The sequence below is a fragment of the Anolis sagrei genome, chromosome 2 (assembly GCF_037176765.1).
Source record: "Anolis sagrei isolate rAnoSag1 chromosome 2, rAnoSag1.mat, whole genome shotgun sequence".
Lineage (NCBI taxonomy): Eukaryota > Metazoa > Chordata > Lepidosauria > Squamata > Dactyloidae > Anolis > Anolis sagrei.
In genome coordinates, this window is record NC_090022.1 from 14,020,158 (window position 1) to 14,085,231 (window position 65,074).

At 45.0% G+C, this 65,074-nt stretch overlaps 2 protein-coding genes and 3 pseudogenes across 2 annotated transcripts; 3 read left to right on the forward strand and 2 right to left on the reverse strand.

Annotated features, from left to right (window-relative positions):
* The first annotated feature begins 231 nt into the window (after positions 1-231).
* On the forward strand, positions 232-15,270 carry LOC137094785 (zinc finger and SCAN domain-containing protein 12-like; annotated as a pseudogene).
* On the forward strand, positions 11,503-14,592 carry LOC132765740 (zinc finger and SCAN domain-containing protein 9-like; annotated as a pseudogene).
* A 647-nt stretch (positions 15,271-15,917) lies between the features above and the next one.
* On the forward strand, positions 15,918-35,299 carry LOC137096103 (zinc finger protein ZFP2-like). Its single transcript, XM_067464142.1, has 3 exons — positions 15,918-15,972; positions 17,364-18,390; positions 34,759-35,299. The coding sequence occupies exons 1-3, from the start codon at positions 15,918-15,920 to the stop codon at positions 35,297-35,299; spliced, it is 1,623 nt and encodes a 540-aa protein (XP_067320243.1).
* Positions 35,300-43,728: 8,429 nt separating this feature from the next.
* Positions 43,729-53,566, reverse strand: LOC132765940 (zinc finger protein 397-like; annotated as a pseudogene).
* Positions 53,567-62,670: 9,104 nt separating this feature from the next.
* Positions 62,671-63,624, reverse strand: LOC137096105 (zinc finger protein 570-like). Its single transcript, XM_067464165.1, has one exon. It carries the CDS (start codon positions 63,622-63,624, stop codon positions 62,671-62,673), a length of 954 nt encoding a protein of 317 aa, XP_067320266.1.
* Positions 63,625-65,074: the final 1,450 nt, after the last annotated feature.

The window sequence follows — 65,074 nt, forward strand, 5'->3', positions numbered from 1 at the left end:
CTGTGGTGCAGCTAGCTGGGAGTCAGCTGCATTTAAGACCACTACTGACTGAAAGGTCATGAATTCGAAGCCTGTTCGGGTTGGAGTGAGCTTCCGACCAATTTGTGTAGCTTACTGTTAACCTTTGCAGCCCAAAAGACTGTTGCATCTGTCAAGTAGGAAATTTAGGTACCGCTTTGTGGGGATGCTAGTTTAACTAATTTACAACGCGATAAAAAACCTCCAGCAAGCATGCAAAGAATGAGGAAGTACTTCATCAGTGTCACAAATGGACGGTGAAGCAACAGCTCTCCTGGTGGCCAGAATACCCTAACGAAAGAGCTGGAATGTTAAATTGCCTCTGTGTGTCTGTCTATATATGTTGTGTGTCTATGGCATTTAATGTTTGCCATGGATTCTGCCCTGAGTCCCCTGTGGGGTGAGAAGAGCAGAATATAAATACTGTGAATAAATAAATAAATCATTTTAAATTTAGGAAGAAACTCCCTGTTCTGCTCAGGAATACATCTCTTCACTGCCAGAATTGCCTGTATTGAGTCTTTCCATTGGATAAGGAAAGAACGCCAGGCCTTTGCTCCTGCACATTCAGAGCAAAGTCGGGCGACTCTGTCGTTCAAGGTATTTTCCTGGAAGTAACGCTAGTGACTTTTTTTCTAGAGCTGAAGTCTGGCTTGAAGAGAGGAAGGGGATGGAGGAGCCAAATCCTGCAAGTTTGCAGCTGGAACAAGGAACGCCCATAAATGAGGGGCCAACATACAAAGAAGGCAACGAGCTTCTAGTTCAAAGGATGCAGCAGCGCTGGGAAGCCCAATGGCAGGAGTTCCTGAAGACCCTCCAGTCACCTTCCTCGGCATGGAGAAGCCGTCCACCGGCAGAGGAAACGCCTTGGGAAGATGCCAAGGCCTTCCTGGCCTCCTTCGAGGAAGTGGCCAAAGCGTGTCAGTGGCCAAAGGAAGAGTGGGCGGCCCGGCTGTTGCCCGCATTGAGCGGAGAAGCAGAGCAGGCCTATCGGAGCCTGGAAGCCAGGGACACAGAGGACTATGAGAACGTGAAGGCGGCCATCTTGAGAGCGGAGGCCCTGAGAACAGAGCTGCATCGCCAGCATTTTCGGCAGTTCTGCTGCCAAGAGGTGGAGGATCCGCGAAAGGTTTACAGCCAAGTCCAGGAGCTTTGCAGTCGTTGGCTGAAGCCGGAGAGACGCAGCAAGGAGGAGATCCTGGAGCTGCTGGTCCTGGAGCAATTCCTGGTCAGTCTTCCCCAAGACCTGCAAGGATGGCTCCGAGGCGCAGGGCCAGAGACCTGTTCCCAGGCTGTGGCCCTGGCAGAGGACTTCCTCCTCAAGAGGCAGCAAGAGGCTGATTCCGCCAAGTGGCAGGTGAGGCTCCAAGGGCTATTGACGCAGAGGCTGGGTGGCCATCTGTTGGGAGAGATTTGATTGTGTATTCTTGCATGGCGGAATGGGGTTTGGATTAGACAAGGATTCTTAAAATTGTGCATGAGCAATCCCTTTCCACCTGACAAATATCTACATCACCTATGTGTATAGGTATATTATGTTATCTCAGATATATAAAATATTTACCAATAACAAATAGCATTCAGAAAAGTAACAAATGGCATTCAGTAAATATGTAAATGAATTTTGGGGTAAGGTATTTGGAGAAATAGAAGCTATAATGTATATGAAGATAGGAAAAAGTGCAAGCATTGCATTGTTGTCACTATATAACGTTAAGAAATGGGAAAAAACAGAGAAAGATGCAATAGATAACATGTTAACTGCATCAAAATTACTGATAGCGAGGAACTGGAAAGGTAAAACAAATATACTCAATTGAAGAATGATATAAAGAACTATGGAAACTAGCAATAAACAATATATTGACATGTAGGTTAAGAGTCAGGAAAGGGGTATGGAAGGAAAACAACTGATGAAGTTTGGGGAAAATTTATTGAGAACGGCTTAAAAGAAGTAGATGGGAAATTACCTCCACAAGAAGAAATTGTATTTTGGAAAGAGAACGTAAATTGAGGTGGCTCGGAAGGTGGTGGTGGGGGGGGGGCACAGAGGTGAAAAAAAAAAGTATGCAAGATATATATACACATATAATTGATGTAATGAATTGAGTATCGAATATAAGAGTATTGAAGGTATTGATATATTGGTGTATTTTTAAAAAAACAATAAAGATATATTTTTTTAAAAAAGAAAACTTCTATTCTCAAATTTTCTGTGATCTCGACATTGAGCGAAAGGGACCCCATTTGGGATCGGGACCCACAGTTTAAAAAGTAGTGGAACAGATGACCTTTGTGATCTCTTCCAGCTCTACAGTATTTTTCTACCTATGTCTAACAAACTTAATCTAAACCAAACTCACTTGCCTGAGAGAATTCCTTTTCCTTCTCTCCATTTCCAAAATCTCCCTCCCTGTTTCTCAGGGACCGTCGCAGGATGTGTTTGTCGGTTCCCTGGAGACAGAAGGGAAGTCGCCAGATGATGTTCAGGGGCAGATCTATGAGGAAGCCAAGCCGGTGAAGGATGGCGAGATCCCTTTGCTAGGTAAGGCTCCATGGGTCCGTGCGAATGAATGTGCCACACATACGCTACCCCTACCTTGTAGAGTCTGACATTCTTTTTACTGATATGGCTCAGTACATTGCGATCAGGGAGGCATCAGCTCTCTTTGGCAGAGAAGGTTAAAGACCTCGAAAAACCACAAACATGGCCCATGGGGTGAAAAGGTGTTTGAGCAATTTCTTTTTGTAAACAGTATTTTTTTTGAATAAATGGGGAGGAGGGAAGGTTGCACTTGCCCAGCATCTGCCTTTGACTCTATCCAACCCGTCTGCCTTCTAAAAAACAAAATTCCCATTTATTCTTTGCAGGTGGTGGAATCAAATACCCAGATCTTTCCATTTCTGTGTTTCATCCTGAAGTACAAGTTAAGACCGAAGCTGGCCTGGTTGAGGTATGTCATCTCATTAAGTTCTGCACAAAAGTATTAGTCTGCAATAACAATAATCATGGCTAATAATAACAATGAGGGATCATCTAGGAGTCATATAGACCACAAGCTGAATGTGCTGTCGCACGCTGGGCCTGTGCGTAAGACTGTAGACAGGACATAAATTCTGTGTGCCCAACGGGATGCTGGGGCTGCCTCAGCATCAGATTAAAGGCCTTTGGATTTCCTTAAAACAGAGTCTTTAGATTGCTTAAAGGTTCAACAAAGTTCTTTATTATTGAAAACAAACAGGTACTTTAAGGCTTTCTTAACAGTCTATTAGCTCTCTCTCAATCTTGTCTACAGGGAACAGGCACTATCTTCATAACTGTATACTAACTAATGGGGAAATCCTTAACTTCTAATCTGAGCAGTCTGTCTTTGCCTCTGTTGGCGTGGAGCCCCTGCACCCAGTACCAACTGCTTCTGGCTTCCGCAAGTGACCCTTACCAAGCAGAGCTTTGTAGACTTCCAGAGGAAAAAGGAATCCAGGTTTCAGTGATGGCTGGCTGAAGTCCCTCAGCAAAGGAGCTGTAAGGCTGTTTAATCCTCGGCCAAGCTACGTGACCTTTCTCCCCAGCCAAGCTGTGGGGCTGTTTCTCCCCAGCCAAGTCGTGGGGCTGTATCTCCCCAGCCAAGTCGTGGGGCTGTATCTTCCCGGCCAAGATGAAGCTTTCTACAGGAGCTCTTGGTATTATGTCCTGCATGAAAGGCTTCTCTGTGTGGACTGAACCCAAAAAGGCTCCTATTCCCCCAAAAACCCAAAAAGGGGTGGGACCAGGGAACCTAACTATAATTGACAGTTGGCTTGCCCTATGATTGCAGCCAAAAGAAGCCACCTATCTGCAGAGTCCCTGAAACTTAAGACTACAACAAACATTCAATGCAAAGCAAACAAAATTGGAGCTCCTGGTACAGCTGTACCTGCACACTGAACATGAGCCAGTGGTCTGATGTGGCAGCTAAAAAGGCCAATGCAATCCTAGGCTGCATCCATAGGAGTCGAGTGTCTCGAGCAGGGGAAGTCCTAGTAACACTCACTACTGTTTTAGCCAGACCTCACAAAAGTACATCCTCGGTATCTGTTAGTATTTGATTCTTTAACCCCACATGGATACCATAGATAGCTTAAGGGTTGACAATTTAATTGAATTGTTATGCTTGATCTTGAATGTTACTTTTAAGAACCCAAACACTGACTGGATACAGTTGGCTCTCATTGCTCTAGGTCAGGGGTCCTCAAACTAAGGCCTTCCAAGGTCGTTTATCCGGCCCTCGCTCAGGGTCAACCTAAGTCTGAAACAACTTGAAAACACACAACAACAATCCTATCTCATCAGCCAAAAGCGGCCCACTCTTCCCACTGAAATACTAATACGTTTATATTTGTTAGAATTGTTCTTCATTTTAATTTTTGTTTTATTTTAAAGTGTTTTTTGCACTACAAATAAGGTATGTGCAGTGTGCATAGGAATTCATTCATTTTTTTTTTCAAATTATAATCCGGCCCTCCAACAGTTTGAGGAGCTGTGACCTGGCCCTCTGTTTACAAAGTTTGAGGACCCCTGCTCTAGATAGAGCATGCAAGAGGAGCATTAGCCCACCTGATGATGCATCTACACGGTAGAATTAGGGCAGCGGATCAGGATCTCTGTCAATGTTGTTGCACATGCAGGAGGGCCTGACTGTTGTCTTGATGGGCATGTCTTGCATTTCCAGGGTCTGCTGGATTGCAGAGTCGTTTTGCACAGGCTTGAGCGGACGCTGTCCCAGGCAGACCAACAGACCACCTTCTGGCAAGTTCTGCAGGAGGAGGAGCAGGGCGGAAGTGCCCAGGCATTTGGTAAGGGCAGCTCATATCCATAACCTGCCATTTTTAGAAATTGAGAGGAGAGGGAGAAAGAAGACAGAAAAGCAAGGAGCACTAATATATATACTGCCGGCCCTCTACATTTGCAGACTGTATTGTGTGTGAATTTAATTCAGAGGTTCTCCTTAGGAATCGCTAGATCTTCCAGTTCGATTCTGTGACCAATCTCCTGCAGACGTTGACCATAGCGTCATGCTGCAGGACCCAAGGATTCTGAAAAAGGGTCCTCTGAAATAAAAAAAAAAACACTAAGCAAGGTTTAGCTAGCCATGTGCCAAAGTTTGGATTTGGGGAATATTTTTGGATTTTGGGATTCTGGATAAAGTTTACTCAGTACTTGTGTAAGTTACACGTACTGTAAGTTACATACTTGTCCCAGTGGTAGAAAGGGAAGCCAGGGTTGGGAAAAGGTTCAGGAGGCAGTTCAGGAAAAAGGTCTCCTGAGCATGGACGGAATTCCTCCCTCTTCGTCTGCAGGTGAGGGGGAGGCAACTTCTTCCAAGGTGGAGGCGTCTCAGCATGAGCTGGAGGAGGAGCTGGAGGAGGGGCCTGGGACAGTGCCACTCGTAAACCAAGGAAACGGACCATTAACGGCAAAGACATGTGAAGAAAGCCGTGAGTCCAAAGGGGGAGGGAAAGGGGCTTCTGTGGGCTCCAAGGAAATCAGGAAGTCTAGGTATTTCTTGTGGCACGAAAGGGCGAAACAAAAACACAGGGCATTAATTTGAGGAGGCTCGTGTCCCCGACACGAAAAAACCAAATTCGTCAAATTATCAGAGACATTGTCTTGAAGATAAACCTCATGAAAGCTCAGACCATGTGAAAGAAATGCCTTTTTAAATATGGAATTATACCCACATCAGGTGGGGAAAATGTTTGAATGTAGAATAATGACTGCAGAATAATGGTGTTGAACAAAACACTGAGTAGTCACCGGGAAAAGAAGCCAATAGCTCAAATAGACCAGAAAACCTACAACAACCCAGAAGCCAAGTTTGCTCTCTTTCTCTTTAAATTACGTCTCTTTAGAGGCCAAAACAAGAAAACAACCATACATTTTCTCAAAGCAAAAGTGAAAAGTACGTTTGTGAATGTAAAGAAAGGACGTATTGGTGGAGAAGAAGACAAAAAAAAAAAAAAAAACAGAAAAATCCTGACATGGCATGAAAGGGATAGAGCAGTGGTTCTCAACCTGGGGTCCCCAGATGTTTTTGGCCTCCAACTCCCAGAAATTCTAACAGCTGGTAAACTGGCTAGGATTTCTGGGAGTTGTAGGCCAAAAACATCTGGGGACCCCAGGTTGAGAACCACTGGGATAGAGTATCATTAATGAGAAAGAGAAGGAAGAGCTCCAATTAGACTTTTTTCCTGATTTGCCACCCTGGCATCCATGAAAACAATTAATATTTTTAATCCCTTCATCAGCAAATATTTTTAAAGAGCAGAACACAGTTTGAAGAGAATACACCACTACTCTCAAAGGGGACTGTCAACGTCACTATATTCTGTTATGACAGATGGCTTAGTCATTGCAGGCCTAAATTTTCAGAATGCTGTCTCCAAAATTATTAGCTTTCATTCATTCATTTCTTTCATTCATATCATTCAGACCCACAAGCATTAAATGCACATTTATCAAATCTGCACTTTATATTTTTATGACAGTGGCCAGAACAGAAAGAAATGTCCTCTTTCTCTCTCTTCAGGTGATGAAATGGGGTGTTGGAACAAGATGGAGATACCTCAGCAGGTGGAGTCATCACCAGCAGAAGCATCTCAGAGGAGTTTGCCTATGGTATCCAACATTCATAAGAGGAGATACCAACTCAGAGGTCTGGAGTCAAAGAAGTTAGTGGAGACGGAGAGGAAACGCACCAAAAGTGTTATAGGTGGTGATAACAAGGCCTCCACAGACATGGGAAAGCCCTTGTTGTCAAAGTGTGGGAGAAAATACCACAATGTGCCTGATGGGTTTGCTGCTCTGAACCCAAGAAAGAAAGATGCTGAATGTCCTGAAGATGGAGAAAGAAGCAAGAACCACAGGCAGTCTTTACAGAGATCCCAAAATGTTCCTACAGGAAGGAAACTGCAGAAATGTGCTCCTAGTGATAATGGCTTCGAATCTAGAGGGCACCTATCAAGCCACCAGCAAAGTCATACTGGACAAAAGCCACACCAGTGTTCTCAGGGTGAGAAAAGCTTCAGTTGGAAAAATAATCTGGTGAGGCACCAGGGAAGCCATACCGGGATGAAGCACTACAAATGCTCTCAATGTGGCAAGCACTTCACTCTGGGATTTAACTTGAAGAGGCATCAGAGAATTCATACTGGAGTGAAACCCTATAAATGTTCTCAGTGTAGCAAGAGTTTTGCTGAGAGAAACACCCTGAAGAGGCATCAAAGAATTCATACAGGAGTGAAACCCCATAAATGCTCTCAGTGTGGCAAGCGCTTCACTCGGAGATATAACTTACAGATGCATCAAAGACTTCATACTGGAGTGAAACCCCATAAATGTTCTCAGTGTAGCAAGAGTTTTGCTGAGAGAAACACCCTGAAGAGGCATCAAAGAATTCATACAGGAGTGAAACCCCATAAATGCTCTCAGTGTGGCAAGCGCTTCACTCGGAGATATAACTTAAAGATGCATCAAAGACTTCATATTGGAGTGAAACCCTATAAATGTTCTCAGTGTAGCAAGAGTTTTGCTGAGAGAAACACCCTGAAGAGGCATCAAAGAATTCATACAGGAGTGAAACCCCATAAATGCTCTCAGTGTGGCAAGCGCTTCACTCGGAGATATAACTTACAGATGCATCAAAGACTTCATACTGGAGTGAAACCCCATAAATGTTCTCAGTGTGGCAAATGTTTCACTCAGAGATCTACCTTGAAGGCCCATCAAAGAATTCATACTGGAGAGAAACCCTATGAATGTTCTCAATGTGGCAAGTGTTTCACTCAGAGTTCTAACTTGAAGGGCCATCAGAAAATTCATACTGAAGAGAAACCCTATAAATGCTGTCAGTGTGGGAAATGCTTCCAACGGAGTGCAGATTTAACTGTCCATCAGAGAATCCATACTGGAGAGTAATGTTATATACAGACAATAATAAAAGTTTGACAAAAGTAGTTCTAATGCCATTTGGTTGTCTCTACCATTTCATGTAACTGCAATCCAACCAGGAATGTATCCTCCGCAGAAACAGGGCTCTTACTGTAAATAAAGAGCAGTTGCCGGAAAATATGCCTTGCTAAACATGTTTGCATTTCTGAGTATCAAGGTTCAGATTCTTTCTTCTCTCCCCTTCTCTGATGTCTGAGTAATCCCATTTCCTCTCCAGAAGGAGAGATAATAGAATAATAGAATCACTGATTTGGATGAGACTTCGTGGGCCATCCAGTCCAATCCCATTCTGCCAAGAAGCCGGAAAATCTCATTCAAAGCACCCCCCAACCGATGGCCATCCAGCCTCTGTTTAAAAGCCTCCAAAGAAGGAGCCTCCACCACACTCCGGGGCAGAGAGTTCCACTGCTGAACGGCTCTCAGAGTCAGGAAGTTCTTCCTCATGTTCAGATGGAATCTCCTTTCTTGTAGTTTGAAGCCATTGTTCCGCGTCCTAATCTCCATGGAAGCAGTAAACAAGCTTGCTCCCTCCTCCCTGTGGCTTCCTCTCACATATTTATACATGGCTATCATATCCCCTCTCAGCCTTCTCTTCTTCAGGCTAAACATGCCCAGCTCCTTAAGCCGCTCCTCGTAGGGCTTGTTCTCCAGACCTTTTATCATTTTAGTCGCTCTCCTCTGGACACATTCCAGCTTGTCAATATCTCTCTTGAATTGTGGTGCCCAGAATTGGACACAATATTCCAGGTGTGGTCTAACCAAAGCAGAATAGAGCGGTAGCATTACTTCCCTAGATCTAGACACTATGCTCCTCTTGATGCAGGGCAAAATCCCATTGGCTTTTTTTGCCGCCGCATCACATTGTTGGCTCATGTTTAACTTGTCCACAAGGACTCCAAAATCTTTTTCACAAGTACTGCTCTCGAGCCAGGCATTGTCCCCCATTCTGTAACTTTGCATTTCGTTTTTCCTGCCAAAGTGGAGTATCTTGCATTTGTCACTATTTGGGTGCGCTGCAATACTCCAGTGGGATTCCTTCCCAGGTGATCCTCAGAGCTCGGGATGCTTGTCTGTTCTTAAGGTGAAAGGCACATGTCTGTCTTTTAGATGGATTAGGGATCAGCTGGTTTTCCCTGTAATAGGCAGTAAGAGCACCTAGAGCTTCGGAGAGCTTCTGTTCTACCATCTCAAAGCTCCCTGCTTGAGCAGTAATGGCGAGATCATCAGCATAGATGAAACTCTCTGTCCCTTCTGGCAGTGGCTGGTCATTTGTGCAGATGTTGAACATGGATGGAGCAAGCACGCTCCCCTGAGGCAGGCCGTTCTTCTGTTTCCGCCATATGCTTCTCTGGCCCTGGAACTCAACAAAGAAGCTCCTGTTTTGTAGCAGGTTTCCTATGAGGCGGGTGAGGTGGTAGTCCTTTGTGATATTATACATTTTTCTCAGGAGGAGGCGGTGGTTCACAGTATCATAGGCTGCTGACAGGTCTATGAAGACAGCTCCTGTGATCTGCTGCCTTTCAAAGCCATCTTCTATGTGCGGAGTCAGGTTCAGCACTTGCGATGTGCAGCTTTTGCCTTTCCTGAAGCCAGCTTGCTGTGGGATCAGACATGGGTCTATTTTTTCTGTAATTCTATGCAAAATAAATCTCAACAACCTTGGTGGGAGAGTGGGATATTCCCGTTCCCTGGCTTCCTCTTGAGTATTCTGCGTGCCTTTGAGAGAACCTATTGTGTAGATAGATAGGTATTCTCTTTCCAGAGATTTGGGCAAAGGGGTTTCTGTGTACGAACCCACACGATCTCTTCGATCTTCTGGAGAGACCCTGCTCGCGCTCCCACCCCCATCGCAGGCACGATTGGTGGGGACGAGGGAGAGGGCCTTTTTATTATTATTATTATTATTATTATTATTATTATTATTAAACTTTATTTGTACCCCGCTAGCATCTCCCGAAGGACTTGATGCAGCTTACAAAGGCCAAGGCCTCAACACAACAACAGCAAAACAATAACAATACAATTCAAAGCAAATAAAAACATAAGCAATAACAAACATTACACCATTACACAATAAAAACCAGGGCCGGGCCAGTGATGGGTACAAGTTAAAAAAAGTGTTGGGTGTGGCAGGTGGTATGTTGGATTTCTGGGCAAGTGCAATGTGCAGAGAGTCTTAAACTTTGATAAAGTGCTTCTGGGACATAGTACTGGAGGTTATCCTATTCCAGAAAGGCACATCGGAATAGCCAGACCTTCTCGGTGGTGGCCCCCCAACTCTGGAACTCGCTCCTCAAGGACATCAGGCATGCCCCAACTTTGGCAATCTTTAGGAGGAGGCTGAAAACGTGGTTGTTCCAGTGTGCCTTCCCAGAATAAGGAAACTCCCAGCAATATGTTCCCTAATTGCACTCTATTAGTGATCTAGGACTGTCTGTACGCCCCATTCTTTTCCGAAATTCTATCCTAGTTATATTTCACCTGGTCTAGCGCAGCATAATTTTTAAATTTTTAATTATTACATTTGGCCCAGCCATAGGTTTTTTAATGCTATTGTGTTATTGTTGATGTTTACTTCTTATTTTTTGTTTATGAGTTTTATTTTATTGTTTTGTATTACTGTTGTTATTGTTTTTGCTGATGTATTGTAGGCTCGGCCTCATGTAAGCCGCACCGAATCTCTTGGGGAGATGGTAGCGGGGTATAAATAAAGTTCAAATAAAGTTTTTTTTATGATTATTATTATTATTATTTGCTCCTCTTCGTTACATTTTGACACTACCACTTGCAGTATTTTGTATTTCTCTTTGTAAATTCAGCTTTGTGTAGAGCAGTGTTTTTCAACCTGGGGGTCGGGACCCCTGAGGGGGTCAAAAGGGGGTGTCAGAGGGGTCACCAAAGACCATCAAAAAACACAATATTTTCTGTTGGTCATGGGGGTTCTATATGGGAAGTTTGGCCGAATTCTATCGTTGACGGGATTCAGAATGCTCTTGTAAGTGAACTATAAATCCCAGCAACTACCAACTCGCAGATGTCAAGGTCTATTTTCCCCAAACTCCACCAGTGTTCACATTTGGGCATATTGAGTATCTGTGCCAAGTTTGATCCAGATCAATAATTGTTTGAGTTCACAGTGCTCTCTGGATGCAGATGAACTACAACTCCAAAACTCAAGGTCAATGCCTTCAAAACACATCCAGTATTTTCTCTTGGTCATGGGAGTTCCTTGTGCCAAGTTTCGTTCAATTCCATTGTTAGTGAGGTTCAGGATGCTCTTTGATTGTAGGTGAACTATAAATCCCAGTAACTACAACTCCCAAATGTCAAAATCAATTCTCCTTCCAACCCCACCAGTATTGAAATTTGGCATATTGGGTAAGGTAAGGTAAAAGTTTTCCCCTGACATTAAGTCTAGTTGTGTCCAAGTCTGGGGTTTGGTGCTCAATTTCTAGGCCAAAGAGCTGGTGTTGTCCATAGACTCCTCCAAGGCCGACATGACTGCATGGAGCTCCGTTATTGGGTATTTGTGCCAAATTTGGCCTACTGAATGAAATTTCATCCTGCATTTCAGATATTTTCATTATGATTCATAACAGTAACAGAACTGCTGTTAGGAAGTAGCAACGATATGGTTGGGGGGGGGGGGGTCACCACAACATGAGATGCTGTATTAAGGGGTCGCAGCATTAGGAAGGTTGAGAAACACTGCTGTACAGCAATAGCTATACAAAGGAAGTGTGGGCGGCCCAGCTATTGCCTGCATTGAGCGCAGAAGCAGAGCAGGCCTTTTGCAGCTTGGAAGCCAGGGACAGGGAGGATTATGGGAAAGTGAAGGCAGCCATCTTGAGAGCAGAGGCCCTGAGAACAGAGCTGCACCACCAGCATTTTCGGCAGTTCTGCTGCCAAGAGGTGGAGGATCCGCGAAGGGTGTACAGCCAAGTCCAGGAGCTTTGCAGTCGGTGGCTGAAGCCAGAGAGATGCAGCAAGGGGCAGATCCTGGAGCTGCTGGTCCTGGAGCAATTCCTGGCCAGTCTTCCCCGAGACCTGCAAGGATGGGTCCGAGGCCCAGGGCCGGAGACCTGTCCCCGGCTGTGGCCCTGGCAGAGGACTTCCTCCTCAAGAGACAGCAAGAGACCAATTCAACCCAGTGGCAGGTGAGGCTCCAAGGGCTAATGAAGCCGAGGCTGCATGGCCATCTGTTGGGAGTGCTTTAATTGTATTTTTTTCATGACATATGCAGAGCTTAAGAAACAGTGGACCAGATTGTGGTGTAATGTAAAATAAACCACATGTAGTTCACATTTGGTCAGCCCACACACAACCTTGCCAGGGAAAGAAAATATGCCATGCAGGTGAACAGTAAAGAACAAGTAGCTTAGTCTTATTAATTCAGAACAATATATGTTCACTATGATAAATTGCATCAGAGAGATTTGAAATGGTATTTCTTTGTCCATATGAAGAAACCTTTCAAAAGCCCAGAAGCATATCAGTCTGTCTGTCTCTTCTTCTCTCTCCATCTCTCTGCACCTGCATAGCTTGAGCCTGAACAAAACTGCAACAGTATCCAAAAGTTTTAGGCTCAGCCATTATTTATTTACTTTACTTTACTTATATACCGCTGTTCTCAGCCCGAAGGCGACTCACAGCGGTTCACAACCAACAAGAACAGCAGAAATTCAATGCCAGATATAAAACAGTTAACAATCCCGCGCAACACACAATTAATAAACACTTATTACAATAACTAATCACTATCGTCTCATCCACAAAAACATAATCCAGACTCGTCAACCATTTTCCATTTCTATGTTCATTACCAATTATTGCACTAATTATTCGAACGCCTGCTCAAACAGCCAGGTCTTAACTTTTTTACGGGATACCATTAGAGATGGTGCTAGCCTAATGTCCGTGGGAAGGGCGTTCCACAGCCGAGGGGCCACCACCGAGAAGGCCCATTACCCCATGCATTGCCCGACCAATTGGCTTCATGCATTTTATTTTGCAGTTAACACACACACACATTGACCAATTGCTTCCATGCTCCAACATAGATGACCCTTGTGGTCTCTTCCAACTCTATGGTTATTTTTTTTACCTTTGTGACCAAAACCAAATCTAAAGTAAGCACACTCACCTGAGAAAGTTCCTTTTCCTTCTTGGCGTTTCCGAAATCTTCCTTCCTGTTGCTCAGGGACCGTCACAGGAAGTGTGTGCCAGTTCCCTGGAGATGGAAGGAAAATCACCAGAGGCTGCTCAGGGGCACATCGATGAGGAAGCCAAGCCGGTGAAGGATGCCAAGATCCCTTTGCCAGGTAAGGCTTCACGGGTCTGTGAGAATGAATGTGCCACATGTAGGCTACACCTACCTTGGAGTATTCATGTAGTCTGGCACCCCTTTAACTGATATGGCTCAGTACTCTGGGATCATGGGAGCTGCAACTTATGGAGGCAGCAGTTCTCTTTGGCAGAGAAGGCTAAAGACCTCATAAAACCACAAACATGGCCCATGGGGCGAAAAGGGGCTTGAGCCATTTCTTTTAGAAAACCATATTTGGGGGGGGGGGGGGGGGTGATGGGAATGGGGTGGGGGGTAGGTTACACTTGCCCAGCACCTGCTTTTGACTCTATCCAACCCATTTGCCTTCTTAAAAAAAGAATTCCCATTTATTCTTTGCAGGTGGTGGAATCAAATACCCAGATCTTTCCATTACCGTGTTCCCTGCTGAAGGACAAGCTGAGGCAGAAGATGGGCTCATTAAAGTATGCCATCTCATTTAGTTCTTCCCTAATCCAAAGTATTGGTCTGCCATAACAATAACAGCTGATAGGCTGTTAGGAACTGTGGGAGTTGAAGTCCAAAACATCTGGAGGGCCCAAATGTGCCCATGCCTGCTCTAGATGGAAAATGCAGGCATGGATGCATCTACACTGTAGAGTTAATGCAGCAGAAGCATAAACTTATGAGTCTCTATGTCAATGCTGTTGCGCATGAGGAGGGCCTGACTCTTTTATTGATGGGCATGTTTTGCCTTTCCAGGCACTACTGGACCGCATGGATTCAAGCCTCTATTTGCAAGAGACTGAGCAGACAGTGTCCCAGGCAGACCAACAGACCATCTTCTACCAAGCCCTGCCGGAGAAGGACGGAAACACCCAGCTGATAGGTAAGTGCTGCTCAGATCCAAGACCTCTCGCTTTATGAAATTGAGGGCCCTTCCACACAGCTGTATACAATCCACATAAAAATGGATTATAGGGCAGTGTGGACTGAGATAAGCCAGTTCAAAGCAGATATTGTGGATCATCTGCCTTGATATTCTGGGTTATATGACTGTGTGGAAGGGCCCTCTTGAGAGGAGAGGGAGAAGCAGAGATGGGTTCAAGTACTATATATATATATATATATATATATATATATATATACATACATACACACACACACACACACACACATATATATAGTGGACCCTCCACATTTGCAGATAGTATTATGTGTGGATTCAATTTAAATGTTCTCCTTAGGAATCTCTAGATCCCCCAGTACGATTCTGTGACCTTACTTAGGTGATCCCTCGTAGCCCGAGGATGAGGGTGCTCCAAGTGTAGTGTCTTGGTGGTGGGTCCGTAGATGGCTGTGGAGCCCTATTCTTAATCTGCATGTTCTCCCGCAGTGAAGACATCAGTTTCCAGGTGGAAGGCGGTCCTGGTCAGGGGTGCTTGGTGTGCTTTCCTCTTGGCATGCTTCTCCCTTTTGCCCTCCCGATCCTCAAACACTTTCTGCTTTGTTTGGAAAAATGCTGCACTTGCAGAGCTCAGGTGGTGTTCCGTTTCAGTGTCAATGTTGACTTCTGTGAAGAGGTGGCTGCTAAGGAAGTGGAAATGTTCAACATTTTCTAATGTTACACCATTAAGCTGTATTTCTGGCATTGGAGAGGGATTGGCTGGTGACTGCTGGAAGAGCACTTTGGTTTACTCGATGTTCTATGACAGGCTAAGCTTCTAGTGTTAGGAGTGGCTTGTATGTCTTCTTCTGAGTGCACACAGATTATGTTATCATCAGCATAATCTGGGGGCCACCACTGAGAAGGCCCTGTCATTCGTCCCCGTCAGATGAATCAGAGACTGGAGAGAAACCGTACAAATGTCCTTAGTGTGGGAAGAGTTTTAACCAAAGGGAGTATTTGATGAGACACCAGAGGATTCATACTGATGAAAAACCATACGAAAGTGTTTCAGATGGAAACTCAATTTCCTAGGCATCAGAAGAGCCATGCTGGAGATTAAAGCAAAACTGATTTTATATCTGAGAACTCAAGATGGAGATCTTTCAGGTAGATATTTTTCCTGATTTGCCACACTGGCATCTATGAAAGTCATTGATATTTGGATCCCTTTGTCAGCAAATATTTTTCAAGGCTGGAGCGGTGTTTGAAGAAGACTGTCACTGTCATTATATTCTGTTCTTACAGATGCTATTTTTATCATCCCAGTAAAAGATCCTTGAGAAGCAGCAAGGCAGCCAGTGTGCATTTCTTATAGTGCTGGATTTGTTACCTGACATTGCAGGGACTCAAACTTTAAGACAGTGAGAATATTGAATCGTGCCATTTTCATCTTCTTAGTAATAATAATAAATAATAATAAACTTTATTTGTACCCCGCCACCATCTCCTCAGCGGGGCCAAGCCCAACAACACAGCAATAGAACAAAATCAGAACATAAACAACAACATAATCAATTACATAAAACATGCACTATAAGAATATTACAACCAATATGCAGTAAAATAAAACAATTCAAGACACAAAACAATGAGCATGTACAAATTAAAATACCGGGGATAAAAACAGGGAGTGAGATAGCAGTGGAGCAACTTATTTGTGGGGGAGGAACTCTTCCGAGATGGAGTCAAAAAAAGGACCTTCGTATAAAGGGTGCACTGAAGACGAAATTGAGGGTAAATGGTCAAATGAGATTATAGAGTTAATCTCCAAAAGCACAGAGGAAGAGCCAGGTTTTGAGATTCTTCTTAAAACTTTCTAAGATGGGGGCTTGCCTAATCTCACCAGGCAGTGTATTCCATAGACGGGGAGCCACTGAGGAAAAGGCTCTCTCCCTTGTTCCCTCAAGGTGGGGCTAAGATAATGGTAGAGGTGAAAGGATCGTCAGTCTCCAGGACAGTAAGATCCCCAAGAGACCTCAGGAGTCCTTCTGGATCCATAAGTCTCCTGGGGCGGACCATCTTAATGGGTCCTCCACCCCTGCGGAGGTTAAAAGTCACGGCAAATCTTAAACAAATCAGATGATGGTCGGCCCATGACACTGGAAGAATGTTTTGCTCTTCCATTCTGACCATCCCACCATCCGCAGTGTGTCCTGCCTGATGAGTGGGGACACATATTACTTGAGTCAGCCCCATGGTCGTCATGGCAACCATGAAATCCTGAGCTGCACCTGTTAACGTGGTTTCAGCATGGATGTTAAAGTCTCCCAAAACTATAAGCTGTTGGGAGGCCAAGGCCGAATTTGAGACCACCTCTGCTAGCTCAGGCAGGGAAACTGATGGGGCAGGGAGGAGGGGTTAGGGTGATCTTTCGGCTGTCCATTGCCCGCGGGGTGGTCGGTACACCAGCAGAATCCCCAGGCGGTCTTGGGTTCCCATCTTCAAGTAGACCCACTCAAACCTCGTGGATTGCGAAACGGTGCATCTGATCAGGGCAATGGACAGCCGAAAGATCACCTGGTGGGCACAGCTGGGTGAGATTTACCCCACCCAGCTCATCCAACCACGTCTCGGTGATGCATGCCAGAACCACCCTCTCATCCAGGATGAAATCCTGAATGATAGATGTCTTACCGCTGATGGATCTGGCATTCAGAAGCAGGATCTTGAGTTCAGGGGGTCTATCATGGAGACTACCACACTTATCCTTCTCCAGGGTCGCAAGAACTGTTGCGATTCTCTCTGCATATAGGGTGACCGATCTTAGTAAAGAGGAGACTGGCCTTAACCAGGAATACTAAGCATATATCATGAAACTGAATATGCAATTACTTTTGTAAGACTTCTTTGTGTGCAGATCTGGATTGGATTAAACCATTACAGTTACTGGATTTCTGTAATATTATTTAGGGCAGCTTTTGATGGTCTTCAAATCTTTTGTTCTTTGAAGCAAAACACTCAGAATGGGGTGATGTACATACACATACACCTAAATGATCCAAGGTGAGCAAAGATATTTTAAATCAGATGGAAAGCAAGAGATGGCATGAGAGAAGACCAAGTGGTACAAATTAGGAAAGCAGTGCCAGAACAGAAACAAATGTCCTCTTTCTCTCTCTCTTCAGGTGACCAAATAGGGTGTTGGAAGGAGATGAAGACACCTCAGCAGGTAGAGTCATCGCCAGCAGAAACATCTCAGAGGAGTTTGCTTATGACATCCAACATTCATAAGAAGAGATACCAGCTCAGAAGTCAGGAGTCGAAGAAGTTAGTGGAGACAGACAGGAATCACACCAAGACCCTTATAGGTGCCAATAACAAGACCTCCATAGACACGAGGAAGCCTTTGTTCTCTAAGCATGGAAGAAAATACCATAATGTGTCCAATGAGTTTGCTGATTCAAACTCAAGAAAGAAAGATGCTGAATGTCCTGATGATGAAGAAGGAAGCAAGAGCCACAGACAGTCTTTACAAAGATCCCAAAACGTTCCTACAGGAAGGAAACTGCAGAAATGTGCTACTAGTAAGGATAACTTCAAATCTAGAGGGCACCTGTCACGCCACCAGCAAAGTCACACTGGACAAAAGCCGCACTATAAATGCTCTCAGTGTGGCAAGCGCTTCACTCGGAGAGTCAGCTTGAAGGAGCATGAAAGAATTCATACTGGCGAGAAACCCTATGAATGTTCTCAGTGTGGCAAGTGCTTCAATCTGAGAGCCACCTTGAAGATTCATGAAATAATTCATACTGGCGAGAAGCCCTATGAATGTTCTCAGTGTGGCAAGCGCTTCAATCAGAGAGCTAACTTGAAGAAGCATGAAAGAATTCATACTGGTGAGAAGCGTTATGAATGTTCTCAGTGTGGCAAGTGCTTCAATCAGAGAGCTAACTTGAAGAAGCATGAAAGAATTCATACTGGCGAGAAGCGTTATGAATGTTCTCAGTGTGGCAAGTGCTTCACTCAGAGAGTCAACTTGAAGAAGCATGAAAGAATTCATACTGGCAAGAAGCCCTATGAATGTACTCAGTGTGGCAAGTGCTTCACTCAGAGAGTCAACTTGAAGAAGCATGAAAGAATTCATACTGACGAGAAGCCCTATGAATGTTCTCAGTGTGGCAAGTGCTTCACTCAGAGATTCAGCTTGAAGAGGCATCAAAGAATTCATACTGAAGAGAAACCCTTATGAATGTTCTCAATGTGGGAAATAGTTTTAACCGAGCTCAAAGTTGATTGTCCACTAGACAATCCATACTGGAAAGAAACCCTATTGTTTCCCAAATGTTGAACTGGCTTCCCTTGGCAATATCTGTTGAGTAGACACCAAACACAAGCATTTCCAATTGTTTTCATTTTCAAAACAAAAAAGAGAAGAGAAGAAGAACAAATGTTATATGCAGACAATAAAAGTTTGATAAAAGTTGTTCTAATGATATAAATAAAGAGGAGTTGCCAGAAAATACTTGCTTCATGCGTCTGTGGTTGATCTTGGTATCCAGTGTGTCTTAATGACTGTTTTATGCCACATTTCTGGTTTTGCTGACAAAACTGAATGTTTGAAATATGCCTTATATAACAAGTGGGGGATTTTATTTTGTACAGTTAATTAATTAGAGATGCAGACTTTCAAACAATCTTCTGGCAGGTTGGAACCCTTCATTCAGTCATCCCAAAAAAAAACCCTTGGTGAAAACACACTGGCACCCACCCACTTAGCCTACTATTTTCCAAGGCCTCTCTCAGCCTCACTGGCAGGGAAATCACTACACCTTGCCTTTCTGAAACATGTTTTTATTCCTGAGTATCAAGGTTTAGATTCTTTGCGCCCTCCCCTTTCTTGATGTCTTCAGTGATCCCATTTCGAGTCCAGAAGGAGAGATAATGTGCTAAGCATTACCCAAAGCGGAAAACACAGTGAAATCTTTCCCTGCTAATTTACAGCTCTTTATCGATGCCTTGGAAGTCATAGCCCTCCCTATTGTGCTTTGGTCAGACAGATGGCCATCCAGCCTCTGTTTCAAAGCCTCCAAAGGAGGAGCTTCCACCACACTCTGGGGCAGAGAGAGAGTGCCACTGCTGAACAGCTCTCACAGCCAGGAAGTTCTTCCTCGTGTTCAGGTGGAATCTCATTTCCTGTAGTTTGACGCCATTGTTCCGCATGTCTCCAGGGCTTCAGAAAACAAGCTTGATTCCTCCTCCCTATGACTTCCCCTCACATATTTATCCATGGTCCTCATCATGTCTCCTCTCAGCCTTTTCTTCTGTAGGCTAAACATGCCCCTCTCTTTAAGCCATTCCTCATAGGGCTTGTTCTTCAGGCCCTTGATCCTTTTAGTCGCCCTCTTTAGTCGACACATTCCAGCTTAGAGTCAACATCTCCCTTGAATTGGGGTGCCCAGAATGTATTTATTTACTACATTTATATACTGTTTTCCTCCCCCTAAGGGAACTCAAAGCAGTTTCCAACATTATAAAGGCAACATTCAATGTCATACATACATGTGAAAATAGCAAGACAATAACATATAACTATAGACTAACATAACCAAATTAAAACATAAACATAAAATAACATATAGAGATAAAGCACAAAAACATTGGGCAGATTGTGATTCCAGGTGTGATCTGACAAAGGCAGAAAAGGGATAGCAGACTCTTGATCATTTTAGTCTCCCTCCTCCGGAGACATCTCCCTTCAATTGCGGGGCCCAGAATTTGACACGGTATTCCAGGTGTGGTCTAACCAAGGCAGAATAGAGGGGAAGCATGACTTCCCTGGATCTAGACACTGTTGTTGTTGTTCATTCGTTCAGTTGTTTCCGACTCTTCGTGACTTCATGGACCAGTCCATGCCAGAGCTCCCTGTCGGTCGTCACCACCCCCAGCTCCTTCAAGGTCAGTCCAGTCACTTCAAGGATACCATCCATCCATCTTGCCCTTGGTGGGCCCCTCTTCCTTTTTCCTTCCATTTTCCCCAGCATCATTGTCTTCTCTAAGCTTTCCTTTCTTCTCATGATGTGGCCAAAGTACTTCATCTTGGCCTCTACTATCCTTCCCTCCAGTGAGCAGTCAGGCTTTATTTCTTGGAAGTATCGACTGGTTGGATCTTCTCGCTGTCCAAGGCACTCTCAGCACTTTCCTCCAACACCAGAGCTCAAAAGCATCTCTCTTTCTTCGCTCAGCCTTCCTTATGGTCCAGCTCTCACATCCATAGATTACTACGGGGAATACCATTGCTTTAACTTCGTTGCCAGTGTGATGTCTCTTCACTATTTTATCAAGATTGGTCATTGCTCTCCTCCCAAGAAGTAAGTGTCTCCTGATTTCCTGGCTGCAGTCTGCGTCTGCAGTCATCTTTGCGCCTAGAAATACAAAGTCTGTTACTGCCTCCACATTATCTCCCTCTATTTCCCAGTTGTCAATCATTCTTGTTGCCATAATCTTGGGTTTTTTTATGTTTAACTGCAACCCAGCTTTTGCGTTTTCTTCTTTCACCTTGATTAGAAGGCTTTCGGCCATCAAAGTGGTGTCATCTGCATATCTAAGGTTGTTAATGTTTCTTCCAGAAATTTTCACCCCAGCCTTGCATTCCTCAAGCCCCGCACATCGCATGATGTGTTCTGCATACAAGTTGAATAGGTGGGGTGAGAGTATAAAGCCCTGCCGTACGCCTTTCCCAATCTTGAACCAGTTTGTTGTTCCACGGTCAGTTCTTACTGTTACTACTTGGTTCTTATACAGATTGAATGTATTGTCGCAGGCTTTCATGGCTGGAATCACTAGGTTCTTGTGGGTTTTTTCGAGCTATATGGCCATGTTCTAGAGGCATTTCGTTTCGCCTGCATCTATGGCAAGCATCCTCAGAGGTAGTGAGGTCTGTTGGAAGTAGGAAAATGGGTTTATATATCTGTGGAATGACTGGGCTGGGGCAAAGAGCTCTCTGCTGCAGCTAGGTGTGAATGTTTCAGCTGACCACCTTCATTAGCATTTGAAGGCCTGGCTGAGCCTGGGAAAATGTTTTGTTGAGAGGTGTTAAGATGTGCCTGGTTGTTTGTTTCCTCTCTGCTGTTTTGCTGTTGTAATTTTAGAGTTTTTAAATAGTTTTTTTTAGAGTTTTTTTTATACAGATTCCTCAGGAGAGAGATAAGGTGTATCTTTGTGTATCTTTGCATTTCATTTTTTTCTGCCTAAGTGAAGTATCTTGCATTTGTCACTTGAACTTCATTTTGTTAGTTTTGGCTAATCATCTCTATAATCTGTTAAGATCGTTTTGAATTCTGTTCCTGTCTTCTGGGGTATTGGCACTCCCTCCCAATTTGATGTTGTCTGCAAACTTGATGATCCTGCCTTCTAACCCTTTCTCTAAGTCATTAATAAAGATCCTGAACAGGACCGGGCCCAGGACAAAACCCTGCAAATGGCACTCCACTCATCACTGCTTTCCAGGATGAAGAGGAAGCATTGGTGAGAATCACCCTCTGGGTTTGTTCGCTTAACCAATTACAGATCCAGCTAACCGTAGTTTTGCCTAGCCCACATTTGACAAGTAAGTTTGCCAGAAGGTCATGGGGGACCTTGTCGAAGGCCTTCCTGAAATCCAGATATGCTCCATCCACAGCAGTCTCTGCATCTACCCAGCTTGTAACTATTGAAAAAAGAGATCAGATTAATCTGGCATGACTTGTTTTTGAGAAATCCATGTTGACTATTACAGATGGCCACATGCCTTTCTAAGTGTTTACAGACCACTTCCTTAATGATCTTTTCCAGGATCTTGCCACGTATCAATGTGAGGCTGACCGGACAGTAATAGTTTGAGTCCTTTTTTCCCTTCTTGAAGATAGGGACCACATTTGCCCTCCTCCAATCTGCTGGGAGCTGCTGGGATTTCTCCCGTTCTCTAAGGACTCTCAAAGATGATTACCAGTGGTTCTGAAATAACTTCTGCTAGTTCCTTCAGTACCAGGTATTCCTGGATTACTTGTTTCCCTGTTTGGGGTTGGATTTTCTCCTAATCCTTCGTCCATTACATGTTGCTGAGGTTGAGGATGGCTTTCTTTTTGTGAGAAGACTGAGGCAAATAAGGCATTAAGTAGTTCCACCTTTTCCCTATCCCGTCAGCATTACCCCTTCTTCTCCTCCCAGAGGCCTTATCACCTCGCTGTAGCGAATTTGTAACTCTATCTGAAATTTTAGTGCATAGCTCTATGTTTGCAGGGGGCAGATAAGAAAGAATAGAGAGGATAGCAACAGAGGGACAGGATTTATTTGCATATGGAGGCTGATTGGTCATATGCAGATTAGCATAGCCCCAGAATTTCAACAGGTTGGGAGACAAAATGACAGTTGGGAAGAGCAGAGCTGAACATTCTAAAGGGGCGGAGTTAAGTTCAAAAAGGAGGGGAGTGAGAGGGAGAGTTTCAAAAAGGACAGTTGGTTGGGGATTGCAGTTTGTGAAGGAGAGAGAGTTAGGGAGGGATTCCTGTTCATGAGAGACAGTTAAGACACTCCTGTTAGAAAAGTAAGCAGTTAGTCAAAGAGAGTACAAGTTTTGAGAACTTAAAGAAAAGCCAGTGGTGCTTTAATCAGAAAGTAATTTTAGTCAAGTCTGTGTAAAGCAAATACCATCTTGGTAAATGAGAAACATTGAAAGCCTATTTCAGGAAAGTGCACCAAGTATATTATACATGACTGTAGTTCACCTACGATATATCCAAGAGCATTCTGAGCCCCACCAACGATGGGATTAAATGAACCTTGGCACACAGAACTCCCATGGCCAGAAGAAAATACTGGAAGGGTTTGGTGGGCATTGACCTTGTCCCAATTATGTTGTTTGTGGAATTCATAATGTTCTTTGATTGTAGGTGAACTATAAATCCCAGCAACTACAACTGCCAGATGTCAATGTCTATTTTCTCCAAACTATACTAGTGTTCACATTTGGGCATATTAAGTGTCCCTGCCAAGTTTGGTCGAGATCCATCGTTCTTTATGAGTCCATAGTGCTCTCTTGATGTAGGTGAACTACAACTCCCAAACTCAAGGTCAATGCCCACCAAACCCTTCCAGTATTTTCTGTTGGTCATGGGAGTTCTGTGTGCCAAGTTTGGTTCAATTCCATCATTGGTGGAGTTCAGAATGCGCTTTGATTGTAGGTGAACTATAAATCCCAGCAACTACAACTCCCACAGGACAAAATCAATACCCTCCCTCAATCCCACCAGTATTCAAATTTGGGTGTTTTGAGTGTTTGTGCCAAATTTGGTCCAGTGAACTAAAATACATCCTGCATATCAGATATTTGCATTACGATTCATAACAGCAGCAAAATGACAGTTATGAAGTAGCAATGAAACTAATTTTATGGCTGGGGGTCACCACAACATGAGGAAGCGTATTAAGGGGTCGTGGCATTAGGAAGGTTGAGAACCACTGGCTTAGCCGGTATTGCACCACCTAACAAGTCTCCCAGTCCTCTGTGTGCCCAGGGGGAGTCTCTCATTTGGTATCAGCCGTTGATTGAGGCTCTGGGTTTGAGCCTGCCACTTTTGGACTCTCGCTTGCTGAGGTGTTCCAGCGAGTATCTCTGTAGATCTTACACAACTATTTCTTGATTTAAGTCGTTGACGTGCTGGCTGATGCCCAAACAAGGGATGTGCTGGAGATGTCTCTGCCTTGGTCCTTTCACTATTGGTTGCTGCTTCCCAGCGGATGTCAGGTGGTGCAATACCAGCTAAACAGTGTAATTTCTCCAGTGGTGTAGGGCGTTGACATCCTGTGATAATGTGGCATGTCTCATTAAGAGCCACATCCCCTCTTTTAGCGTGCCCTTGCCTATACTGACACTGATATAGAAAGATTAGCTAACACAGCCAACACACCAAATTTACTAGGATTAGTTTGCAGGCTGCCGTAAAACAAAATAGTTCACATTAAAGACCGGGGACTCAAAAGGAGGGATTTTTTAATATATATATATATATATATATATATATATATATGTATGTATTGAAAATTTCCAAATACAGTGATTCTGGGAGGGACAGTTGAGGAGTGAAGGATGTTGGGAGGCAGTGTTGGAAGAGAAGGAACACAAAGGGAAAGGAAAAAAGAAAGAGAAAAAATATTTTAAAAATTATAAAATATACAGATAGATTTTTGTGTAGCACAACACCAAACATAACAACAACAAACACATAGTTAGACTTCTATTCTTCTTGGTGTTGTTCAATATTGTATATAAAAAGTTGATTTTTTTATATTGTCGAAGGCTTTCATGGCTGGAATCACTGGGTTGTTGTAGGGTTTTTCGGGCTCTTTGGCCATGTTCTAGAGGCATTCTCTCCTGACGTTTCGCCTGCATCTATGGCAAGCATCCTCAGAGGTAGTGAGGTCTGTTGGAACTGGGAAAAAGGTTTTATATATCTGTGGAATGACCAGGGTGGGACAAAGGACTCTTGTCTGCTGGAGCTAGGTGTGAATGTTTCAACTGACTACCTTGATTAGCATATCATGACCTGACAGTGCTTGGAGCAAACTTTTGTTGAGAGGTGATTAGATGCCCTTGCTTATTTCCTCTCTGTTGTTGTGCTGTTGTAATTTTAGAGTTTTTTAATACTGGTAGCCAGATTTTGTTCATTTTATGTTTTCCTCCTTTCTGTTGAAAATGGTTGTGAGAGTGGTCCAGCATTTCTGTGTTCTCAAATAATATGCTGTGTCCAGGCTGGTTCATCAGGTGCTCTGCTATGGCTGACTTCTCTGGTTGAAGTAGTCTGCAGTGCCTTTCATGTTCCTTGATTCGTTTTTGGGCAATGCTGCTGCGTTTGGTGGTCCCTCTGTAGACTTGTCCACAGCTGTATGGTATCCGATAGACTCCTGCAGAAGTGAGAGGAAATCAGCCATAGCAGAGCACCTGATGAACCAACCTGGACACAGCATTCTATTTGAGAACACAAAAATGCTGGACCACTCTCACAACCACCATGTCAGGCTACACAGAGAAGCCATTGAAATCCACAAACATGTGGACAATTTCAACAGAAAGGAAGAAACCATGAAAATGAACAAAGTCTGGCTACCAGTTTTAAAAAATTCTAAAATTAAAACAACAGAGAGAAAAACAGGCAGGGACATCTAATCACCTTTCATTAAGAGTTTGCTCCAGGCACAGTCAGCCCATTGTATGCTAATCAAGGTGGTCAATTGAAAAGATTCACACCTAGCCCATCTTACAGTAGCCTTTTGTCTCACCCTGGTCTTTCCACAGATATATAAACCCCCTTTTTTCCCAGCTCCAGACCTCACCCTCTGAGGATGCCTGCCATAGATGCAGGCGAAACGTCAGGAGAAATGCCTCTAGAACATGGCCATATAGCCCGAAAAAACCCACAAGAACTGAGGGATCCCTCTTGTCCTTTGCTGAACGTAGATTTGTTGGATTTTCTTGGTGGGTCTGTAGATAGTTTGTAGTTTGTCAACTACACCCAAGAGTATTGAAGGAACTAGCGGAAGTCATTTCATAGAATCATAGAATCATAGAATCAAAGAGTTGGAAGAGACCTCATGGGCCATCCAGTCCAACCCCTTGCCAAGAAGCAGGAATATTGCATTCAAATCACCCCTGACAAATGGCCATCCAGCCTCTGCTTAAAAGCTTCCAAAGAAGGAGACTCCACCACACTCCGGGGCAGAGAGTTCCACTGCTAAAACTAACTGCCAAAACTAACAAAATGAAGTTCAACGGGGACAAATGCAAGATACTCCACTTAGACAGAAAAAACGAAATGCAAAGATACAGAATGGGGGACAATGCCTGGCTCGAGAGCAGTACGTGTGAAAAAGATCTTGGAGTCCTCGTGGACAACAAGTTAAATATGAGCATACAATGTGATGTGGCGGCAAAAAAAGCCAATCGGATTTTGGCCTGCATCAATAGGAGCATAGTGTCTAGATCTAGAGAAGTCATGCTACCCCTCTATTCCGCTTTGGTTAGACCACACCTGGAATATTGTGTCCAATTCTGGGCACCACAGTTCAAGAGAGATATTGACAAGCTGGAATGTGCCCAGAGGAGGGCAACTAAAATGATAAAGGGTCTGGAGAACAAGCCCTATGAGGAGCGGCTTAAGGAGCTGGGCATATTTAGCCCAGCTCCTTAAGCCAACTCTATGATTCTATGACTTCAAGGATACCATCCATTTATCTTGCCCATGGTCGGCCCCTCTTTCTTTTTCCTCCCATTTCCCCCAGCATCATTGTCTTCTCTAAGCTTTCCTTTCTTCCCATGATGTGGCCAAATGCCCTTTCAGAGAGATTTGAAATGGTATTTCTTTGTCCATATGAAGAAAGCTTTCAGAAGCCAAGAAGCCTATCAGTCTGTCTGTCTCTTCTTCTCTCTCCATCTCTCTGCACCTGCATAGCTTGAGCCTGAACAAAACTGCAACAGTATCCAAAAGTTCTTGGCTCAGCCATTACCCCATGCATTGCCCAACCAATCGGCTTCATGCATTTTATTTTACAGTTAACACACACACATTGACCAATTCCTTGCATGCTCCAACACAGATGATCCTTGTGGTCTCTTCCAACTCTACGGTATTTTTTTTACCTTTGTGACCAAAACCAAAACTAAAGTAAGCACACTCACCTGAGAAAGTTCCTTTTCCTTCTTGGCGTTTCTGAAATCTTCCTTCCTGTCGCTCAGGGACCATCACAGGAAGTGTGTGTCAGTTCCCTGGAGATGGAAGGAAAATCACCAGAGCCTGCTCAGGGGCACATCGATGAGGAAGCCAAGTCGGCGAAGGATGCCGAGATCCCTTGGCAAGGTAAGGCTTCACGGGTCTGTGAGAATGAATGTGCCACACGTAGGCTACACCTACCTTGGAGTATTCCTGTAGTCTGGCACCCCTTTAACTGATATGGCTCAGTACTCTGGGATCATGGGAGCTGCAACTTATGGAGGCAGCAGTTCTCTTGGGCAGAGAAGGCTAAAGACCTCATAAAACCACAAACATGGCCCATGGGGCGAAAAGGGGTTTGAGCCATTTCTTTTAGAAAACCATATTGGGGGGGGGGGGGTGGGAATGGGGTGGAGGGAAGGTTACACTTGCCCAGCATCTGCTTTTGACTCTATCCAACCCCTTCGCCTTCTTAAAAAAAGAATTCCCATTTATTCTTTGCAGGTGGTGAAATCAAATACCCAGATCTTTCCATTACCGTGTTCCCTGCTGAAGGCCAAGCTGAGGCAGAAGATGAGCTCATTAAAGTATGCCATCTCATTTAGTTCTTCCCTAATCCAAAGTATTGGTCTGCCATAACAATAACAACTGATAGGCTGTTAGGAATTGTGGGAGTTGAAGTCCAAAACATCTGGAGGGCCCAAATGTGCCCATGCCTGCTCTAGATGGAAAATGCAAGAGGAACAGCAGCCTATTTAAGGATGCATCTACACCAGGGCTCCTCAAACTAAGGCCCGAGGGCCAGAGATGGCCTTCCAAGGTCATTTACCCGGCCCTTGCTCAGGGTCAACCTAAGTCTGAAATGAATTAAAAGCACACAACAACAACATTATCTCATCAGCCAAAAGCAGACCCACACTTTCCATTGAAATACTAATAAGTTTATATTTCTTAAATTTATTCATTTAATTCATTTTAATTATTGTGTTTTTTGCACTACAAATATATGTGCAGTGTGCAGAGGAATTCATTCATTTTTTTCCAAATTATAATCCAGCCCTCCAACAGTTTCAGAGACTGTGACCTGGCCCTCTGTTTAAAAAGTTTGAGGACCCCTGATCTACACTGTAGAGTTAATGCAGCAGAAGCATAAACAGATGAGTTGTTGTGACTCAGTCTGAGCCTGAATCTGAGTCTGAACTTTCTGGGCCTGCTGGGTTTTCTGAGCCTGTCTATTTGCAGGATGACAAGGAGGCTAATGGGTTACAGATTTCTGTACATGTTACAGACGGTGCTAATAGTTCATAGAAGAAACAGCAAGCCTGTTCCCTGGGGAACGGAATATGCCTTTAGATAAGGATAGTGAAACAACTCCACAAGTTCAGGTGGATCCTTTCGGTTCCAGGACTGGCCGGAGATAATGAGTTGCTTAGCCTTGATGATAAGACTGAATTAATGACTAGACAAGATTGTTTACAATTAAGAGTCCATAGAAGTTCACGTCTGGCCAGCCAGCGTGAAGCCAAAGGTCAACGCAATGCTCTTATGTTTGGGAAAACTGTTTAATGATGCAGCCGACAGGCAATCCCTGTCAGTCCAACGTTACTCTTCCCATGTTAACGTCTGTGGATTTACCTTGGCTTTTGGCAGCACGCCTCTGGCTTCTTGAAACTTGGATCTTGTTCCTGTTTGTACCTGTTTACCATGGACTCGTTTGACCGTTGCTAAGGGATTATGCTTCATGGTTTTGCTTTTGAATCTTGGGAACTTTGCCTTTACATTTAAGATTCGGTTTTGCCTATGGAACTTTCGCATTTCTATTTCTCTGTTTTGATTTTGCTTTTTCTCAATAAACTACAAAACCTACAGCCTTGGTGTGAGTTGGTGTCTTGAGCAAGGTGAAAACTACTCTGAGTTGCAACATGAGTCTCTATGTCAATGCTGTTGCGCATATGGAGGGCCTGACTCTTTTATTCATGGGCATGTCTTGCTTTTCCAGGCACTACTGGACCGCATGGATTCAGACCTCTATTTGCAAGGGATTGAGCAGACAGTGTCCCAGGCAGACCAACAGACCATCTTCTGCCAAGTCCGGCCGGAGAAGGATGGAAACACCCAGCTGATAGGTAAGGGCAGCTGAGATCCATGACTTGTCACTTTATGAAATTGTGGGCCCTTCCACACAGCTGTAGAAAATCCACATTAAACTGGATTATATGGCAGTGTGGACTCAGATAACCCAGTTCAAAGCAGATATTAATATTCTGGGTTATATGGCTGTGTGGAAGGGCCCTGAGAGTGGGCCCTCCACATTCGCAGATTGTATTATGTTTGGATTTAATTTAAATGTTCTCCTTAGAAATCTCTAGATCTCCCAGTACGATTCTGTGACCTTACTTAGGCGATCCCTCGTAGCCTGAGGATGAGAGTCCTCCAAATGTAGTGTCTTGGTGGTGGGTCTGTAGGTGGCTGTGGAGCCCTATTCTTGATCCGTATGTTCTCCTGTAGTGAGGGCATCAGTTTCCAGGTGGAAGGCGGTCTTGGTCAGGGGTGCTTGATGTGCCTTTCTCTTGGCACGTTTCTCCCTTTCACTCTCCATTCGTGCCTCCTCAAATTCTGCAGCACTGCTGCTCACAGCTGACCTCCTGTTAGAGCGCTCAAGGGCCAGGGCCTCCCAGTTCTTGGTGTCTATGCCACAGTTTTTATGGTTGGTTTTAAGCCCATCTTGCTGGTTGTCTTTGCTTCTTCCAGCATGTTGACATTTATCCGCTTGCCTTCCCAAGAGATTTGCAGGATTTTTTTGGAGGCAATGCTGATGGAATTCTTCCAGGAGTTGAGTGTGACGTCTGTAGAAGTCTACTTTTCGCAGGCATATAACAGGGTTGGGAGGACAATAGCTTTATAAACGAGCACCTTGGCAGAGGAGCAGAAGGAGGCCTCTCTGCTGGTGCTAGTACAGCAACTGTGCCTGGGTGAGGCGTGCAGTCACCCCAAAGGAGATTCATCAGAGAATGCAAGCTGTTTATGGTAATTGTGTTGATGTGAGTACTGTGAGTCGTTGGACGAGTAAGTATAAAGATGTTGAGGTGGGAACATCTGACTTGCATGACGTCCTATGACAGCAACCACCGAGTTTCACAAGCAAAAGGTTGACAGATTGATTCAGGACGATGGTTGTATCACTCAGAGAGAAATTTCAAGCATAATCGGCATTTCTGTTCCCAATAATGAAATAAGATCTTGTCAGAGATTGACGCTGCCCAGCAGAAGGAATGCTAGATCAAACAGACATGGATTTGCAAATAAGGACTCTGCAAGCTTTGAGTTACAAAAGAAAACTAAGTTTTACTAAGCACACACAGCAAACACATCTTTCTTCAGCGAGCGACATACAGGAAGAGAACTAGTCAAAACCGAAAGCCAAAACACTTCTTCACATCTGCTTATCTTCTCTTGCTTGAAGCTGGCAACTCCCTTCAGATTCTCACCAGAACATAACTTATCTTACTTTCTCAAGTTCACATAATCACAGCCTCAACTCTAAACATTTCTGCACAGTGTTTTCAATTCACAGTGGCATCCGTATTTGCAATACATAGAAGCACATTTAAAACACATACATAACTCAATAAATCCTGACAGATCTGTGGGGACATCATTATGCTTCTGATGAAGACGTTGAGAAAATTGTGAGACGCTGGTTGTGGAAACAGAGTGTTGACTTCTTCCGTGACGGCTTCAGAAAACTTGTTCATCGTTGGCAGAAATGTCTCCAATTGTTTGGTGATTATGTGAAAAAGTGAATAGTGGTAGTAAAAAAGCACGTTCTAAGGATTATTTCTGCATTTGATTTATTAAAATATTCCCATCTTTCAACCCTCATAATTGACTCATCATCTAAAGAGCCACGCTGGAGAGTAAAGCTAAACTGATTTCATATCTGAGAACTCAGTTTCAGTTAGATTTTTTCCGGATTTGCCACACTGGCATCTATGAAAATCAGTAAGAGCTGCCGCAAACTAGGCTCCTGCGGGAGCAAACCTTGCCAGCACGTCCCTGATGTCATGAGGCTGCGCCTCTCGCCCCGCCCCTTTCTCAGCCTCTTTCTCCGTGCCAGAGTGGTTTTTCCTTTGCTAGGGCAGCATTGCCAGCGTACTCTCTCAGTTGGCAGAATTGGGGAACAAGGCTTTCATGGCCGGAATCACTGGGTTGTGGTAGGTTTTTTTGGGCTATGTGGCCATGGTCTAGAGCAGTGCCCAGATGTTTTTGGCCTTCAACTCCCAGAAATCCTGACAGCTGGCAAACTGGCTGGGATTTCTGGGAGTTGTAGGCCAAAAACATCTGAGGACCCCAGGTTGAGAACCACTGGTCTAGAGGCATTGTCTCCTGATGTTTCGCCTGTATCTATGGCAAGCATCCTCAGAGGTAGTGAGGTCTGTTGGAACTGTTGGCATAGATGCAGGCGAAACGTCAGGAGATAATGCCTCTAGACCAGGGATCTTCAAACTAAGGCCCGGGGGCCGGATATGGCCCTCCAAGGTCATATGCCCTCCCCTCGCTCAGGGTCAACCTAAGTCTGAAATGACTTGAAAGCACACAACAACATCATCAACAACAACAATCCTATGCCATCAGTCAAGAGCAGGCCCACACTTCCCATTGAAATACTAATAAGTTTATATTTGTTAAAATTGTTCTTCATTTTTAATTATTGTATTGTTTTTAAGTATTTTTGCACTACAAATAAGATATGTGCAGTGTGCATGGAAATTATTATTTAATAATCCAGCCCTCCAACAGTTTGAGAGACTGTGACCTGGCCCTCTGTTTAAAAAGACTAGACCATGGCCATATAGCCTGAAAAAACCCACAACAACCCATTATTGTTGTTGTTGTTGTTGATCTTGTGTGCTTTCAAGTGGTTTCAGAATTAGATTGACCCTGAGCGAGGGCCGGGTAAATGACCTTGGAGGGCCGTATCCGGCCCCCGGACCATAGTTTGAGGACCCCTGCTCTAGACCATGGCTTATAGCTTGAAAAAACCTAAAACAACCCGTTGTTGTTGTTGTTGTTGTTGTTGTGTGCTTTCAAGTGGGTTCAGAATTAGATTGACCCTGAGCGAGGGCCGGGTAAATGACCGTGGAGGGCCGTATCCGGCTCCCGGGCCATAGTTTGCGGACCCCTGGGCTTAGCAGTGCAATTTCTCCTGGGTCTTGGGCGCAGACACCCCGTGATAATGCGGCATGTCTCGTAAAGAGCCACATCCAGTGTTTTAACATGGTGAGAGCATTGTATGTCACCGGGGGAGAGGGACAGTGGGGTGGGAGGAGATGAGAGAGAGGCTCAGGAGGGGCGAGGCTGGAGCCCTGATGCAGGAGCCCCTCCCTCCCTCTCTGCCTCCCTCTCTCTCTCTCTCCCTTGGTCCAAACCAGCTTCTCTCTCTCTCTCTGTCTCTGGAAGGGAAGAGGCTGCAATACCGCAGGCGGCCACCGGGGGCAGCAGCGCCCTTGCGGCTCCGCCTGGGCCAAGCTCCTCCTCTTCCTCCTTCCTGCCTTGCCTTTCCTTCCGGTGGAGTTCCTTCCCTCTCGTTGCTCATCTGGGCCCAGGCTCCAGGCCTTGTGAAACCAGAACTCCCAAGTCCCCCTCCTCGCCTGGAGCCAGGGCACTCACTGCAGGGGGGGCCAGGACAGCCTGGGTGGGGGAGGGAGATATTCCCTTTCCCTGGCTTCCTCCTGAGGATTCAGACTGCCTTTGCAGGAAGCTTTTGTGTAGATCAGTGTTTCTCAACCTGGGGGTCGGGACCCCTGGGGGGGTGTCAGAGGGGTCGCCAAAGACCATAAGAAAACACAGTATTTTCTGATGGTCATGGGGATTCCATGTGGGAAGTTTGAGCCAATTCTATGGTTGGTGGAGTTCAGAATGTTCTTTGATTGTAATGAACTATAAATCCCAGCATCTACAACTCCCAAATGTCAAGGTCTATTCTCCCCAGACTCCAACAGTGTTCACATTTGGGCATATTGAGTATTCGTGCCAAGTTTGGTCCAGATCCACCATTGCATGAGTCCACAGTGCTCTCTGGATATAGGTGAACTACAACTCCCAAACTCAAAGTCAATGCCCATCAAACCCTTCCAATGTTTTCCATTGGTCATGGGAGCCAAGTTTGATTCAAATCCATCGCTGGTGGAGTTCGGAATGCTCTTTGATTATAAGTGGACTATAAATCCTAGCAACTACAACTCCCAAATTACAAAATCAATCTTCCCCCAACCCCACTAGCATTCACATTTGGGTGCATTGGGTATTTGTGCCCAGTTTGGTCCAGTGAATGAAAATGCATCCTGCATATCAGATATTTACATTACGATTTATAACAGTAGTAAAATGACTGTTATGAAGTAGCAATGGAAACAATATTATGGTTGGGGGTCACCACAACATGGGGGACTGTATTAAGGGGTCACAGCATTAGGAAGGTTGAGAACCACTGGGTTAGGGTGATCTTTCGGCTGTCCATTGCCCGCAGGGTGATTGGTACACCAGCAGAATCCCCAGGCGGTCTTGGGTTCCCATCTTCAAGAAGACCCACTCAAACCTCGCGGATTGCGAAGGTGCATCTGGTCAGGGCAATGGACAGCCGAAAGATCGCCCTAACCCTTCCTCCCCGCCCCCTGGACCTAGCCTGCTGATGCACCCCAAAACCCAGTGGGCACAGCTGGGTGAGATTTACCCCACCCAGCTCATCCAACCTCGTCTCAGTGATGCATGCCAGAACCACCCTCTCATCCAGGAACAAATCCTGAATGATAGATGTCTTACCGCTGACGGATCTGGCATTCAGAAGCAGGATCTTGAGTTCAGGGGGTCTATCATGGAGACTACCGCACTCATCCTTCTCCAGGGTCGCAAGAACTGTTGTGCTTCTCCCTGGGTATAGGGTGACCGATCTTAGTAAAGAGGAGACTGGCCTTAACCAGGAATACTAAGCATATATCATGAAACTGAATATGCAATTACTTTTGTAAGACTTCTTTGTGTGCAGATCTGGATTGGATTAAACCATTACAGTTACTGGATTTCTGTGAGTAATATTATTTAGGGCAGCTTTTGATGGTCTTCAAATCCTTTGTTCTTTGAAGCAAAACACTCAGAATGGGGTGATGTACATACACATACACCTAAATGATCCAAGGTGAGCAAAGAGATTTTGAATCAGATGGAAAGCAAGAGATGGCATGAGAGAAGACCAAGTGGTACAAATTAGGAAAGCAGTGTCAGAACAGAAACAAATGTCCCCTTTCTCTCTCTCTTCAGGTGACGAAATAGGGTGTTGGAAGGAGATGAAGACACCTCAGCAGGTAGAGTCATCGCCAGCAGATACATCTCAGAGGAGTTTGCTTATGACATCCAACATTCATAAGAAGAGATACCAGCTCAGAGGTCAGGAGTCGAAGAAGTTAGTGGAGACAGACAAGAAACACACCAAGAGCCTTATAGGTGCCAATAACAAGAGCTCCACAGACACGGGGAAGCCTTTGCTCTCTAAGCATGGAAGAAAATACCATAATGTGTCCAATGAGTTTGCTGATCCAAACTCAAGAAAGAAAGATGCTGAATGTCCTGATGATGAAGAAGGAAGCAAGAGCCACAGACAGTCTTTACAGAGATCCCAAAACGTTCCTACAGGAAGGAAACTGCCGAAATGTGCTACTAGTAAGGATAACTTCAAATCTAGAGGGCACCTGGCACGCCACCAGCAAAGTCACACTGGACAAAAGCCGCACTATAAAGGCTCTCAGTGTGGCAAGCGGTTCACTCGGAGATATAGCTTGAAGAGGCATCAAAGAATTCATACTGGCGAGAAACCCTATGAATGTTCTCAGTGTGGCAAGTGCTTCAATCTGAGAGTTAACTTGAAGATTCATGAAATAATTCATACTGGCGAGAAGCCCTATGGATGTTCTCAGTGTGGCAAGTGCTTCAATCGGAGAGTCAGCTTGAAGATTCATGAAAGAATTCATACTGGCGAGAAGCCCTATGAATGTTCTCAGTGTGGCAAGTGCTTCACTCAGAGAGCCACCTTGAAGAAGCATGAAATAATTCATACTGGCGAGAAGCCTTATGAATGTTCTCAGTGTGGCAACTGCTTCACTCAGAGAGTTCACTTGAAGATGCATGAAAGCATTCATACTGGCAAGAAGCCCTATGAATGTTCTCAGTGTGGCAAGTGCTTCAATCGGAGAGGTAACTTGAAGAATCATGAAAGAATTCATACTGGCGAGAAGCCCTATGAATGTTCTCAGTGTGGCAAGTGCTTCACTCAGAGATTCAGCTGGAAGAGGCATCAAAGAGTTCATACTGAAGAGAAACCCTTATGAATGTTCTCAATGTGGGAAATAGTTTTAACAGAGCTCAAAGTTGATTGTCCACTAGACAATCCATACTGGAAAGAAACCCTATTGTTTCCCAAATGTTGAACTGGCTTCCCTTGGCAATATCTGTTGAGTAGACACCAGGCACAAGCATTTCCAATTGTTTTCATTTTCAAAACAAAAAAGAGAAGAGAAGAAGAACAAATGTTATATGCAGTAAATAAAAATTTGACAAAAGTTGTTATAATGATATAAATAAAGAGCAGTTGCCAGTATTTTCCATTTGTTGTTGATCTTGGTATCCAGTGTGTTGTTGATCTTGGTATCCAGTGTGTCTTAATGACTGTTTTATGCCACATTTCTGGTTTTGCTGACAAAACTGCATGTTTGAAACATGCCTTGTATAACAAGTGGGGGATTTTATTTTGTACAGTTAATTAATTAGAGATGCAGACTTTCAAACAATCTTCTGGCAGGTTGGAACCCTTCATTCAGTCATCCCAAAAAAACCCTTGGTGAAAAGACACTGGCACCCCCACCCACTTAGCCTACTATTTTCCAAGGCCTCTCTCAGCCTCACTGGCAGGGAATGCACTACACCTTGCCTTTCCAAAACATGTTTTATTCCTGAGTATCAAGGTTTAGATTCTTTGCGCCCTCCCCTTCCTTGATGTCTTAAGTGATCCCATTTCGAGTCCAGAAGGAGAGATAATGTGCTAAGCATTACCCAAAGCGGAAAACACAGTGAAATCTTTCCCTGCTAATTTACAGCTCTTTATCGATGCCTTGGAAGTCATAGCCCTCCCTATTGTGCTTTGGTCAGACAGATGGCCATCCAGCCTCTGTTTCAAAGCCTCCAAAGGAGGAGCTTCCACCACACTCTGGGGCAGAGAGAGAGTGCCACTGCTGAACAGCTCTCACAGCCAGGAAGTTCTTCCTCGTGTTCAGGTGGAATCTCATTTCCTGTAGTTTGACGCCATTGTTCCGCATGTCTCCATGCCAGAGCTCCCTGTCGGCCGTCACCACCCCCAGCTCCTTCAAGATCAATCCAGTCACTTCAAGGATACCATCCATTTATCTTGCCCTTGGTGGGCCCCTCTTCCTTTTTCCTTCCATTTTCCCCAGCATCATTGTCTTCTCTAAGCTTTCCTTTCTTCTCATGATGTGGCCAAAGTACTTCATCTTGGCCTCTACTATCCTTCCCTCCAGTGAGCAGTCAGGCTTTATTTCTTGAAGTATCGACTGGTTGGATCTTCTCGCAGTCCAAGGCACTCTCAGCACTTTCTTGCAGCACCACAGTTCAAAAGCATCTATCTTCCTTCGCTCAGCCTTCCTTATGGTCCAGCTCTCACATCCATAGATTACTACGGGGAATACCATTGCTTTAACTTCGTTGCCAGTGTGATGTCTCTACTCTTTACTATTTTATCAAGATTGGTCATTGCTCTCCTCCCAAGAAGTAAGCGTCTTCTGATTTCCTGGCCACAGTCTGCGTCTGCAGTCATCTTTGCACCTAGAAATACAAAGTCTGTCACGGCCTCCACATTTTCTCCCTCTATTTCCCAGTTGTCAGTCATTCTTGTTGCCATAATCTTGGTTTTTTTGATGTTTAACTGCAACCCAGCTTTTGCGTTTTCTTCTTTCACCTTGATTAGAAGGCTCCTCGGCTCCTCCTCGCTTTCGGCCATCTGCATATCTAAGGCTGTTAATGTTTCTTCCAGAAATTTTCACCCCAGCCTTGCATTCCTCAAGCTCCGCACATCGCATGATGTGTTCTGCATACAAGTTGAATAGGTTGGGTGAGAGTTTGCAGCCCTGCCGTACGCCTTTCCCAATCTTGAACCAGTCTGTTGTTCCACGGTCAGTTCTTACTGTTGCTACTTGGTCCTTATACAGAGATTCAACCTTTGAGCCATTGAGAATGTTGAATTGTGCCATTTCTATCTTCTCACAAAAGAGGAGACTAGCCTTGACCAGGAACACTCAGTATATGTCATGAAACTGGATACGCAACGATTTTTGTAAGACTTCCTGCACCCATCTGTATTGGATTGAGCCATTACAGTTACTGGATTTTTGCAAATAATATTACGAGGGTTATCCAGAGAGTAAGGTACAGGACATGTAGCTCTCACAGAGAATTTTCACGGGAGAAGTTGGTATCACTGCCATGTTGTGGGAAGCTAGCGGAAGTAAATGAGCAGTGCCAGTCGTCAGTAGCTCATCAACTGGTTGCAAGGGAGCTGGGATGCTTCAACATCGACATAGCAGCCCTTCAGGAGACCCGGAGAGCAGGAGAGGGACAGCTGAAGGAAGAAAAAGGAGGCTACACCTTCTTCTGGAAGGGACTGCCTGAAGAAGACCAAAAATTGCACGGAGTTGGCTTTGCCATCAGAAATGATCTGATGAAACATCTGTCCGAAGCACCCACTGGCATCAACGAACGACTCTCAACTCTCCGAATCGATCTTGCCAAAAACCAACGGGCAACCATCATAAGTGCCTATGCACCAACACTAGATGCTGATGAAGACATCAAGGAGAAATTCTACTGTCAGCTGGACACCATCATATCGGGGATACCTAAGGAGGATAAAATCATCCTCCTGGGGGACTTTAATGCAAGAGTCGGGCGAGACTTCGACCTGTGGCCAGGGACCATAGGAAAAGACGGGGCTGGAAACAGCAACTCGAATGGCATTCTGCTTCTCACCAAATGTGCGGAGCACAACCTTGTCATCACCAACATGCTCTTCCGCCAGAAAAACAAGTTCAAGACATCATGGAAGCACCCCCGGTCAAAGCATTGGCACCTTTTAGACTATGTAATCACACGCGCCAGAGACCGCCGTGACGTGCTCCTCACAAGAGCCATGGCAGGTGCTGACGACTGCTGGACCGACCACAGGCTAATCCGATCAACGATGGCTATCAAGATCGCTCCAAGCGCAGACTCCAAGGAAGGAAGACAAGGTGCAAAATGAACACCCAAGCCCTTCAGGAGCCCTCCAGACGAGCCAGACGAGCCTATCTCCAAACAGCCCTCAAGGACCATCTACCCACAGTACACCCCGAAAATGTTGAGGAACACTGGAACAAACTGAAGACCTCCATTGTCCAAGCTGGCGAAGAAACTTTGGATACCAAGCCAAGAAACATCAAGACTGGTTTGATGAAATTGACATCGAGATCCAACAGCTAATTGACAAGAAAAGGAAAGCCTTCCAAACATGGCAGAGAGACATCAACTGTGCTGCTAAGAAAAAGATCTACGCCAGTGTAAAAGCTGAGGTCCAAAGAAGGACAAGAGAACTCAAGAACATCTGGTGGACAAAGAAGGCCGAAGAAATCCAACACCTGGCAGATACCCATAATGCTCAGGGATTTTTCAAAGCCACAAAGGTCATCTACGGACCAAGGAACCATGGCATATAGCCTCATGCTCATCAGATGGAACCAAACTCCTGAAGGACCAAAACTCAATTGCACTAGTTGGAAAGAACACTACCAAAGCCTCCTGAACCGCAGCTCCAATGTGACCAAAGAGGTCCTCTCACAAGCTCGGCCTGTCACTGAACATTGAGAAAACCAAGGTGCTATTCCAGCAGTCACCAGCCATCCCCTTCCCAATGCCAGAGATACAGATTAATGGTGTAACATTAGAAAATGTTGACCATTTCCGCTACCTTGGCAGCCACCTCTCCACCAAAGTCAACATCGACACCGAAATACAACACTGCCTGAGCTTCCCGAATGAAGCAGAGAGTGTTCGAGGACCGAGACATCCGTAGGGAGACCAAGGTGCTTGTCTATAAAGCTATTGTCCTCCCAACCCTGCTATACGCCTGTGAGACGTGGACTGTCTACAGACGTCACATGCAACTCCTGGAACGATTCCATCAGCGCTGCCTCCGGAAAATCCTGCCAATCTCCTGGGAAGACAAGCGGACAAACTCTGGCATAGACACTGAGAACTGGGAAGCCCTGTCCCTTGACCGCTCCAGCTGGAGGACAGCTGTGACCAGCAGTGCTGCAGAATTTGAGGAGGCACGAGTGGAGGGTGAAAGAGAGAAACATGCCAAGAGAAAGGCGCGTCAAGCCAACCCGGACCGGGACCGCCTTCCACCTGGAAACCAATGCCCTCACTGCGGAAGAAGATGCAGAGCAAGAATAGGGCTCCACAGCCACATACGGACCCCACAGGGAAATCCATAATGGAAGACCATCTTACTCGTCCAACGAGGGATCGCCTAAGTAAGTAAGTACCCGTATATTCCGGCATATAAAACGACTGGGCGTATAAGACGACCCTCAACTTTTCCAGTTAAAATATAGAGTTTGGTATATACTCGCCGTATAAGACCACCCCTCTTCCATCGCACACCAAATAAAAATTAAAAATAAAAACATCAGATTTGATTTCAAATCCAAGATTATCAAAGCAGTATCCAGCTCTTCGGCTTAGAAATGGAGATGAGCGCCAACCCACAGAGCCGGACACGACTGGACTTAACGTCAGAGAAAACCTTTACCTCACCTGTAAACTCCTGTATGTTTATTATTTATTTAACAGTTGTGGGTCCATGGAGCGTAATAACGTTCTATAAATTTTTACCTTACCTTACCTAGAGTGAGACCAGGGCCGGGTCCAATGTCCTTTCCCCAACAACAACAACAATAATGGAAATCTAGAATTGGAAGGGACTCCAATGGCCATCCAGTCTAACCCTAATTCTGCCAGACAGGAACACATGTCCAAGCCCTCCCGACAGATGGCCATCCTGTTCTACTTAATAATAGCAATAACAACAATAATAGCAATAACAACAACAATAATAATAATAATAGAAGGGACCTCAATGACCATTCAGCCCAACCCCATTCCTGCCAGGCAGGAAGACACAATGCAAGCCTTCCTAACAGGTGGCCATACAACTCTCCTTAACAATAACAATAACAACAGAACGCTAGAGTTGGGACTCCAATAGCCATCCATTCCAACCCACTCACTCCTGCCAGGCAGGAAGACACAATGCAAGCCTCCCCAACAGGTGGCCATCCAGTTCTAGTTACCATATATACTCAAGTATAAGCTGACCCGAATATAAGCTGAGGCACCTAATTTTACAACCAAAAACTGGGAAAATTTATTGACTCGAGTATAAGCCAGGGGAGGGAAATGCAGCAGCTAGTGGTAAGCTGAGGGGACAGAAGTTGTCATAAAGCCATCTTGTGCAGCTTCCAAAACCCAACACGTGAGAACATTTTGCACTGCAGCCAGATATTTCCAAGGTCATGCCCAAAGGGTTTGATGAATATACCCTTTTTGAGATAGATCTAAATCAGGCATGGGCAAACTGTAGCCCTCCAGGTGTTTTGGACTTCAACTCCCACAATTCCTAACAGTCAGTATTTGAGAACACAGAAATGCTGGACCACTCTCACAACCACCATGTCAGACTCCACAGAGAAGCCATTGAAATCCACAAGAAGCATGTGGACAATTTCAACAGAAAGGAGGAAACCATGAACATGAACAAAATCTGGCTACCAGTATTTTAAAAAACTCCTCTAAAATCAGGACAGTAAATAAAAAACAACACTCAAAAGCAGGGGAAATCCAGACAATAAAAAATCAGGACCAACTAACACCTCCCAAGAAAGGATTCCCCCAGGCAGGAAGCAGCCAGGCTTTGAAGCTGCAAGGCCATTCAATGCTAATCAAGGTAGCCAGTGGCAACATTCCCACTTGCCTCAAGCAGACAAGAGTTCTTTCTCCCACCCTGGACTTTCCACAGATATATAAACCCCACTTGCCATGTTTCCAACAGACCTCACAACCTCCAAGGATGCCTGGCATAGATCTGGGCAAAACATCAGGAGAGGACACTTCTGGAACATGGCTATACAGTCTGGAAAACTCACAGCAACCCAGCCAGTAGCTGTTAGGAATTGTGAGAGTTGAAATTCAAAACAATCTGATAGAAAACTGGGACTTGTAGTTTGGTATGGTACTGGCTCTCTTAAACAGGGAAGGCTAAGGACCTTGTAAAACTACAACTCCTGTGATTCCATGGCACTGAATCTGTGGCAGTCTTTTAGGTGGCCCTTGCACTGGGACTTCCCCTTTAAGGCTGCCTCGTTCTTGGCTGCAGAAACAAAACCAAACTGGGGAAAGAGACCTTTTTCTTCCTCCCTCTGCAGGCTATTTAAAACTTTTAAAACTTAAGAGTGGCTGTTCTTTCAGAGGGAGCTGAGCACAGAGACAGGAAAGAAACCCCTCAATTCTGCTTTGGTTAGACCACACCTGGAATATTGTGTCCAATTCTGGGCACCACAATTCAAGAGAGATATTGATGGAATCTCCTCTCTTGTAGTTTGAAGCCATTGTTCTGCATCCTAGTCTCCAGGGAAGCAGAAAACAAGCTTGCTCCCTCCTCCCTGTGGCTTCCTCTCACATATTTATACATGGCTATCATATCTCCTCTCAGCCTTCTCTTCTTCAGGCTAAACATGCCCAGCTCCTTAAGCTGCTCCTCATAGGGCTTGTTCTCCAGACCCTTGATCATTTTAGTCGCCCTCCTCCGGACACATTCCAGCTTGTCAATATCTCTCTTGAATTGTGGTGCCCAGAATTGGACACAATATTCCAGGTGTGGTCTAACCAAGGCGGAATAGAGAGGTAGCATTACTTCCTTAGATCTAGACACTAGGCTCCTATTGATGCAGGCCAAAATCCCATTGGCTTTTTTTCCTGCCACGTCACATTGTTGGCTCATATTTAACTTGTTGTCCACAAGGACTCCAAGATCTTTCTCACACGTAGACCTACAAGCCAAGGCTTTGTAGATTCTCCAGCGGGAGTTCTTTTGGATTTTTTTCCACGAAAGATGTGGAGCTGTTTCCTCCGGATGCTTCTCTTTCCCCTGGATGCTGTGAGAAATGAAGCTTGTCTACAGATGGAGCTGGTCCATGTCCTGTAGTTAAGCTTTCCACTATAAGACTGAACTAAAATGGTTCCCTCCCCCCCCCCCCCCGAGCTCTGGAAAAAGGGGCGGAACCAAAACTTAACAATGATAGACAGGTGGCTAGCCCTATGACTGCAAACCAAGGGAAGTCACCTTTTTGCAAATGCATGGAACCTTGGAATATATGCAAACACTCAATAGAAAGAAAATGAAGTTGGAGCTTCTGGTACAGCCGTACCAGCACTCTCTGGCATAGACACTGAGGACTGGGAAGCCCTGGCCTTTGAGCGCTCCAGCTGGAGGTCAGCTGTGACCAGCTGTGTTGTAGAATTTGAAGAGGCACTGAGAACTGGAATCCATGACATGCGAGTGTGGAGAAGAGCAAACCACTGACCACCTGCTGCAATGCGACCTGAGCCCTACCACATGCACAATGGAGCTCCTTCTTGCAGCAACACCAGAGGCACTTCAAGTGGCCAGATACTGGTCAAAGGACATTTAATAGAATACCAAATCTGCAAACTTTGTGTTTTGTTTGTTTGTTTTTAATGCAATACAACTGTTTTGGTTCACTCCTGACACGATAAATTAAAAAAATATTATTTCATATACTCATAAAGTTGGAAGAGACCCTAGGGTCACCCCATCCAATCCTCCGCCATGCAGGAATACCCAATCCAAGCACTCCTGAGACATAGCCACCCATCTGTCCATAATGGAGTGCATGCTTTGACTTTGTCATATCAAAGATAGCTATGCCAACCAAATCTTAATATTTGAGCACTCATGATACATGGCCAGTCAGTCTGTTTACATGCCTCCATTGAAAAGACATCACCAGGCTCCCATGTAAATAGCGAGTGTTTCTTCTAATGTTTTGGCAGACTCCTTTCCTGCAGTTTGAATCAATTGTATCTAGAGTAACAGCAAACAAACCTGATCTTCCTCAATGTGACAGCCTTTCAAATATTTAAACATAACTAGAATGCCTCCCCTTAACCTTCACTTTTCTAAACACACCCAGATCCCTAAGCTATTCCGCTAGGGATTTGTGGCTTCCAGACATTTGATCATTTTGGTCGCCCATCTCTGGACATATTCTTGGCTGTCAATATCCTTCTTGAACTGTGGGGCTCAGAATTGGAGACAGGATTATCCACATGAGGTCAGACCAAAGCCGAATAAGGGGGACTATGACATCCACGGCACGAAAAAGGAGGTGTAAATAAGAAGAGATGGATTTCACTGTGTTTTCTGCTTTGGGTAATGCTTACCACATTATCTCTCCTTCTGGAGAGGAAATGGGATCACTCAGACATCAGGGAAGGGGAGAGAGGAAAAAATCTGAACCTTGATACTCAGAAATGCAAACATGTTTTGGCATGTCAAATGTACACAATTGTGGCATAACACAGTCATTATGACACACTAGATACCAAGATCAACCACAGACACATGAAACAAGTATTTTCTGGCAACTGCTCTTTATTTACAGTAAGTCCCCCATTTCTGCGGATACATGAAATGGTGGATACAACAAAATGTCATTAGAACTACTTTTGTCAAACTTTTATTATTGCCTGTATATAGCATTGCTATCCAGTATGAATTCTCTGGTGGACAAGTAAATCTGCACTCTGCTGGAAGCATTTACCACACTGAGTACATTCATAGGGTGTCTCTCGTGTGAATTCTTTGATGGTTCTTCAAGCTATGTCTCAGATTGAAACACTTGCCACACTGAGAGCATTCATAGGGTTTCTCTCCAGTATGAACTCTTTGATGCGTCTTTAAGTTACATCTCTGAGTGAAACATTTGCCACAGTAAGAGCATTTAAAGGGTTTCTCTCCAGTATGAATTATTAGATGCATCTTCAAGATCTTTCTCTGAGCAAAACTCTTGCCACACTGAGAACATTTATGAGGTTTCTCTCCAGTATGAAGTATTTGATGTGTCTTTAAGCTACATCTCAGATTGAAACATTCGCCACACTGAGAGCATTCGTAGGGTTTCTCTCCAGTATGAATTGTTTGATGCGTCTTTAAGTGAGACCTCTGAGTGAAGCCTTTGCCACACTGAGAGCATTCATAGGGTTTCTCTCCAGTATGAATTCTTTGATGCATCTTCAAGGTCTTTCCCTGAGCAAAACCCTTGCCACATTGAGAACATTTATGGGGTTCCCTTCCTGTAGGAAGATTTTGGGATCTCTGCCTGTGGCTCTTGCTTCTTTCTCCATCTTCAGGACATTCGGCATCTTTCTTTCTGGGGTTCAGAGCAGCAAACCCATCTGACACATTGTGGTATTTTCTCCCACATTTGGAGAACAGGGGCTTCCCCATGTCTGTGGAGGCATTGATATCACCATCGGTAACGCTTTTGGTGTGTTTCCTCTCCGTCTCCACTAATTTCTTTGACTCCTGACCTCTCAGATGGTATCCCAACCTATGTATGTCGGATGGCATGTATAAACTCTTCTGAGATGCTTCTGCTGGCAATAACTCCAACTGCTGAGGTAGCTTCATCTCATTCCAACACCCAATTTCATCACCTGAAGAGAGAAAAAGAGGACATTGTTTCTGTACTGGCCACCGTCATAAAATATAACGTTTAATTTTGATCAATGTGCGTTTAATACGCGTGGGTCTGAATGAAAAGAATGAATAAATTAGGACTAATAATTTTGGATACACCATTCTGAACATTAAGGCCTGTAATGACAAAATCATCTGGAATGACAGAATGTAGTGACATTGACAGTTCCATTTGTGAATGGTGGTGTGTTCTCTTGAAACTCTGCTCTGCTCTTTAAAAATATCTGTTGATGAAGGGATCCAAAATCTTAATCGTTTTCATGGATGCCAGGGTGGCAAATCAGGAAAAAATGTCTAATTGGAACTCTCTCTGTTTGCTTTCTTATTTTATTTTCTTCGCCACTAATAAGTCCTTTCTTTACATCCACAGCAGTACTTTTAACTATTGCTTTGAGAAAATATATGGTTCTTTTTGTTTTGGCCTCTAAAGGGACAGAAATTAAAGAGAAAGAAAGTAAGCTTGGCTTCCTTTACCAGAGGCTACTCAGTGTTTTGTTGGACACCATTATTCTACAGTCATTATTCTACATTCAAACATTTTCCCCACTTGATGTGGGTATAATTCCATTTTAAAAAGGCATTTCTCTCACATGGTCTGGGCATGCGTGAGGTTTATCTTCAATACAATGTCTCTGATAATTTGCTGAATTCAGCAAACACAAAAGAACAGCACACACAGCTGGAAAATGTAAAAGAAAGAAAGGAAGTCTTAATTCAGACACAATACTTAAGTCTCTGATAAAGTCCAAAATAAACAGCAGTCTTACATTGGACAACGGGCAATGATCACTAAATCCTTAGAAACAGACTCGAAGCAAGTTCAATTGGAGCGAAGGCATAAGCATCAGAGTCGTTTGTTACCAGTGAAAGCTAATTGCTCCTGCTTCTGATTTATAGCCCTGAATTCCCATACAGGAGGTGCTAGGGTGGCTCCCAATTACCTCGGCGTTTCCAGCAGCTATTTTAGCTAAATGCCGTCTGTGCTCTGTTTCCTTTCATTTTCCAGAAATGTGGGCACTTGCAAGACCTCATCCTCTGATCCCAATTTCCCCTCTAATTCCTGAACACTTTCCTGCTCCCCTTCCTCTTCTGAAGATGAGGAATCCCTAACAAATACAATGTCTCTGATAATTTGACAAATTTGGTTTTCCGCTGGAAACTGTGTCACAATCCCTTCAATCACATTTTGGGAACACGAGCCTTCCTCAAATTAATGCCTTTTGTTTTTGTTTAGCCCTTTCCTGCCACAAGAAATACCTAGACTTCCTGACTTCTTTGGAACTCACAGGAGCCACTTCCTCTCCCCCTTTGGACTCACTTCTTTGTTCACACATCTCCACCGTCAACGGTCCATTTCCTTGGTTTATGAGTGGCACTGTCCCGGGCCTCTCCTCCAGCTCATCCCCTCCATGCTGAGACGCCTCCACTTTGAGCGAAGTTGACTTCCCCTCACCTGCATACAAAGAGGGAGAAATTATGTCCATATTCAGGAGGCCTTTGTCCTGAATGGCCTCCTGCACTTTTCCCCAACTCTGGATTCCATTTCTGCCACCAGGATAAGTGTGCAACTTATAGTACCTGTAACTTACAAATAATAATAATAATAATAATAATAATAATAATAATAATAATAATAATGTGGTTTTGTGTCAGTAAAATAATAATAATAATAATAAATTTTTATTTATATCCCGCCACCATCTCCCCTAGGGGACTCACTGGATACCAAGATTGGTCTAATCACAGCCTGCTTTAGGCCAGATGGAAATGTTCCCTGCTCCAATGAAGCATTGATGATCAACACAAAATAATCAATCAGCCCGCCTCTGGCCGATTTGGTTAGCCAAGAAGGGCAAGGGTCTAAAACTGACATGGTCATCCTCACAGCCCCAAGGACCCCCTCCACATCATCAGGATGAACAAGCTGGAAAGAATCCCACAAAACCGGTCAGGGAGATGCCTCGGTCACCTCCTCTGGTATTGCATTCAAGCTGGTGTCTAACTCGAGGCGTATCCAAGCAACTTTATTTGCAAAATGGTGCGCAAAATTGCAGCACCAAACTGTCGGGTCGTCAAAGGCCTCCGCCTCCTCCACCCTAGAGGGATGAAGGAGCTCCCCAATGACCCGAAACAGTTCAGAAGGTCTATTGGATGCTGATGATATGCAGGCAGTCAAGAAAGTCTTCTTGGCTGCCCACAGAGCCACGGTATAGGCCCTAATTGAGGCTCTAGCCCACGCTCAGTCGGAAATCCCCCGATATTTCCTCCAGATGCACTCCAGTCTCCTTTTCACCCACTTCATCTCCGCCAACTCCTCAGAAAACCAAGGGGATGGCATGACTGCGCAGCAAGAGGGGACATTTGGGAACAATCGTGTTTCACCCTGGTCATCTCACTGTTATAGCAATCAACCAGGGTGTTGACAGTATCGTCAGCCTCCATGATAGGAAGAATCCCAAGATTCCTCAGGAATCCATCTGGATCCATCAGTCTCCTGGGGCGAACCATCTTAATTGATTCACCATCCCTGCGAAGGTTAGAGGTCACAGCAAGTCTAAAACTGATCAGATGATGGACGGACCATGACAATGGAAGAATGTTTTGCTCTTCCACCCTGACCACAGCGCTGTCCGCAGTAAAAACTAGGTCGAGTGTATGTCCAGCTTGATGGGTGGGTCCAGATATTACTTGTGATACCCCCATGGTTGTCATGTCAACCATGAAACCATGAGCTGCTCCTGTTAAAGTGGCCTCTGCATGAATGTTAAAGTCCCTCAGCACAATCAAGTGCTCGGAGACCAGAGCCGAATTAGAGACCACATCTAATAGCTCTGGCAGGGCAACTGCTGTGTTGTGGGGTGGACAGTACACCAGCAGAATTCCCAAGCTATCACGGGTTCCCACCCTCAGGTGGACACACTCAAACCCAGGAGACTGCGGAACAGCACATCTGATCACGGAGATGGACTGCCGAAAGACTACTTCAACCCCTCCTCCTGGCCCCCAGCCCTAGACTGCTGGTGCACCACACAGCCTGATGGGCACAGATGGGTGAGATTTACCCCACCCAGATCTTCCAGCCAGGTCTTGGTGATGCAAGCCAGATCCGCCCCCTCATCCAGAATGAAGTCCTGGATGACAGCTGTCTTACTGTTGACAAATCTGGCATTTACCAGCAGGATCTTAAGTCCAGGGAGGTGGGGTCTGTGACAAACCTCCAGCAGGGCAGGTTGAGTAAACTTTATCCAGAATCCCAAAATCCAAAAATATTCCCCAAATACAAACTTTGGCACATGGCTAACTAAACCTTGCTTAGTGTTTTTTTCTTCAGAGAACTCTTTTTTGGAATCCCTGGATCCTGCAGCATGACGCTATGGTCAACGTCTGCTGGAGGTTGGTCACAGAATCGAACTGGAAGATCTAGCGATGCCTAAGGAGAACATCTGAATTAAATTCACATGCAACGCAGTCTGCAAATGTGGAGGGCCGGCAGTATATATAAAGTACTCCTTGCTATTCTGTCTTTTTTTCTCCCTCTCCTCTCAATTTCTAAAAATGACAGGTTATGGGTATAGGCTGCCCTTACCAAATGCCTGGGCACTTCCGCCCTCCTCCTCCTCCTTCAGAACTTGCCAGAAGGTGGTCTGTTGGTCTGCCTGGGACAGCGTCCGCTCAACCCTGTGCAAAAAGACTCTGCAGTCCAGCAGACCCTGGAAATGCAAGACATGCCCATCAAGACAACAGTCAGGCCCTCCTGCATGTGCAACAGCCTTGACAGACATCTTGAGCCGCTGCCCTAATTCTACCGTGTAGATGCATCAGCAGGTGGGCTAATGCTCCTCTTGCATGCTCTATGTAGAGCAGTGAGAAGACAGAGTCAACTGTATCCAGTCAGTGTTTGGGTTCTTAAAAGTAACATTCAAAATCAAGCATAACAATTCAATTAAATCGTAAACCCTTAAACTATCTATGGTATCCACGTGGGGTTAAAGAATCAAATACTAACAGATACCAAGGATGTACTTTTGTGAGGTCTGGCTAAAACAGTAGCGAGTGCTACTATGACTTCCCTCGCTTGAGACACTCGACTCCTATGGATGCAGCCTAGGATTGCATTGGCCTTTTCAGCTGCCACATCAGACCACTGGCTCATGTTCAGCTTGTGGTCTATATGACTCATAGATGATCCCTTATTGTTATTATTAGCCATGATTATTTTTTATCGCAGACTAATACTTTTGTGCAGAACTAAATGAGATGACATACCTCACCCAGCCCAGCTTCTGTCTTAACTTGTCCTTCAGGAGGAAACACTGAAATGGAAGGACTTGGGCCTTTGATTTCACCACCTGCAAAAACTAAATTGGAATTCTTTTTTTAAGAAGGCGAATGAGTTGGATAGAGTCAAAGGCAGGCGATGGGCAAGAGCAACCTACCCTCCTCCCCATTTATTCAAAATAGAATTGTTTTCAAAAAGAAATCACTCAAACACCTTGTTTGTAGTTTTACAAGATTTTCAGCCTTCTTGCCAAAAAGAGTGGCTGATCGCACAGTACCGAGCCATATCAGTTAAAGAGATACTAGACTACAGGAATTCAACAGCGAAGTGGTAGCCTTTGTTTGGCACGTTCATTTTCATGGGCCTTACCTAACAAAGGGATCTGGCCATCCTTCACCGGCTTGAGTTCCTCATAGATCTTTCCCTGAGCAGCATCTGGCAACTTCCCTTCCGTCTCCAGGGAGCCAACACACACTTCCTGCGATGGTCCCTGAAAAGCAGGAAGCGAGATTTAGGAAATGGAGAGAAGGAAAAGGAATTCTCTCAGGCGAGTGGGTTTGTTTTAGATAAAGTTTGTTAGACATAGGTGGAAAAATATTGTAAAGGTGGAAGAGATTACAAGGGTCATCTAGTCCACTGCTTCTTAAACCATGAGTCCCGATCCCAAATGGCATCCCTTTCGCTCAATGTTGGGATCACAGAAAATTGACAATGGAAGTTTTCTGAATGCTTCCTAGTGACTGTTTTAATCACAAATCTGTTTGCAGTGCTTACCGTGAACTCTGCAGAAGATGTACTTCATAAGAAGGAAAGCCATCCTGTTGAGCAAGCCTTGCAAATGCTGATTTGTTATCAGTAAATATTTTATATACCTGAGATATAGTTTACATACGTATATACCCAGGTGATGCAGAAATCTGTCAGGTGGAAAGGGATTGCTCATGCAAAATTTTAAGAAGCCCTGTCTAATCCAAGTCCCATTCTGTTATGCAAGAAAATACAATCAAAGCACTCCCAACAGATGGCCATGCAGCCTCAGCTTCATTAGCACTTAGAGCCTCACCTGCCACTGGGTTGAATTGGTCTCTCGCTGCCTCTTGAGGAGGAAGTCCTCTGCCAGGGCCACAGCCTGGGAACAGGTCTCTGGCCCTGCGCCTCGGAGCCATCCTTGCAGGTCTTGGGGAAGACTGGCCAGGAATTGCTCCAGGACCAGCAGCTCCAAGATCTGCTCCTTGCTGCGTCTCTCCGGCCTCAGCCACCGACTGCAAAGCTCCTGGACTTGGCTGTACACCTTTCGGGGATCCTCAACCTCTTGGCAGCAGAACTGCCGAAAATGCTGGCGCTGCAGCTCCGCTCTCAGGGTCTCCGCTCTCAAGATGGCTGCCTTCACTTTCCCATAATCCTCCCTGTCTCTGGCTTCCAGGCTCTGAAAGGCCTGCTCTGCTTCTCCACTCAATGCGGGCAACAACCGGGCCACCCACTCTTCCTTTGGCCACCGACAGGCTTTGGCCACTTGCTCGAAGGAGGCCAGGAAGGCCTTGGCATCTTTCCATGGCGTTTCCTCTGCTGGCGGAAGGCTTCCCCATGCAGAGGAAGGTGACTGGAGGGTCTTCAGAAACTCCTGCCATTGGGTTTCCCAGCGCTGCTGCATCCTTTGACCTGGAATGTCTTTGTATTCTTCCAGCGCTTTCCACGTTGGGCCCTTGTTCACATATTGGTTCTGACCCCTGCTTCTGTCTTTCCCTCCTTCCAGCTGCAGATTTGCAGGATTTGGCTTCTCCATCCCCTTCCTCTCTTCAAGCCAAACTTTGGTTCTGGGATGAAAAGAGTCAAGAGTGCTGCTTCCAGGCAAATACCTTGAGCAACAGAGTCTGCCGGCCTTGCTTTGAATGGGCAAGAGGAAAGGGCTGCTGTTCTTCCCTTATCCAACGGAAAGACTCAATACAGGCAATTCCAGTAACGTGGAAACATATTCCTGAGCTGGAAAAAAAAAAAGAAATATATTCCTGATCTGAACAGGGCACGCAAACACACCCTCAACCAAGTTTAAAGACTGGTGACTTTGGGGAGGGAAGTAATTAGAGTGGATGATGGGAGTTGTAGTTCACCCACATCCATTTTATCATACACATTTGGCCCGCCCTCTGTGATTGATTTTATGATGTTATTTTGTATTGTTTATTTTATTTTGTTGCATTATGTATTTTGTTGTGCTTAATTTTCTATTGTTTTGTATATTATTCTGTTGTATTATTTTTGGGCTCGGCCTCATGTTAGCCGCCCCGAGTCCCCATTGGGAAGATGGTGGCGGGGTAGAAATAAAGATGATTGATTGACTGATTGATTGATTAAAAACATTTATATTCCGCCCTTTTCACCCCGAAGGCGACTCAGGGCGGAGCACAGCATATACACGGCACACATTCAATGCCGGGACACAAATTCACATACAATACATAAACATTAAAAAACATTTATCAAAATATTAAATTACACCCTTGATGATGATGATGATGATGATGATTATCCAGAGAGCACTCTGAACCCAACCTAAGATGCATGTGGACCAAAGTTATCACCAAGTCCAACTTTACATATTGGTGGGGGTTTTTTGGGGGGGGGGGTAAGTACCCTGGATGATGGGAGGTGTAGTTTGCCCACATCCAGAGAGAGCTCCGAACCCCACTGAAGATGTAAGTCGATCAAAGTTACCACCAAGTACAAGTTTACATATTGGTGGGTTTTGGGGGGGAAATTACCCTAGATGATGGGAGTTGTAGTTTGCCCACATCCAAAGAGAGCTCCGAACCCCACTGAAGATGTAAGTCGATCAAAGTTACCACCAAGTCCAAGTTTACATATTGGTGGGTTTTGGGGGGGGAATTACCCTAGATGATGGGAGTTGTAGTTTGCCCACATCCAAAGAGAGCTCCGAACCCCACTGAAGATGTAAGTCGATCAAAGTTACCACCAAGTCCAACTTTACATATTAGTGGGGAGGGGGGGTTGGGGAGGGGGATTACCCTGGATGATGGGAGTTGTAGTTTGCCCACATCCAGAGAGCTCCGAACCCCACTGAATATGTATGTCGACCAAAGTTACCACCAAGTCCAACTTTACATATTGGTGGATTTTGGGGGGGGGGGGGGGGGGAATTACCCTAGATGATGGGAGTTGTAGTTTGCTCACATCCAGAGAGAGCTCCGAACCCCACTGAAGATGTATGTCGACCAAAGTTACCACCAAGTCCAAGTTTACATATTGGTGGGTTTTGGGGGGGGAATTACCCTAGATGATGGGAGTTGTAGTTTGCCCACATCCAAAGAGAGCTCCGAACCCCACTGAAGATGTAAGTCGATCAAAGTTACCACCAAGTCCAAGTTTACATATTGGTGGGTTTTGGGGGGGGAATTACCCTAGATGATGGGAGTTGTAGTTTGCCCACATCCAGAGAGAGCTCCAAACCCCACTGAAGATGTATGTCGATCAAAGTTACCACCAAGTCCAAGTTTACATATTAGTGGGGGGGTTTTTTTGGAGAGGGGGGAATTACCCTGGATGATGGGAGTTGTAGTGTGCCCACATCCAGAGAGCTCCGAACCCCACTGAAGATGTATGTCGATCAAAGTTACCACCAAGTCCAAGTTTACATATTGGTGGGTTTTTTTTTGGGGGGGGGGGATTACCCTAGATGATGGGAGTTGTAGTTTGCTCACATACAGAGAGAACTCCGAACCCCACTGAAGATGTATGTTGATCAAAGTTACCACCATTTGGGGGGGGGGGGGAATTACCCTGGACCATGGGAGTTGTAGCTCACCAACATCCAGAGACCACTATGAACTCCAATGACAGTTCACCTGGACCAAAAGTATCATTTAGAGCCCCCCCCCCCCCCGCCCATGACCCACAGAAAGTACTGGAGGGGTTGGTAGGTGTTTGACCCTGGGTGATGGGAGTTATAGTTCACCTACATGCAAAGTGTACCGTGAACCTCTGCAAACTTGGCAAAACACACCAACTGTGACCCACTTTTAAGTCCTGGTGCACTTTGGAGGCAATGGCAGGTGATGATGGGAGTTGTAGTTTACCCACATCCTTGTGGTGTTTCCTAATAAATAGCACTGCAAAATAAACACAAAACAATTCAATGCTTATCATCACAGAAAGCTTAATTTACAATGAGAGAGGTAAAACATAGCCTGGAAAAGGACACTTCCCCCTCTCCCACCAAGACTGTTTTGGCCCCACCTGCAGCGCCTGGGAGTTCTAGTTTCCCAAGGCCCTGAGAGTCCGCTGCCGAAGAGGGCCAGCTGCAGCCCCCAGGGTCCCACAGCAGCCAGCCAAGGCGGTGAAAGCGATGCCAAACTGCGTTCCTGCCGCAGTGTAGATGCCCTTCTGGATGGAGGGAGGGAGAGAGGAAGGAAGAAGAAGAGACAAAGCAGGAAGGAGGAGGTTGGCCCAGGGCGCTGCTGCCCCCGGTGGCCTCCCCGAGTATTGCAGCCCCTTCAATTCTACAGTGCAGGCGCTCCCTAGAGCAGAAGCCAGGGAATTCAATCCCAAGGAGAGAGAGAGAGAGAGAGAGCAAGCCCTATGAGGAGCGGCTTGGGGAGCTGGGCATGTTTAGCCTGAAGAAGAGAAGGCTGAGAGGAGATGTGATAGCCATGTATAAATATGTGAGAGGAAACCACAGGGAGGAGGGAGCAAGCTTGTTTTCTGCTTCCTTGGAGACTAGGACGCGGAACAATGGCTTCAAACTACAAGAGAGGAGATTCCATCTGAACATTAGGAAGAATTTCCTGTGAGAGCCGTTCAGCAGTGGAACTCTCTGCCCCGGAGTGTGGTGGAGGCTCCTTCTTTGGAAGCTTTTAAGCAGAGGCTGGATGGCCATTTGTCAGGGGTGATTTGAATGCAATATTCCTGCTTCTTGGCAGAATGGGGTTGGACTGGATGGCCCATGAGGTCTCTTCCAACTCTTTGATTCTATGATTCTATGAGAGAGAGAGAGACCCCAAACCAGTGTTTCTCAGCCTGGGGGTCTGGACCCCGAGGGAGTGTCAGAGGGGGTCACCAAAGACCATCAGAAAACACAGGATTTTCTGTTGGTCATGGAGGTTCTGTGCTCTCTGGATGTAGGTGAACTACAACTCCAATTCAAAGTGCTGGCTTTAGCCTATAAAGCCCTAAACGGTTCTGGCCCAGCCTACCTATCCGAACGCATTTCTTCCTACGAACCCTCCAGGACGTTAAGATCATCTGAGGAGGCCCTGCTCTCGATCCCGTCTGCTTCGCAAGCACGCTTGGCGGGGACGAGAGACAGGGCCTTCTCTGTGGTGGCCCCTCGGCTGTGGAACTCCCTGCCTAGGGATATTAGATCAGCCCCCGCCCTCCTGACCTTTCGTAAGAGAGTGGAAACCTGGCTCTTCGAGCAGGCATTCGGAACCCCAGAATAGATAGTCAAGCTTGAGATGGAGAATGACCCTGGAATGGCCAAGACGATGAAATGGACGAGGATTGGAATGAGAGGATATAGCTCTTTTTAAATTGTTATTGCACTGTCTTTTTTGTATAAATGCACCTAATTGTTTTTGCTTTTGTATTGTATTGATGGCATCGAATTGTGCCGATATGTAGACCGCCCTGAGTCGCCTGCGGGCTGATATGGGCGGGATATAAGTGATGTAAATAAATAAAATAATAAATAACTCCAAAACTCAAGGTCAATGCCCACCAAACCCTTCCAGTATTTTCTCTTGGTCCTGGGAGAGCTGTGTGTCAAGCTTGACCCAGTTTTATCACTGGTGGAGTTCAGAATGCTCCTTGATTGTAGGTGAACTACAAATCCCAACAACTACAACTCCCAAATGTCAATTTATTTGTATTGTCGAAGGCTTTCATGGCTGGAATCACTAGGTCCTTGTGGGGTTTTTCGGGCTATAGGGCCATGTTCTAGAGGCATTTCTCCTGCCGTTTCGCCTGCATCTATGGCAAGCATCCTCAGAGGTAGTGAGGTCTGTTGGAAATAGGACAATGGGTTTATATATCTGTGGAATGGCTGGGGTGGGGCAAGGAGCTCTTCTCTGCTGGAGCTAGGTGTGAATGTTTCAACTGACCACCTTCATTAGCATTTGAAGTTCTCTCTGGATGTAGGTGAACTACAACTCCAGAACTCAAAATCAATGCCCATCAAACCCTTCCAGCATTTTCTGTTGCTTGTGGGAGTTCTATGAGTCAAGTTTGGTTCAATTCAATCGTTGTGTGGTTCAGAATGCTCTTTGATTGTAGGTGAACTACAAATCCCAGCAACTACAACTCCCAAATGTCAAGGTCTATTTTCCCCCAAATTCCACCAGTGTTCACAATTGGGCATTTTGAGTATCCGTGCCAAGTTTGGTCCAGATCCATTGTTGTTTGAGTCCACAGTGCTCTCTGGATGTCAGTGAACTACAACTCCAAAATTCAATGCCCACCAAACCCTTCTGCGTGCCAAGTTTGGTTCAATTCCATCTTTGGTGGAGTTCAGAATGATCTTTATTTATTTATTTATTTGGTGGTTTTGTATACCGGTCTTCTCACCTCCATTCGAGGGACTCAGGCCGGTTTCCAACATCAATATTACAGACCGTCATTAAAACATCATATTTCTAAATCACACTAAAACATTAAAACATTGAAACAATTAAAATGGCAAAAAGTCATTATTTGTCGTCATCCATCCATATCACAGGATCATGGCTCATTCGTTGAATGCCAATCCCCAAAGCCAGGTTTTCACCTGTTTCCTGAACGTTAAGATCGAAGGGGCAGTTCTGATCTCCAGTGGAAGGGAGTTCCAGAGTCGAGGGGCCACCACCGAGAAGGCCCTGTCTCTCGTTCCCACCAGACGCGGCTGTGAGGCCGGTGGGACCGAGAGCAGGACCCCTCCAGACGATCTTAGTAATCTTGATGGCTCATAGGGGAGGATACGCTCGGACAGGTAAATTGGGCCAGAGTCGTTTATAGGTTAAGACCAGCACTTTGAATTGGTCTCGGAAGCTGACTGGCAGCCAGTGGAGCTGGTGCAACAGAGGAGTAGTATGCTCCCTGTACCCCGCTCCCGTTAGTAACCTGGCTGCCGCACGTTGGACTAATTGAAGCTTCCGGGCAGTGTTCAGAGGCAACCCCATGTAGAGAGCGTTGCAGTAATTTAACGGGATGAAACCAATTGATTGTAGGTGAACTATAAATCCCAGCAACTACAACTCCCTGATGTCAAGGTCTATTTTCCCTAAACTCCACCAGTGTTTACATTTGAGCACATTGAGTATTTGTACCAAGTTTCGTCCACATCCATCATTGTTTGGGTCCACGGTGCTCTCTGGATGTAGGGGAACTACAACTCCAAAATTCAATGCCCATCAAACCCTTCCAGTATTTTCGGTCGGTCATGGGAGTTCTGCATGCCAAGTTTGATTCAATTCCATCTTTGGTAGAGTTCAGAATGATCTTTGATTGCAGGTGAACTATAAATCCCAGCAGGATGTCTTCCCTTTCACTGGACCAAATGTGGCACAAATACCTATGGGGACCCCCAAAGCCCCTCTTTTCTCCCTCAGGAGCAGCCTGACTTCCACGAGCACAACTAATCCCAGGCTGCTCCCTGAGCCCCATTCTGTATGTGTTCCCCAGATCCCCATAGGAAAGGGCCTCCGCATGATATGGGTCCCCCTGACTCCTATGGATCCCAATGTGTGCCTATCAAAATGGTGTATATTATTATTTTATACTAGCCGTCCCCTGTGCCACGTTGTGTGGCCCAGTCTGGTGATTTGGAAAATAAAGTAATGTGAAAGCGTGGGTTTCTAATCTATGTAATCTCTTTATGCTTGTGGTTAAACAGTATTTCTTGTTGTTGTTTTTGTCAGTGTTGATGTGGAGATTGTCTGGCTTGCCTACTCTGGAACATGCAACATATAATTGTCCTACCACCCATCTGGCACACTGTGGTATTTTCTCCCATACTTGAAGAAGAAGGGCTTCCCCATGTTTGCTGAGGCCTTGCTATCACCACCTATAACAATTTTGGTGTGTTTCCTCTCTGTCTCCATGAACTTCTTCGAATCCTGACCTCTGAGCTGGTATCTCCTCTTATGAATGTTGGATGCCAAAGACAATCTCTTCTGAGATGCTTCTGCTGGTGATAACTCTGAGGTGTCTTCATCTTATTCCAACACACCATTTTATCACCTGAAGATAACAGCCAATAGTGAAAGGACCAAGGCAGTGACATCTCCAGCTCATCCCCTGTTTGGGTATCAGCCAGCACGTCAATGCCTTAAATCAAGAAATAGTTTTCTAAGATCTACAGAGACACTCGCTGGAACACCTCAGCAAGCAAGAGTCCAAAAGTGGCAGGCTCAAACCCAGAACCTCAACCAATGGCTGATACCAAACGAGAGACTCCCCCCCCCCCCTGGACACACAGAAGACTGGGTGACTTGGAAGGCGCTGAACAGGCTGTGCTCTGGCACCACGAGATGCAGAGCCAATCTTAAGAAATGGGGCTACAATGTGGAATCGACAACATGCGAGTGCGGAGAAGAGCAAACCACTGACCACCTGCTGCAATGCATCCTGAGCCCTGCTACATGCACAATGGAGGACCTTCTTATAGTAACACCAGAGGCACTCCCAAGTGGCCAGCTACTGGTCAAAGGACATTTAATAGAATACCAAGTTTGCACGCTTTGTGCTTTTTTAATCTGTTTGTTTGTTTTGTTACGTTAGAAATGTAATACAATGGTCTGGTTGCCCCTGACACGATAAATAAATAAAATCACCTGAAGAGAAAGAAAGAGGACATTTGTTTCTTTTCTGGCCACTACTTCCCTAATTTGTATCACCCGATCTTCCCTCCGGCCATCTCTTGCTTTCTATCTGATTCAAAATGACTTTGGATCACTTAAGTGTTTGTGTGTGTATGTACACATTCTGAGCTGTCTGCATTAAGTCTGGCATTCAAAAATCAAAGGCAAACGTGGCTGATTTATACAAAAGCTGCTTCAAAAAGTCATCTGGAAAGTGTTGCACTCTAGCCCAGGAAGGAACACCTTTTCACCCAGCATCACACAGAGTCTAGTAGAAGCTAATTACAGCAGTTTATTTACCAAAAAAAGCATATACGAAAGGAAAAATAGGCACTTCCCAAAAAGCGATGGAAAAGATGCTATAAAATAGCAATAGACCAAAAAGACATGATCAATAGTCCAAGATAGCAAGGTACATGAAATCCATGAGGTCAAGAACATAAGCATACATCCATAAGCATGAAAACAGGAACTTTTTCAAGGCAAAATGATTCCAGGAACAAAGGCAAAGTTGAGAATTAAACATGAAATTGAAATTAATGCTATGTTGTGATACAAAGGAAGGCCGAAACTAAGACAACTAAACCCTAATTCTGGAATTTAGGAGAGTTGACTTCCAAAAAATGAAGGAAATTCTGAGCGGCATTCCATGGGTGGTGATACTAAAAGAAAAGGGAGTTACAGATGGATGGGAGTTTTTCAAGAGTCAAATACTCAAGGCGCAATTGCAAACAGTCCCAACAAAGATAAAAAATCAGACAAGTGCAAAGAAGCCAGAATGGATGTCCAAAGAACTTCTAACTGTGCTAATACTCAAAAGAGACATTCACAAGAAGTGGAAAAAGGGAGAAATCACCAAAGAAAAAATTCAAATGAAGAGCCAACTTCTGTGGGGAAAAGGTTCACAAGGCTAAAAAGCACAAAACGAGCTCAGGCTTGCCAGGGACATTAAAAACAATAAAAAGGGCTTGTTTGCTTACGTTGGTAGGAAAAAGAACAAGGAGGTGATAGGGCCTCTGGGAGGAGAAGAAGGGGTAATGCTGACAGGATAGGGAGAAGGTGGAACTACTTAATGCCTTCTTTGCCTCAGTCTTCTCACAAAAAGAAAGCCATCCTCAACCTCAGCAACATGGAATGGACGAAGGATTAGGGGAAAATCCAACCCCAAACAGGGAAACAAGTAATCCAGGAATACCTGGTCACTCTAAACAAATTCAAGTCCCCAGGACCTGATCAACTACATCCAAGAGTACTGAAGGAACTAGCAGAAGTTATTTCAGAACCACTGGTAATCATCTCTGAGAGTCCTTAGAGAACGGGAGAAATCCCAGCAGATCCCAGCAGATTGGAGGAGGGCAAATGTGGTCCCTATCTTCAAGTAGGGAAAAAAGGACTCAAACTATTACTGTCCGGTCAGCCTCACATTGATACGTGGCAAGATCCTGGAAAAGATCATTAAGGAAGTGGTCTGCAAACACTTAGAAAGGCATGTGGCCATCTGTAATAGTCAACATGGATTTCTCAAAAACAAGTCATGCCAGATTAATCTGATCTCTTTTTTCAATAGTTACAAGCTGGGTAGATGCAGAAAATGCTGTGGATGGAGCATATCTGGATTTCAGGAAGGCCTTCGACAAGGTCCCTCATGGCCTTCTGGCAAACTTACTTGTCAAATGTGGGCTAGGCAAAACTATGGTTAGCTGGATCTGTAATTGGTTAAGCGAACAAACCCAGAGGGTGATTCTCCTCAATACTTCCTCCTCATCCTGGAAAGCAGTGACGAGTGGAGTGCCATTAGCAGGGTTTTGTCCTGGGCCCGGTCCTGTTCGGGATCTTTATTAATGACTTAGAGAAAGGGTTAGAAGGCAGGATCAACAAGTTTGCAGACAACATCAAATTGGGAGGGAGTGCCAATACCCCAGAAGACAGGAACAGAATTCAAAATGATCTTAACAGATTATAGAGATGATTAGTCAAAACTAACAAAATGAAGTTCAAGTGACGAATGCAAGATACTTCACTTAGGCAGAAAAAAATCTGTATAAGTACCAAGTAGTAACAGTAAGAACTGACCATGGAACAACAAACGGGTTCAAGATTGGGAAAGGCGTACAGCAAGGCTGGATACTCTCACTCAACCTATTCAACTTGTATGCAGAACACATCATGCGATGTGCGGGGCTTGAGGAATGCAAGGCTGGGGTGAAAATTTCTGGAAGAAACATTAACAACCTTAGATATGCAGATGACACCACTTTGATGGCCGAAAGCAAGGAGGAGCCGAGGAGCCTTCTAATCAAGGTGAAAGAAGAAAACGCAAAAGCTGGATTGCAGTTAAACATTTTAAAAAAACCAAGATTGTGGCAACAAGAATGATTGACAACTGGGAAATAGAAGGAGAAAATGTGGAGGCAGTAACAGACTTTGTATTTCTAGGTGCAAAGATTACTGCAGACGCAGACTGCAGCCAGGAAATCAGGAGACACTTACTTCTTGGGAGGAGAGCAATGGCAAATCTTGATAAAATAGTGAAGAATAGAGACATCACACTGGCAACGAAGTTAAAGCAATGGTATTCCCCGTAGTCACCTATGGATGTGAGAACTGGACCATAAGGAAGGCTGAGCGAAGGAAGATAGATGCTTTTGAACTCTGGTGTTAGAGGAAAGTGCTGAGAGTGCCTTGGACAGCGAGAAGATCCAACCAGTCGATACTTCCAAGAAATAAAGCCTGACTGCTCACTGGAGGGAAGGATAGTAGAGGCCAAGATGAAGTACTTTGGCCACATCATGAAAAGAAAGGAAAGCTTAGAGAAGACAATGATGCTGAGGAAAATGGAAGGAAAAAGGAAGAGGGGCCCACCAAGGGCAAGATAAATGGATGGATGGTATCCTTGAAGTGACTGGATTGACCTTGAAGGAGCTGGGGTGGTGACGACCGACAGGGAGCTCTGGCATGGACTGGTCCATGAAGTCACGAAGAGTTGGAAACAACTGAACGAAGGAGCAACAACAACAGTGTCTAGATCCAGGGAAGTCATGCTACCCCTCTATTCTGCCTTGGTTAGACCACACCTGCAATACCGTGTCAAATTCTGGGCCCCGCAATTGAAGGGAGATGTCTCCGGAGGAGGGAGACTAAAATGATCAAGAGTCTGCTATCCCTTTTCTGCCTTTGTCAGATCACACCTGGAATCACAATCTGTCCAATGTCTTTGTGCTTTATCTCTATATGTTATTTTATGTTTATGTTTTAATTTGGTTATGTTAGTCTTTAGTTATATATTATTGTCTTGCTATTTTCACATGTATGTATGACATTGAATGTTGCCTTTATAATGTTGGAAACTGCTTTGAGTTCCCTTAGCGGGAGGAAAACAGTATATAAATGTAGTAAATAAATACATTCTGGGCACCCCAATTGAAGGGAGATGTTGACTCTAAGCTGGAATGTGTCGACTAAAGAGGGCAACTAAAAGGATCAAGGGCCTGAAGAACAAGCCCTATGAGGAATGGCTTAAAGAGAGGGGCATGTTTAGCCTACAGAAGAGAAGGCTGAGAGGAGACATGATGAGGACCATGGATAAATATGTGAGGGGAACTCATAGGGAGGAGGAATCAAGCTTGTTTTCTGAAACCCTGGAGACATGCGGAACAATGGCGCCAAACTACAGGAAATGAGATTCCACCTGAACATGAGGAAGAACTTCCTGACTGTGAGAGCTGTTCAGCAGTGGCACTCTCTCTCTGCCCCAGTGTGGTGGAAGCTCCTCCTTTGGAGGCTTTGAAACAGAGGCTGGATGGCCATCTGTCTGACCAAAGCACAACAGGGAGGGCTATGACTTCCAAGGCATCGATAAAGAGCTGTAAATTAGCAGGGAAAGATTTCACTGTGTTTTCCGCTTTGGGTAATGCTTAGCACATTATCTCTCCTTCTGGACTCGAAATGGGATCACTTAAGACATCAAGGAAGGGGAGGGCGCAAAGAATCTGAACTTTGATATTCAGGATTAAAACATGTTTTGGAAAGGCAAGGTGTAGTGAATTCCCTGCCAGTGAGGCTGAGAGAGGCCTTGGAAAATAGTAGGCTAAGTGGGTGGGGGTGCCAGTGTGTTTTCACCAAGGGTTTTTTTTGGGATGACTGAATGAAGGGTTCCAACCTGCCAGAAGATTGTTTGAAAGTCTGCATCTCTAATTAATTAACTGTACAAAATAAAATCCCCCACTTGTTATACAAGGCATGTTTCAAACATGCAGTTTTGTCAGCAAAACCAGAAATGTGGCATGAAACAGTCATTAGGATACACTGGATACCAAGATCAACCACAGACACATGAAGCAAGTATTTTCTGGCAACTGCTCTTTATTTACAGCAAGACCCCCGTTTCTGCGGAGGATACGTTCCTGGTTGGATCGCAGTTAAATGAAATGGGGGATTCAACTAAACGTCATTAGAACAACTTTTATCAAACGTTTATTGTCTGCATATAACTTTTGTTCTTCTTCTCTTCTCTTTTTTTGTTTTGAAAATGAAAACAATTGGAAATGCTTGTGCCTGGTGTCTACTCAACAGATATTGCCAAGGGAAGCCTGTTCAACATTTGGGGAAAAATAGGGTTTCTTTCCAGTATGGATTGTCTAGTGGACAATCAACTTTGAGCTCTGTTAAAACTATTTCCCACACTGAGAACATTCATAAGGGTTTCTCTTCAGTATGAATTCTTTGATGCCTCTTCCAGCTGAATCTCTGAGTGAAGCACTTGCCACACTGAGAACATTCATAGGGCTTCTTGCCAGTATGAATTATTTCATGATTCTTCAAGTTAACTCTCCGATTGAAGCACTTGCCACATTGAGAACATTCATAGGGCTTCTCGCCAGTATGAATTCTTTCATGCTTCTTCAAGTGAACTCTCTGAGTGAAGCAGTTGCCACACTGAGAACATTCATAAGGCTTCTCGCCAGTATGAATTATTTCATGAATCTTCAAGATGGCTCTCAGATTGAAGCACTTGCCACACTGAGAACATTCATAAGGCTTCTCGCCAGTATGAATTCTTTCATGAATCTTCAAGATGGCTCTCAGATTGAAGCACTTGCCACACTGAGAACATTCATAGGGCTTCTCGCCAGTATGAATTCTTTCATGCTTCTTCAAGTTGACTCTCCGAGTGAAGCGCTTGCCACACTGAGAACATTCATAGTGCGGCTTTTGTCCAGTGTGACTTTGCTGGTGGCGTGACAGGTGCCCTCTAGATTTGACGTTATCCTTACTAGTAGCATATTTTTGCAGTTTCCTTCCGGTAGGAACGTTTTGAGATCTCTGTAAAGACTGTCTGTGGCTCTTGCTTCCTTCTTCATCATCAGGACATTCAGCATCTTTCTTTCTTGAGTTTGGATCAGCAAACTCATTGGACACATTATGGTATTTTCTTCCATGCTTAGAGAACAAAGGCTTCCCTGTGACTGTGGAGGTCTTGTTATTGGCACCTATAAGGATCTTGGTGTGTTTCTTGTCTGTCTCCACTAACTTCTTCGACCCCTGACTTCTGAGCTGGTATCTCTTCTTATGAATGTTGGATGTCACAAGCAAACTCCTCTGAGATGTTTCTGCTGGCGATGACTCTACCTGCTGAGGTGTCTTCATCTCCTTCCAACACCGTATTTCATCACCTGAAGAGAGAGAAAAAGGGGACATTTGTTTCTGTTCTAGCGTTGAATTAGGCCTCCATGACGCACTTCATTAAGCACTTTGGGGTTAATTGTTAAGCCACCGCACTTTAATTGTTATTCCATCGTGTGTGTTGACATAAGTCTCCATCTGTACTCTAAGAGCCTTAACCAAACCCCCTGATTGTGTTTAACAGCTGCTATTTATGTCATCATCCACTCCCTGGCATCTGTTAATCTGGTTGCTAATTGCATATGTGGGTCAGAGGGAATGGAATAGCTCAGGGGGACCCGAATATAACATAATAGGAACGGGAAATGATTGGAAGGCAAAGCCATGGCAAATTGGAGCTGTAATATGTCAAACAGTCTACAATGATCCTTGGGTTGTTATTATGGATGTTGAATGCGTCATGGAGGAGGGAGAGGCTTCCGTTAACCGAGGAGCCCCCATAGAAGTCGTGGTGGGGAAGGGGAGATACGGGAAAGGGAGACCTTTAATTCGGCCTAGGGAACGTAGAACAACATTAGTAATCCCAAATCGGTCTCCTGATACAGTAAGTTGGTGTAACCGGGTTGGCGGTCCCTCGGGATTGAAAGTGGTGCTGTTGAACGCCAGATCTGTCAATGGTAAAACAACTTTCATCCAAGATTTAATCCTGGATGAACGGGCAGATCTGGCGTGCATCACGGAGACCTGGCTGGACGAAGCGGGAGGTGTAAATTTGACCCAGCTTTGTCCACCCGGGTTCTCTGTGCAGCACCAACCGAGATCCGGAGGGCGGGGAGGCGGGGTTGCAGTAGTCTACAGAGATTCCATTCTTCTGACCAGGACCCCCATCCCGCAGTCAACAAATTTTGAATGCGTTCACCTGAGGGTGGGTGGCCGGGACAGATTAGGGATTCTGCTAGTGTACCGTCCACCTCGCTGCACTACAGTCTCCCTACCTGAGCTAGCGGGGGTGGTCTCGGACCTGGCACTGGAGTCCCAACGGCTGCTTGTGCTGGGGGACTTCAATGTCCACGCCGAGGCTGCCCTAACGGGAGCGGCTCAGGACTTCATGTCTACCATGGCGACCATGGGGCTGTCCCAACAAGTATCTGGCCCCACCCACAGTGCTGGACATACATTGGACTTGGTTTTCTGTCAGGGATGGGAGGAAGGCGGCGGTGTTGAGGAGTTATCCATCTCTCCGTTGCCATGGACCGACCACCACCTGGTCAGCTTTAGACTTACTGCACCCCCTAACCTCCGCAGAGGTGGAGGACCTATTAAATTGGTCCGCCCCAGGAGGCTTATGGATCTGGAGGGATTCCTGATGGCTCTTGGGGAATTCCCCGCCACCTCGGTTGGTGATCCTGTTGATGCCCTGGTCGCTCTCTGGAATGGGGAGATGACTAGGGTAATAGACACGATCGCTCCAGAA

What these genes read in the sequence shown, in the direction of transcription:
- LOC137096103 (XM_067464142.1), top strand. Translation starts at nt 15,918, where the DNA reads ATGGAGTCAAAAAAAGGACCTTCGTATAAAGGGTGCACTGAAGACGAA. An exon ending in CACTGAAGACGAAATTGAGG is followed by an intron (nt 15,973 to 17,363) that starts GTAAATGGTCAA and finishes CTCTCTCTTCAG; the next exon opens with GTGACCAAATAGGGTGTTGG. An exon ending in CAGAGATTCAGCTTGAAGAG is followed by an intron (nt 18,391 to 34,758) that starts GCATCAAAGAAT and finishes TAGCTTGAAGAG; the next exon opens with GCATCAAAGAATTCATACTG.
- LOC137096105 (XM_067464165.1), bottom strand. Translation starts at nt 63,624, where the DNA reads ATGAAGACACCTCAGCAGGTAGAGTCATCGCCAGCAGAAACATCTCAG.